Genomic DNA, 72089 nt, shown 5'->3' with positions numbered 1-72089 from the left:
CTGTACCCTGGACAGTTACTGCTGGCCCAGGAAAGAGGTCATTGGGTCATCCAGCCTGACGTTTGATTCTGTAGGCCTCCATTTCCTTGAGTTTCATATACACGGTTGTATGGCCGCTTTCTCTTGTCCATCTGCAAGATCTCCTTGACATGGAGCAGGCGGGCCTTCTTGGCATTCAGTGCCTTTTTCAGTTTCTCCTGTTTCTTCTCTTCATCATCGCTGTCATCGCTCTTCCCGTGCTTCTTTTTCTTCTCTTCCTGTAGCTTTTCTTGGTGCATCTCCACGAGCGTCTGTGGTTTCTTCACCAACTCTTCTCCAGTCTCACTCACACATTCCTCGGAGTTAGTCTCCTTCCCGGCTTCTCCAGGGCAGTAGGAATACTTGAACGGGTGACCGCATTTGTATCCCCATCGGCCTTCTTTCCAGTAAGATCCCCAGATGTGCAGGTGGTTGTGCATCTTCACGTCCTCTTCATACTTGGAGCAGGCCACGGCCCGCTCCTGCCCCTTGATGACCGCCCCATGCCGTGAGTACTCCACGTAGTCTTCCGTCTGGGCTAAGAGCAACTCAGCTGGAGGAGCATCCAGATGTTCTTGGCCACCATACTTTTCCAGGATGCTTTCTTTCTGCTGTTCTTTGAAGTCTTCCTTCTTGACTTTGAAGGACTCATACAACAGCTCCAGCTTCGTGGGATCTGCCTGCAGGCGCACCTCTGAGCCCTTGTCATGCGCCCCCCAGGCAAACAACTGTGTCTGAGCCATGGAAATGGTATCTCCTGTGTATCTGACGAAGTTATCGCCTGCATAACTCACTTCATCTGGATTCTTCCCTGCATTGGCGTAGGGATTTTCTCTCATCGCTCTAGTTTTGGGATCATAGTAGGCAGAATTTGGATCTAAATTTCTCAAATATTTTGCAATATCTTCTCGAATCCTTAGATTCCGGACTGTAATTCGCCTCTTAGAGTCAAAATTCTGCCCAGGCAGGTCAATATCCTCTGCATATTTATCTTCATCCTCATCTTCACTGTTGTGATCTTTTTCCGTCTGAGAATTTGGTTCCTCTTCTCCCCACTGATGCTTTGGAGATTTAGCCTGTTCCACTAATTTTCCTGAGGCCAAATCTTCTTGTAATTTCTGGGCTTTCAGCGTTCGTTTTGCCAGGTCGACTTTGGCGTACTCTTCCATGATTCTCATGTGTTGTTCTGGATTGTAGCCGTTCCAGTGATCTCTCTTCCTGTCACAGTCAAATGTGAGCTGAGGCTGGACGTGCTCATCTGGTGCTATGATCGTCCCGGTAGACTTGGCACCAACTTGCCTGGGTCTCTCGAAGCAGTCCTCCTCCTTGTGCATCATGGCCCCACAAGACTCACAGGCACCTTTGCGGTACTTGGTGGTTATGGAATTCTCTTTTACACCCCTCTTGTACCATTCTCCAGATGAACTAAACTGCTTCTGTTTCTTGGGTTGTGGCCTCTGGTGCTTTAAGGTGGGTCTTTTCGATGGATCGATGTACCATGGTACTGAAGAAATATACTGAGGGATGTGTGGATTGATTATCTTTTCCTTCTTTGTCCACTTTCGCAGGAGCATTACCCAGTTTCCACTGTTCTTCTAGCTCCTTCCTCTAGTCCTCTCGAGTCATCTTCTTTGGTTCCTCTAAACTCAGTTCTTTGGACCTGGACAGGGGCACGGCATTAACTGTATCCATAGCTGCCGATGACATGGTGAACTGGCCTCTGTATTAAAACAGTAGAATGTGTTAGGTGGGTGGTACACACAATCCTGGTCCTCAGGAGGCTGGAACAGGAGAATGGAGAGTTCTAGGCTGGTCTAGGTCTACATAAGAGTTTGAGGTCTGCTTGACTTAAATAGTCAGACCCCAGTCCCAAGCTCCCTATACAACCACTCCCTGACAGACAAGTAAACCAAGCCACCAATGTTTACTTCCCTCCTGCAAAATGTTTTTTTTATCTCATTCCCTACCCTCTAACAGTGGGATCACTCATGAGACTGATCCTCACCACCCTGAGAATTGTCCTTGGGAGCTCTTGCACTGTGTGAAAGAAGCATTTCACAAGGGATGGGGGAGGCAAGTCAGGTGTCTTAAGAAAAAGGCACAGATTCTTAGTTGTCTCTCCCTATTGATCTGGAGTTGGAATTCCCACATTTGGAAATGGGTAGTCACTCAGGCAACCTATTTCAATTAGTATGTTTAACTTCATTCTCAGCAAAACTCACTGGCTTCAATTAAAAATAAAAATGGAGCTCAGAGTTAGCTCAGTGGTAGACTAGCTTGCCTGGTATATGTATGTGGCTCTGGGTTCCATTCCTAGGAATACAAAATAAATTGAAAAGAATTTTGAGTGAGCCCCTGCATAGAACCAATACCTCTTGAGTTTGGGCACTGAGTGTCTAGTTGGTAGGCAAATTAATTCAAGGCAGAACTCCCAATCCTTCCTGCCCATCCTGAGAATCTAACCTCTACTTCCCAGGAAAAGTTAATATAGAAAGATAAATCTTACTATTCTAATGTTCCCTGATCAGATTTCAACTCATGCACCAGTAGCATGAGGAAGTTTGGTTTACTGGTATCTTTGAAAAGAAGCTAGTAATAAACATTACCCCAGTACTCATAATTATTCTGTAGTTTCTCATAAACATTAGCAGGGTAGCTGTACCCCTTATGGGGAAAATCATCCAGTTTTCAATGTTCAACTTGTTCATAGTGATTTTTTTTCAGGTTTTAACTGAGAAAACCCAAGAATTGTACATACTATTGTGGTGATGCCATTTTTATGTCCCAATATAGATCATCTCCTCAAACATTTATCATTTTGTGGTGAAACTTTCCAAGCCTTTTCTTTTTGGAGTGTAAATTGTTAAATTATCTTAGTGATTACTGTTTTTCCATTTCTTCTCCTAAATATGAATGAAATATCCAGAACAATACTAAGTAAGTCTTGACTTGCTCAATGACATAACTTTCATCAAACAAGAACGTAACAGGATTTTCATTCAGGAAAAAAAAAATGGATCACAGATTAAAGAATGACTACCAGTGGAAGATGCAACACCAAACTTTTCAGGCCTCAGTGAAAACCAGAATGCGGTATCCTGGGGCTCAAGACCTTTAGTAGTCCTACCTCAACACCAGCAGACAAGTCTTTCAAGAAATGGTTCAAGTCCCACTAGTACCTGTCAAATGGGAGCTTTAGCTACATGGTACGAAGTGACTCCACACCTGGAATTTTCCACTACCTGCCAGAAGGTCAGTTAGACCCATGAGATCAAATTGGACCAAACCCAGGATCTATCATTCAGAGGTAAAAATAGTGAAATCAGAACTGAACCCAAGCAATACCAGAGGGCCCAAGATGCAGACCCATGGCTCTTCATTTCACCTACATTGCTTCCCTCAGGGTCCTTCCTTGAGATTTTATGGACTACTAGGGGTCCATTATAGCCAGCTGGAAGAAAAAATGCAAGTTGTATTGCCAGATGAAGTAGGCCATGTGAGCTGATCTGAGTGGAAACTCTTAAATACATTGAGGAGGGCTTTCAAATAGAGCGACATGGGAATTTTTTCCCAATGGAAGGTTCTTCATCCATATACCATGAAAGGAAGTAACCTTTAAGGGGCGGGGGGAGAGACTCCTGGGCAGCTGCAAGTGTCTGGCTGACTTGTCAGGTATTGGAAAGGCGAGAACTTAATTATAGGCAAACAAGTCCTGATAGACGCCCGACAGGGGACACACGGCTTGTGGATCTTCTCTGGCCCACCAAATCATTTGGTACACGATGGGATAGATATGAGTGCTTCTCATCAGCTGGTGATGGGCATCTGCCTAACTGGTCATTTTATATGACCCCCTAATACTCAGATTGTCCTTGGCATAAAATGGTTCCTCATCTGATATAGTATTTGATACAATATTGTGCAATGTACAAAGACTTGTTAATGCCTCCTAGAATACATACAGATAAAGTAACTTGACCTTTTGGCATTGGCTTCATTACTAATCGTCCAAGAACTACCATGATAGTTAAACCTGGGTTTAACTGTCACAGCAGCAGAGACAATGGCTATGCAAAGCTACAGAAGCCTGGTCTCCATGTACAGGGAAATGGAGAAACTAATAAACTGGTGTTATATTGGCTGTTCACTGTCAGTTATTGATATGACCAGTTATTGGGCAGTTAACTCTACTAGACCCCTTCTTTCCTGTAGGGACCATCAATGAGTTCTTACAGAAAGATAACCACAGAACCTCAGCCAGTCCTCATCTCTAAGGGTCCAGAGAGACTGCCTTTTCAATAGCAATAGCACGGTCATACAGCCTCAGAACCTGATTAAGAGTACTGGGGTGACATTTAATAAATCAGATTAGAGGCTCTGGCTTGCAATTATGCAGAGCTTTATCTCTAAAAATTACACTGCACACATAAAATTAGACATCTCTATATAGCTTTGTGCACGAGGAAGAAGATCTCACAGGTCTGGGGCCTAAAAGTGGTCCCATATAACACCATTCCCACTAACTCATTATTTGTTAAGTTCTCTCTGGAACCTGAACATTGGCCTAGTCATCTATTGCCGGAGTCTGCAGGCAATGAAAGGGAATCCTGAATTAGGGGGCGAGGATGAGAAAAAAGACACAAGGATGGGGTCGGGAGGTCTGCAGCTCAAGACTGCAGCACCGTTTAGTTTTAACTTTCCCTAATATATACTATTAGAAGTCAAGAGGTAACAAGGTTACAATACTCCAGGAAAACAAGGAAAATTTCAGCAAAAACAGAGTGCAGTAAAAACAAGACAAGGTCAACTGGTAGAAAGTAAAACAAACTCTGCAGACATAGCAAAGCAATCCCGGGCACCTGGTGTTTAAGTAAGCCAGCTCCTTGTACGTGCCTTCAAGTGAGCACTGGGGTCAAGATGACCTTTAAACTTTACTGTCGGCTCCCAACAATCATGTGAATGTCAATGGAAAAAAAGTATTTTATCTTTATGATATTTGATACCTCCAACACACTAAAAACTCAGTAAAGACCAAGATATACTTTACAGGATTTAAGTCTTGCAAGAGAGCTTCTTTCTAGGCAGAGAAGAACAAGATCAGCATCTATGTAGACAGCAGGTCTTTAAAATCTTATTTTTGCCAGTTACTCACACTGCAGAGTAACTCCAGATGAACTCCAGAACCAATTTCCACCTCTTATTTGAACATAGAGATGTTCCAACAACTGGCTGGTCAGCATTTACTGCTGACACCCCACCCACAGTCGACATCAAGTTTGCTCCCTCTGGGGGCAGCAGGTTCCCGCCAACTTGAAATTCATCAGTAGTATATCCTACTTAGAATAAACTTAACTTCCATGGTTACTGTGCCAAGATTATGAGCACATAAGACAAGCTTATGGAGGAGGGAATAACTCATGTGTGTATGAGTTCTCATACAGAACGATATAGGGATGTTGTATACATCCAGAGACACAGACCATATTCCAGAAAACCCAATCAGTGGCTATATCTTCAGATCCTGGTACCAGAACCTCTCATCCAAGAGCCTGGTAAATTCCTAAGGTTGTACGTGGTTCTCAGTCAGGCTGATGGTCTCTCATGTAACTGCTCAACGATACATAACCAGGATGAGAGACCTAAGCCTGACAGGCATCTTTGAGCTTTAAGTCCAATGGACTTGAACACCAGTTGTACCTGAAGACAAATGAAGTTCACAAGTACTAAGAAAGTTTCCAGTGAGATGACCCCAGAATCTTGAGTGCCATTATCCCATCTAATCAGTTCTATCTTGCAATCACTGTTGCCATCCACTTCTTGCCACCAACTAACCTGTCTACTTTTGGCGAAATATACCCAGAGGACCGCCAAAGTTCTAGCACAAGTACACATTTCCATCCTCTCGGGATCACACCCAAGTTTGCCCTTCTTATTGCTAAGGAGGGGAAACCAAAGATCTACCAAGCTGTAACCTATGACTGGAGTTGACCTTGTACAATACTATATCTGAAGATACATAGGTCCTTTTTATTAGCACATTCTAGCTGAAAAAAAGTTCTCCTGCTCTAAGTCTGTCCTGGAGATGAGAGCTTTCTTCCAGGACATGAAGTAGTAGTACCCGCTGCCCACTGGCCCCCACTACAAGAGAAGTTCACGATCTTAATAAAAAGACTCCGAACCTCTGAACAAAGTATCTTGAGCCTGACAAGCGGTGAAAACATTCTCAAGTTGCCTTCCAAAAGTTAGTTAAGTTTGACTGCAAATTCGTGGGACAATCTTGCCTAAGGGCAAGATTTTTAGATACTTTGTGCTTTGGTATCTTTTGTTACGGTTGGTGTCAACTGATGCCTGAAGAGGGAGAAATGAGTCAAATCTTTGACTTCACCTTCCGTCTATTCTGGGAGTCTACTTATCTTTCAAGGCAGGCCACTGGCCAAGATAATTCCTAGTAAAACAGAATTATGGGAGCCCTTGGAGAAGGATTAAGATTATGCTGGGTTCAAGTCCAATAGTAGGGAGCAGAGCCAGTTCTAGAAGTAATATAGGATGATGCAGGAGGGAAGATAAGAAAACAGCTTTCCTCTGATACACTATAACCCTAGATAAAGAGCCACTCAAGAGGGTTAAGAACTGAATGTTGCATCTGCAGCTACATTCTCTCTCCAGCTGTGTCTCTTAATTGCAGAGCTCAAGAACTTAGGAGTCACCATGAACCAGACCCATCACGTTGGCTGAAGACAGTGACCATCTATAGTTCACTCAGGAAGGGTAACACATGAGTCTTTAAACCCAAGAACTTCATGTACTTTCTTCTCAGAGGAACAATAGCAGATGGTTGCTAATGTCAGGTCTGAGAGGAGGCACAGTTTGGGTTCCCCATCAATGCCAACTTTGCCTGAGGTGGGCTGCTCAGCGCTAGTTCCCAGCATCCTAGAATTCCATTCTCATTTTGGCCATCCCTTTTCTTGCTTCATCAGCACAAACAACTCTGAACATAGGAGCCAGACCAGCTTAGAACCCAGAAGACAAGGCGTTCGTTCCTGAATGGTGGCAGCAATAAGTTAAGTGCTAAAGGACCATGCGGCATTCATTCAGTGCTGCATCACTTCCAAAGAAACCTGCTCCAGTTCAGTGGGAGTAGGTAGCCTCAAGAATTACTATGCTGGGGGGGGTGGGGTGGAGTATAGTTGTGAAGGGTTAAAGTAATTCCATTTTTGAGGCAGTGACCATTTGTTGCATGTTTACCTCAGCTAGCAGAGCACCACACAGTGGTAATCCAAACACCTAGCTGTTTGCCTTTATAAGCCCTGCAAATCTTTAGCTCAGGGCTCTCCTCCTGTGTCAGAGTGTAGGACAAGGCCTGAGCTGCAGCCCCACTAAATAAAACCTTAAAACAGCTGTAAAGTCTGACTCTCGGTGGTCTTCTTGGTGGGGGTCCTGCGACGTAGGTACTACAGTTGTCAAGGTGGGAAGGAAGGAATGACAGGGGAAAAGCAAAGGAGGAGGTAACAATGCTTGATAAGAAATGTACTCTACCTCTCTCATGTAATTGTAATCCCTTTGTATTTTCACAATAAACAAAAAAATAATTACTATGTTATAGTCTATGTTGCCAAGTCTGAAGCTATGTCAGAGGTAAGCCCGGCTTAAGTATGAAGAGTCAACTGTTTTCTATGGGAGTGCAGCAAAGGTTTGACTAGCTTAGCCTCATGCTGCTGTGTATTAAAATCTGTCACTGCTTCATCTGGGAGCCAAATTTCTTATGGCTATTAACTAACCATGCATGGCATAAACACCAATTCAAATATATTCTTCAGGGGTATGGGACTCCTTCGATGATCTCTATGGTTTGAGAACTTCCTTAGAACAGGATCCTCCTGGCCATTCATTGTTCAGCCCTTCTGTCTCCATTGCTCAAGTTAGAGATGGATGTAATGAAGCGGACAGCTCTTTTGAGTCTCCTTGTCTTCCCTAATACTTGTATTGCATGCTTGGTTTTCACTTCTTGCAGGACCTGGCCTATCACAGGTCCTAAGTTAAAAGAATTCCTTATATAACAGATGCTTCAGTGCTCTTTTGTAAGATTTCAGAAAAGTTTTCCAAATCCATTTTGATGATGAAAGGAATCTAACACCATTAACTACACCTGTAAGCGGAACTGTGCTCCAATTGGCTCATCAACCTAGATGTTCAAAGAAATCCATCCCCTACCAGCCAATCAAACCCAGCGAGGACATAAAATACCACCATGCCTGTGTGGAATTTATTCCTGGGAACACCTGACAGATTCCATATAACCACGCTAGATGAAAGATCAGCAAGATTAGGTTTAATATTTATACAGAAACTCAGCCCAAAGTGGGAATCCAAAAAGAAACCCTTGGCTGGTGAAGACTGACACTCTTAGCTTCAAAATATCAATAGTGACATCTTTTTCCCCCAACATGACAGTGAGGCCGCAATGGATCTCCCCAATTCTACCCCTCACAGCAGAGCCAGAGCCAGTGCCTCAGGTCACCAACTAAGGTAAAGTTCCGGTTTACGCGTACCAATGTATATTTGCTCTATGGAAGTGGGCAGGGAAAGGGGAGGCAGCAGGGTTGAGGTGGGTTCTGGCACCCATGCCTTGGCCCAGGGGAAGAAAGAACACCAAGGCCCACACATGCTTTCTGTCTTAGAGCCTAGGCCCAAGGGGAAGGCTCCACAGTAGCCTTCCGAGAAGATCATGGCATCTCCATCATTAAATGGCCTTCAGTTTGTTTAGAGTAGGACTATAAAGGGCTAACACTTTATTAACACAGGGTGGCCTGAAAACAGCTTGAGCATGATAGCTAAAAACCATCAATATCCCCAGTATTCCTTCTAGAAATGCAAGCTTGCACTCTTATTAGGAATGCTCTGCTTACCTCCGAGTCATGAAGAGCATCATTGCTTCAGAAAAGCATGGGCAGAGGCTCAATAGGGTGCCTTCTCTAGAGCAATTCTACCCTGAGATCTCTCCTACCCTGTTAGTGGATGCGGTGAGCAAGGATCGGAATGGGAGGATGGAGCTTGGAGGAAGTCCAGGCGTCTCCCCTAATTCCCTCCCATCTTTCCTCACCTTGCCGTCTCACTTTCAGTACCTTACAGAGGGAGGGGGTGGTCAAGAAGAACATCGTACTTCTTTATCACTTTCCATTTTACTACTCTCCAAGAGCAGTTAGGAGAGGATCTTGGACCTTAGAATCTTGGCCATTTCTTCACCATTGTAAGTTATAAGGCCTCTTTCTACTGTAAGCTTATGAATCACCAAGCATAGCCATGAAGAATAAAATTTGAAGTCCAGAGAAGTCTGACTTCCCTTAGATAATTGGTCCTTGATTTTGTCCATATTTGATTTGCTTTTGCTTATATTTAACATCTTTATTCAGCTTAACTCTCCATATCTGGTTTTCTTTGCTGCTGCTACTTCTGTTAGGATAAATTCCATATAGCTGCTGTGGTTTGGGGGCTCTATAAGCTGCATCCGGGACTTCTGTTCGTTGGGACAAGAGTCCACCACCAGCAGTCCACCAAATCTCCAATAAAGACTCACAATTGTCTTTTTAGCAGTGGCTTCTCTTTCTCTTTGTGGAGTTTCCCCACAGCAGAACCAACCTCTTCATAGCTAACAGGCCAATGGCAAAGAAGGTTTTCTATACAGTGGCCCTCTAGTAAGTCATTTCCACTCCTGGTGCAGGCAGGATCAATTCCTTAGCTTCTACTAAGTGGAAAATAGAGAATTGCTTCAGTTAAAGGGAGGTCAGGAACACATTGAAGATACTCCTTCAATTTTTCTCTCTAGTAAGGCTGCCTTAGATCACAATTTCCATGGGGTCTCTTAGGACTCCCTATACACCAAAACTGAAGTCCAGCTGCAAATAGCTCTGCAGTAATAGTCACAGCATTCAAAGAGCCAATTTCACATCTTCTGTGAATGAAGAAAGACTTCATGGTCAGTGTTGCCATAACAAAGTTATGAAACAGCAAGGAGGAGAAGACTTGGGAGGTGGCCTCTCTTAAATCTGAGGGTTTTAGTAAACCAGTTGGAGCAGATGCTTCTGATGTCTGGTGTCATGTGACCCTTTCCCTGTTCACTTTCACCTATCATTTCCTGCAAACTCAGAAACTGACCAGAGAAAGCATGATCTCAGAAAAAAGCACAGAGGCTAGGTAGAGTACTTGACTCAGTGGGAGGAGTTCTCTACAGTATTCTACCTTCTACCCTGTTAGAGGGTGAGCAAGGCTCAGAATGGGTGAGCCCAACTTCGAAAAGTTTTACGGGACCCAATATATTTAAAAGTGATATATACTAAAATTGAGATTAATTTCTCCCTTTAAGAAAAAAATCCTAGCTCTCCTTCCACTAGTGAAAGGCTAGAGTATTGGAGGCAGTGACCATTTGTTGCTTGTTTCAGAGCAGAGCAACACGTGGTGCTAAATCACCTGGTTGTGTGCCCTTATAAGACCTGAAAATCCTTAGCTCGGGGCTCCTCCGAGGCTCCACTGTGTCAGAGTGTAGGACGAGGCCCGAGCTGCAGCCCGTTTAAATAGAACAGCCTTGGAGTCTGACTCTTGGTGGTCTTATTGTGGGGTTCCTGCGACCTTGCATAACACTAGACTATCCTGTCTAGAATAGCTGTCAGGCAAAACAGCAATGGTCTTAACAATAGACTATGAAAGTTATCAGATCAGTGCCCCTGCTTCCTGAGTTTCCAGCTGTTTCCAGCTGAGCTTCCAACTCTCTTTAAACGCATCTTAGTGGAATCCAGCTCCCATTATCCTGTAGTGGAACCATACAACACAATGCTTGGGCAACTGACCTCCCTTACTTCCATTGCCTTGTAGTCGAACCTTATAATGCGATCCTTGGGCAACCCAACTCCCTTACCTCTTGCTCTGTGGAAATTAATCCCTAAACAGAACACTTTGTACTGTCATGCCATTTTTAAGATTCTGCTTTCAAGGACAAAAAGCAATGGCAACTCTGGAGCTAGGGGGAGTAGTAGCAGAAGTCATCAGTATCCTTCCAGATCATGACAGGAATATCTCATGATGACTCCCAGGGACTGGTTAAAGTGTTTGGTGCTACCCAAGAAGAAATATAGGTTATTACATCAAGACCAACCAAAGGTACCGTTTCTCAACTAGGTGAGTTGTTAAGATTACTTAGAGGTAACTCTACCACGCCAATGGAACACTAGTAGATTAAAGAAAAAAACTTCTGCTTTCAAGCAAGCAAAGGTTACAATTCTGAACATTCAGAATTAGCTCTCTAGACCTAAGGCAGTTGTATGGCACCAAGCGTCTCAGTGCTGGAGGTTAAAGAGTGGCAAAATGTGGTAGCACCACAAGGACCCACCTTGGCATCTTTGGACAAGACTTCCACTGAAGAGGAAACTTGAGCAATGGGCTATACAATCCTTCATATAGTACATGAACAGCCATGTCCACTGGTAATTCCAAGTTTGGTGGAGTGGGAGGAGACTTGCTAACGACTTTGGAAGTCAGCAATGACGACAGGTTCTGAGTGACCAATGCCCAGTGGACTCAAGACTTAACCACATTCACCAGGAAGGTCTCCAAACTAACCTTAAGCTAGTCTTAAAGCTAAAAGGTTTTAGGTTCCGGACTTCAGCTGTGTTGGAACTACAATAAAAGGCAAAATACACAATGCTAGCAGGTCTCCATGATAAAAGTCAGGGAGCCAATAAAGGATTGAAACTCAGACATAAAGTCAGGGTTAGTCTATGCAGATGAACCCAAGAACATTGACTGAGAACTCACTGGAAGCACCCAGAAATGGCAAAACCAAGCCCCTATCTTCTACAAATGGAGAGCCATTGATTATGATCTGAGGACTTGCTAAGCCCTCTCTTGGGATAGAGAACGCAGAAGATTTTTTGTCATCAAGATCTTTGCTCTTCTTACTGAGGTTAAAGGCCTAGGATCCATTTCCTGTGCAGCTTGAAGAGGGAAATATGACACCAGCTTCAAGAAGAAAATAACTTACTCGTGGAAAAGTTTGCATGGCCTATCCTCACCTGGGAAGTAGACCTTGATGTTGTAAAGGGGGAGACTGTGTCCAAGACTGGATCCCGTGGTTAAGGATTTCATATTCTGGAAAGGATTCATGGAAATGGCCTTCCTACAGCTCAAGACTCTTCTCTGAAGCCTCACATTGAGTGAACATAAGGGAGGAAGGAACACTAGTGAAGAACCAGTTACAAGCTCAGCATTGGCTGTCCTCTGTAGGTCAAGAATGACACTAGGAGACGATGCTATGGAACCAGGCTTCCTGGTGTCCGTAGCGATGAGAGATCAGAGCTGGCTGGCACAACCTCTAGAGACTAGGCCAATGTAATTATAGCAGGCAGCAAGTCATGTAGTCACCCGCATGTCTTGACCTACCAAGGGTCTCTGATGGCTCCTACGCCCATTATCTTCCTAGGGATGAGAAAGGGCTGCTAGCTGGGTAGGTGGACTTCTCAACCAAGGCATGGATGAGGTAGTGGGAAGGATGGAGGCAGCCACATTGATGAGAGATCATCACCTCTTATCTTACTTCTAGCTTTATACTAGATTTCAAAACCTCAAAGAGCCCATTGCTTCAAGGATCTAAATCTTCTTGAAAGACAAATTCTTCAGGAGTTTGTCTACAGGTATACAATGAGTATTATCCCTAACCTTCCAGAGACTTCAGCAGTCATTTACTGTAATTGTACACTGAGAAAAACCAAAGAGGCTATGGAAACACCTACCAAGAGACCCTATCATAGTCCCTCAGGATAAGGGCCAGACGCTCACAGTTCAAAGCAGCCAGTTTGATCAACCAGAGAGGCACAGAGTTGTGATAACACCCAAGTATTATCTTCTCAGCCCTGAGTTTGCAAACAATTTACTGAAGATCATAGTGGAGATCATGTCCCCTTCCAAGTAGCAGCTCTAAAAGGTAGCTGCTTTGATAGCTATCTTTCCTACCAAATGCCACAGATGTGCTTCCAAGGGTCAACATACATTCTTTTCCACCCTCCTTGATAAAATACAAAGGTAGTTCAGACCTCCACGCAAGAGACAAGGAAAAGTTCCTGTTCCGTCACTGTTTAGACTACAGATTGCTTTCACTCACCCTAGAACACCAATCTAATCCTTTCTTTCTGGTGACACCATGTTAATTGGATCTGGTTGTTTAGAAAAAGGGGAGGGAGATAGCAAGTTCTCTGGCTGTTCTAGCAAAGTATCTACCTGCCAAAATGTAGCAGGGATACCTACATATTCTCACAATTGCCTTTGCCCAGTAACTCAGTGTTATGGACCAAGCGTTGCTGTCAGTCACACCGATTTGTTTAGACAATTTTCCATTTTCTCTCCATTATCCGATCATCCTTCCCCGAATTTCCTCACCTGTGGGAACTCTTTTACATCTCTCTTTACATCTTTTACATGAAAGGTCAACACCTTCTTTCAACCATGGGAGTAAAGGAACATTTCAGGACAACAAGAAAACAGTTCTGGACATGAATGCCAGTACCATCAGAGAATGAGCCCCAAGTCATGCCTCAATACATCATCTAGAAGCTTCTACAGCTGGGCTTGTGTTTACAAGTCTGTCCCCTTTCCCACCCTCTACTGAAGGATGTACTTTAAGACAGCAGTGTGCACTCTGTCCCTCATTTTACACAGCAGGATAAGCCTTTATATTTTTTTTCTGAAAATCTTACTCTTGTTATTTATAAATTGAGTTCAGAGACCAAAGTACCCACTATGAAGACGGCAGGGAAAAACTAAGCCATGTTCACTGATGAGGATTTCTGGATTGTAGTCTCTCATGGCATTGGGGACATCTCCAAGGCAGAACGCTGCCGTATCTGGCCTCCCTCCTCCCCTGCTATGGGAAAAGGAATACAAAACTGGTGACATTTTCATCCAATTTAGAGAAGACACACCACACTTGGAAACATGGTTCCAGCACACCTTGATTATACTGAAGACCTTTTGTCTATACAAGTCTCCAATAAAAAAGGCTGTAGGATACTCTGCTGTTTTTATCACTGTATGTATACAATCCAAGAAAACCAGTGAGCCATCTTTGGTATAAAGGAGACATTAACAAGTTATGCGCAAGTCATGCTCTTTGCACCATTTCTGAGCCCAGCATCTGAGACACTAGGGGCTTCCCGTTGGATGGCCTGTGGTTATGACTAGAGCTGGCCACATCAGGTGAGGGACAGACTCATGAAAAGAGAATGGGTGACCCCAACTGTATCCTTCAAGATGGACGCAGTCAACCCAGGATGGAGACTGAGGCAGTCCTGAGAGCACATGAACATGAGCAGGTAAGGGCAGATATCACCTGCCTTCTGCCAGGATCGCGACAAAGAAACATTTTTCCATGTTTAAGCCACATGGGAAAACAGCACAAAATCTAGTTGTCAGCTGGTAGAAGACTCACTCTTAGCTTCAAAATATTAGTGACATCTTTTCCCCCAACATGACCATGAGGCAGCAATGGATCTCCCCATTTCTACCATCACAGCAGAGCCAGAGCCAGTGCCTCAGGTCACCAACTAAGGTAAAGTTCCGGTTTACGCGTACCAATGTATATTTGCGCTATGGAAGTGGGCAGGGAAAGGGGAGGCAGCAGGGTTGAGGTGGGTTCTGGCACCCATGCCTCGGCCCAGGGGAAGAAAGAACACCAAGGCCCACACATGCTTTCTGTCTTAGAGCCTAGGCCCAAGGGGAAGGCTCCACAGTAGCCTTCCGAGAAGATCATGGCATCTCCATCATTAAATGGCTTTCAGTTTGTTTAGAGTAGGACTATAAAGGGCTAACACTTTATTAACACAGGGTGGCCTGAAAACAGCTTGTGCATGATAGCTAAAAACCATCAATATCCCCAGTATTCCTTCTAGAAATGCAAGCTTGCACTCTTATTAGGAATGCTCTGCTTACCTCCGAGTCATGAAGAGCATCATTGCTTCAGAAAAGCATGGGCAGAGGCTCAATAGGGTGCCTTCTCTAGAGCAATTCTACCCTGAGATCTCTCCTACCCTGTTAGTGGATGCGGTGAGCAAGGATCGGAATGGGAGGATGGAGCTTGGAGGAAGTCCAGGCGTCTCCCCTAATTCCCTCCCATCTTTCCTCACCTTGCCGTCTCACTTTCAGTACCTTACAGAGGGAGGGGGTGGTCAAGAAGAACATCGTACTTCTTTATCACTTTCCATTTTACTACTCTCCAAGAGCAGTTAGGAGAGGATCTTGGACCTTAGAATCTTGGCCACTTCTTCACCATTGTAAGTTATAAGGCCTCTTTCTACTGTAAGCTTATGAATCACCAAGCGTAGCCATGAAGAATAAAATTTGAAGTCCAGAGAAGTCTGACTTCCCTTAGATAATTGGTCCTTGATTTTGTCCATATTTGATTTGCTTTTGCTTATATTTAACATCTTTATTCAGCTTAACTCTCCATATCTGGTTTTCTTTGCTGCTGCTACTTCTGTTAGGATAAATTCCATATAGCTGCTGTGGTTTGGGGGCTCTATAAGCTGCATCCGGGACTTCTGTTCGTTGGGACAAGAGTCCACCACCAGCAGTCCACCAAATCTCCAATAAAGACTCACAATTGTCTTTTTAGCAGTGGCTTCTCTTTCTCTTTGTGGAGTTTCCCCACAGCAGAACCAACCAACCTCTTCATAGCTAACAGGCCAATGGCAAAGAAGGTTTTCTATACAGGGGCCCTCTAGTAAGTCATTTCCACTCCTGGTGCAGGCAGGATCAATTCCTTAGCTTCTACTAAGTGGAAAATAGAGAATTGCTTCAGTTAAAGGGAGGTCAGGAACACATTGAAGATACTCCTTCAATTCTTCTCTCTAGTAAGGCTGCCTTAGATCACAATTTCCATGGGGTCTCTTAGGACTCCCTATACACCAAAACTGAAGTCCAGCTGCAAATAGCTCTGCAGTAATAGTCACAGCATTCAAAGAGCCAATTTCACATCTTCTGTGAATGAAGAAAGACTTCATGGTCAGTGTTGCCATAACAAAGTTATGAAACAGCAAGGAGGAGAAGACTTGGGAGGTGGCCTCTCTTAAATCTGAGGGTTTTAGTAAACCAGTTGGAGCAGATGCTTCTGATGTCTGGTGTCATGTGACCCTTTCCCTGTTCACTTTCACCTATCATTTCCTGCAAACTCAGAAACTGACCAGAGAAAGCATGATCTCAGAAAAAAGCACAGAGGCTAGGTAGAGTACTTGACTCAGTGGGAGGAGTTCTCTACAGTATTCTACCTTCTACCCTGTTAGAGGGTGAGCAAGGCTCAGAATGGGTGAGCCCAACTTCGAAAAGTTTTACGGGACCCGATATATTTAAAAGTGATATATACTAAAATTGAGATTAATTTCTCCCTTTAAGAAAAAAATCCTAGCTCTCCTTCCACTAGTGAAAGGCTAGAGTATTGGAGGCAGTGACCATTTGTTGCTTGTTTCAGAGCAGAGCAACACGTGGTGCTAAATCACCTGGTTGTGTGCCCTTATAAGACCTGAAAATCCTTAGCTCGGGGCTCCTCCGAGGCTCCACAGTGTCAGAGTGTAGGACGAGGCCCGAGCTGCAGCCCGTTTAAATAGAACAGCCTTGGAGTCTGACTCTTGGTGGTCTTATTGTGGGGTTCCTGCGACCTTGCATAACACTAGACTATCCTGTCTAGAATAGCTGTCAGGCAAAACAGCAATGGTCTTAACAATAGACTATGAAAGTTATCAGATCAGTGCCCCTGTTTCCTGAGTTTCCAGCTGTTTCCAGCTGAGCTTCCAACTCTCTTTAAACGCATCTTAGTGGAATCCAGCTCCCATTATCCTGTAGTGGAACCATACAACACAATGCTTGGGCAACTGACCTCCCTTACTTCCATTGCCTTGTAGTCGAACCTTATAATGCGATCCTTGGGCAACCCAACTCCCTTACCTCTTGCTCTGTGGAAATTAATCCCTAAACAGAACACTTTGTACTGTCATGCCATTTTTAAGATTCTGCTTTCAAGGACAAAAAGCAATGGCAACTCTGGAGCTAGGGGGAGTAGTAGCAGAAGTCATCAGTATCCTTCCAGATCATGACAGGAATATCTCATGATGACTCCCAGGGACTGGTTAAAGTGTTTGGCGCTACCCAAGAAGAAATATAGGTTATTACATCAAGACCAACCAAAGGTACCGTTTCTCAACTAGGTGAGTTGTTAAGATTACTTAGAGGTAACTCTACCACGCCAATGGAACACTAGTAGATTAAAGAAAAAAACTTCTGCTTTCAAGCAAGCAAAGGTTACAATTCTGAACATTCAGAATTAGCTCTCTAGACCTAAGGCAGTTGTATGGCACCAAGCGTCTCAGTGCTGGAGGTTAAAGAGTGGCAAAATGTGGTAGCACCACAAGGACCCACCTTGGCATCTTTGGACAAGACTTCCACTGAAGAGGAAACTTGAGCAATGGGCTATACAATCCTTCATATAGTACATGAACAGCCATGTCCACTGGTAATTCCAAGTTTGGTGGAGTGGGAGGAGACTTGCTAACGACTTTGGAAGTCAGCAATGACGACAGGTTCTGAGTGACCAATGCCCAGTGGACTCAAGACTTAACCACATTCACCAGGAAGGTCTCCAAACTAACCTTAAGCTAGTCTTAAAGCTAAAAGGTTTTAGGTTCCGGACTTCAGCTGTGTTGGAACTACAATAAAAGGCAAAATACACAATGCTAGCAGGTCTCCATGATAAAAGTCAGGGAGCCAATAAAGGATTGAAACTCAGACATAAAGTCAGGGTTAGTCTATGCAGATGAACCCAAGAACATTGACTGAGAACTCACTGGAAGCACCCAGAAATGGCAAAACCAAGCCCCTATCTTCTACAAATGGAGAGCCATTGATTATGATCTGAGGACTTGCTAAGCCCTCTCTTGGGATAGAGAACGCAGAAGATTTTTTGTCATCAAGATCTTTGCTCTTCTTACTGAGGTTAAAGGCCTAGGATCCATTTCCTGTGCAGCTTGAAGAGGGAAATATGACACCAGCTTCAAGAAGAAAATAACTTACTCGTGGAAAAGTTTGCATGGCCTATCCTCACCTGGGAAGTAGACCTTGATGTTGTAAAGGGGGAGACTGTGTCCAAGACTGGATCCCATGGTTAAGGATTTCATATTCTGGAAAGGATTCATGGAAATGGCCTTCCTACAGCTCAAGACTCTTCTCTGAAGCCTCACATTGAGTGAACATAAGGGAGGAAGGAACACTAGTGAAGAACCAGTTACAAGCTCAGCATTGGCTGTCCTCTGTAGGTCAAGAATGACACTAGGAGACGATGCTATGGAACCAGGCTTCCTGGTGTCCGTAGCGATGAGAGATCAGAGCTGGCTGGCACAACCTCTAGAGACTAGGCCAATGTAATTATAGCAGGCAGCAAGTCATGTAGTCACCCGCATGTCTTGACCTACCAAGGGTCTCTGATGGCTCCTACGCCCATTATCTTCCTAGGGATGAGAAAGGGCTGCTAGCTGGGTAGGTGGACTTCTCAACCAAGGCATGGATGAGGTAGTGGGAAGGATGGAGGCAGCCACATTGATGAGAGATCATCACCTCTTATCTTACTTCTAGCTTTATACTAGATTTCAAAACCTCAAAGAGCCCATTGCTTCAAGGATCTAAATCTTCTTGAAAGACAAATTCTTCAGGAGTTTGTCTACAGGTATACAATGAGTATTATCCCTAACCTTCCAGAGACTTCAGCAGTCATTTACTGTAATTGTACACTGAGAAAAACCAAAGAGGCCATGGAAACACCTACCAAGAGACCCTATCATAGTCCCCCAGGATAAGGGCCAGACGCTCACAGTTCAAAGCAGCCAGTTTGATCAACCAGAGAGGCACAGAGTTGTGATAACACCCAAGTATTATCTTCTCAGCCCTGAGTTTGCAAACAATTTACTGAAGATCATAGTGGAGATCATGTCCCCTTCCAAGTAGCAGCTCTAAAAGGTAGCTGCTTTGATAGCTATCTTTCCTACCAAATGCCACAGATGTGCTTCCAAGGGTCAACATACATTCTTTTCCACCCTCCTTGATAAAATACAAAGGTAGTTCAGACCTCCACGCAAGAGACAAGGAAAAGTTCCTGTTCCGTCACTGTTTAGACTACAGATTGCTTTCACACACCCTAGAACACCAATCTAATCCTTTCTTTCTGGTGACTCCATGTTAATTGGATCTGGTTGTTTAGAAAAAGGGGAGGGAGATAGCAAGTTCTCTGGCTGTTCTAGCAAAGTATCTACCTGCCAAAATGTAGCAGGGATACCTACATATTCTCACAATTGCCTTTGCCCAGTAACTCAGTGTTATGGACCAAGCGTTGCTGTCAGTCACACCGATTTGTTTAGACAATTTTCCATTTTCTCTCCATTATCCGATCATCCTTCCCCGAATTTCCTCACCTGTGGGAACTCTTTTACATCTCTCTTTACATCTTTTACATGAAAGGTCAACACCTTCTTTCAACCATGGGAGTAAAGGAACATTTCAGGACAACAAGAAAACAGTTCTGGACATGAATGCCAGTACCATCAGAGAATGAGCCCCAAGTCATGCCTCAATACATCGTCTAGAAGCTTCTACAGCTGGGCTTGTGTTTACAAGTCTGTCCCCTTTCCCACCCTCTACTGAAGGATGTACTTCAAGACAGCAGTGTGCACTATGTCCCTCGTTTTACACAGCAGGATAAGCCTTTATATTTTTTTTCTAAAAATCTTACTCTTGTTATTTATAAATTGAGTTCAGAGACCAAAGTACCCACTATGAAGACGGCAGGGAAAAACTAAGCCATGTTCACTGATGAGGATTTCTGGATTGTAGTCTCTCATGGCATTGGGGACATCTCCAAGGCAGAACGCTGCCGTATCTGGCCTCCCTCCTCCCCTGCTATGGGAAAAGGAATACAAAACTGGTGACATTTTCATCCAATTTAGAGAAGACACACCACACTTGGAAACATGGTTCCAGCACACCTTGATTATACTGAAGACCTTTTGTCTATACAAGTCTCCAATAAAAAAGGCTGTAGGATACTCTGCTGTTTTTATCACTGTATGTATACAATCCAAGAAAACCAGTGAGCCATCTTTGGTATAAAGGAGACATTAACAAGTTATGCGCAAGTCATGCTCTTTGCACCATTTCTGAGCCCAGCATCTGAGACACTAGGGGCTTCCCGTTGGATGGCCTGTGGTTATGACTAGAGCTGGCCACATCAGGTGAGGGACAGACTCATGAAAAGAGAATGGGTGACCCCAACTGTATCCTTCAAGATGGACGCAGTCAACCCAGGATGGAGACTGAGGCAGTCCTGAGAGCACATGAACATGAGCAGGTAAGGGCAGATATCACCTGCCTTCTGCCAGGATCGCGACAAAGAAACATTTTTCCATGTTTAAGCCACATGGGAAAACAGCACAAAATCTAGTTGTCAGCTGGTAGAAGACTCACTCTTAGCTTCAAAATATTAGTGACATCTTTTCCCCCAACATGACCATGAGGCAGCAATGGATCTCCCCATTTCTACCATCACAGCAGAGCCAGAGCCAGTGCCTCAGGTCACCAACTAAGGTAAAGTTCCGGTTTACGCGTACCAATGTATATTTGCGCTATGGAAGTGGGCAGGGAAAGGGGAGGCAGCAGGGTTGAGGTGGGTTCTGGCACCCATGCCTCGGCCCAGGGGAAGAAAGAACACCAAGGCCCACACATGCTTTCTGTCTTAGAGCCTAGGCCCAAGGGGAAGGCTCCACAGTAGCCTTCCGAGAAGATCATGGCATCTCCATCATTAAATGGCTTTCAGTTTGTTTAGAGTAGGACTATAAAGGGCTAACACTTTATTAACACAGGGTGGCCTGAAAACAGCTTGTGCATGATAGCTAAAAACCATCAATATCCCCAGTATTCCTTCTAGAAATGCAAGCTTGCACTCTTATTAGGAATGCTCTGCTTACCTCCGAGTCATGAAGAGCATCATTGCTTCAGAAAAGCATGGGCAGAGGCTCAATAGGGTGCCTTCTCTAGAGCAATTCTACCCTGAGATCTCTACTACCCTGTTAGTGGATGCGGTGAGCAAGGATCGGAATGGCAGGGTGGAGCTTGGAGGAAGTCCAGGCGTCTCCCCTAATTCCCTCCCATCTTTCCTCACCTTGCCGTCTCACTTTCAGTACCTTACAGAGGGAGGGGGTGGTCAAGAAGAACATCGTACTTCTTTATCACTTTCCATTTTACTACTCTCCAAGAGCAGTTAGGAGAGGATCTTGGACCTTAGAATCTTGGCCATTTCTTCACCATTGTAAGTTATAAGGCCTCTTTCTACTGTAAGCTTATGAATCACCAAGCGTAGCCATGAAGAATAAAATTTGAAGTCCAGAGAAGTCTGACTTCCCTTAGATAATTGGTCCTTGATTTTGTCCATATTTGATTTGCTTTTGCTTATATTTAACATCTTTATTCAGCTTAACTCTCCATATCTGGTTTTCTTTGCTGCTGCTACTTCTGTTAGGATAAATTCCATATAGCTGCTGTGGTTTGGGGGCTCTATAAGCTGCATCCGGGACTTCTGTTCGTTGGGACAAGAGTCCACCACCAGCAGTCCACCAAATCTCCAATAAAGACTCACAATTGTCTTTTTAGCAGTGGCTTCTCTTTCTCTTTGTGGAGTTTCCCCACAGCAGAACCAACCAACCTCTTCATAGCTAACAGGCCAATGGCAAAGAAGGTTTTCTATACAGTGGCCCTCTAGTAAGTCATTTCCACTCCTGGTGCAGGCAGGATCAATTCCTTAGCTTCTACTAAGTGGAAAATAGAGAATTGCTTCAGTTAAAGGGAGGTCAGGAACACATTGAAGATACTCCTTCAATTCTTCTCTCTAGTAAGGCTGCCTTAGATCACAATTTCCATGGGGTCTCTTAGGACTCCCTATACACCAAAACTGAAGTCCAGCTGCAAATAGCTCTGCAGTAATAGTCACAGCATTCAAAGAGCCAATTTCACATCTTCTGTGAATGAAGAAAGACTTCATGGTCAGTGTTGCCATAACAAAGTTATGAAACAGCAAGGAGGAGAAGACTTGGGAGGTGACCTCTCTTAAATCTGAGGGTTTTAGTAAACCAGTTGGAGCAGATGCTTCTGATGTCTGGTGTCATGTGACCCTTTCCCTGTTCACTTTCACCTATCATTTCCTGCAAACTCAGAAACTGACCAGAGAAAGCATGATCTCAGAAAAAAGCACAGAGGCTAGGTAGAGTACTTGACTCAGTGGGAGGAGTTCTCTACAGTATTCTACCTTCTACCCTGTTAGAGGGTGAGCAAGGCTCAGAATGGGTGAGCCCAACTTCGAAAAGTTTTACGGGACCCAATATATTTAAAAGTGATATATACAAAAATTGAGATTAATTTCTCCCTTTAAGAAAAAAATCCTAGCTCTCCTTCCACTAGTGAAAGGCTAGAGTATTGGAGGCAGTGACCATTTGTTGCTTGTTTCAGAGCAGAGCAACACGTGGTGCTAAATCACCTGGTTGTGTGCCCTTATAAGACCTGAAAATCCTTAGCTCGGGGCTCCTCCGAGGCTCCACTGTGTCAGAGTGTAGGACGAGGCCCGAGCTGCAGCCCGTTTAAATAGAACAGCCTTGGAGTCTGACTCTTGGTGGTCTTATTGTGGGGTTCCTGCGACCTTGCATAACACTAGACTATCCTGTCTAGAATAGCTGTCAGGCAAAACAGCAATGGTCTTAACAATAGACTATGAAAGTTATCAGATCAGTGCCCCTGCTTCCTGAGTTTCCAGCTGTTTCCAGCTGAGCTTCCAACTCTCTTTAAACGCATCTTAGTGGAATCCAGCTCCCATTATCCTGTAGTGGAACCATACAACACAATGCTTGGGCAACTGACCTCCCTTACTTCCATTGCCTTGTAGTCGAACCTTATAATGCGATCCTTGGGCAACCCAACTCCCTTACCTCTTGCTCTGTGGAAATTAATCCCTAAACAGAACACTTTGTACTGTCATGCCATTTTTAAGATTCTGCTTTCAAGGACAAAAAGCAATGGCAACTCTGGAGCTAGGGGGAGTAGTAGCAGAAGTCATCAGTATCCTTCCAGATCATGACAGGAATATCTCATGATGACTCCCAGGGACTGGTTAAAGTGTTTGGTGCTACCCAAGAAGAAATATAGGTTATTACATCAAGACCAACCAAAGGTACCGTTTCTCAACTAGGTGAGTTAAGATTACTTAGAGGTAACTCTACCACGCCAATGGAACACTAGTAGATTAAAGAAAAAAACTTCTGCTTTCAAGCAAGCAAAGGTTACAATTCTGAACATTCAGAATTAGCTCTCTAGACCTAAGGCAGTTGTATGGCACCAAGCGTCTCAGTGCTGGAGGTTAAAGAGTGGCAAAATGTGGTAGCACCACAAGGACCCACCTTGGCATCTTTGGACAAGACTTCCACTGAAGAGGAAACTTGAGCAATGGGCTATACAATCCTTCATATAGTACATGAACAGCCATGTCCACTGGTAATTCCAAGTTTGGTGGAGTGGGAGGAGACTTGCTAACGACTTTGGAAGTCAGCAATGACGACAGGTTCTGAGTGACCAATGCCCAGTGGACTCAAGACTTAACCACATTCACCAGGAAGGTCTCCAAACTAACCTTAAGCTAGTCTTAAAGCTAAAAGGTTTTAGGTTCCGGACTTCAGCTGTGTTGGAACTACAATAAAAGGCAAAATACACAATGCTAGCAGGTCTCCATGATAAAAGTCAGGGAGCCAATAAAGGATTGAAACTCAGACATAAAGTCAGGGTTAGTCTATGCAGATGAACCCAAGAACATTGACTGAGAACTCACTGGAAGCACCCAGAAATGGCAAAACCAAGCCCCTATCTTCTACAAATGGAGAGCCATTGATTATGATCTGAGGACTTGCTAAGCCCTCTCTTGGGATAGAGAATGCAGAAGATTTTTTGTCATCAAGATCTTTGCTCTTCTTACTGAGGTTAAAGGCCTAGGATCCATTTCCTGTGCAGCTTGAAGAGGGAAATATGACACCAGCTTCAAGAAGAAAATAACTTACTCGTGGAAAAGTTTGCATGGCCTATCCTCACCTGGGAAGTAGACCTTGATGTTGTAAAGGGGGAGACTGTGTCCAAGACTGGATCCCGTGGTTAAGGATTTCATATTCTGGAAAGGATTCATGGAAATGGCCTTCCTACAGCTCAAGACTCTTCTCTGAAGCCTCACATTGAGTGAACATAAGGGAGGAAGGAACACTAGTGAAGAACCAGTTACAAGCTCAGCATTGGCTGTCCTCTGTAGGTCAAGAATGACACTAGGAGACGATGCTATGGAACCAGGCTTCCTGGTGTCCGTAGCGATGAGAGATCAGAGCTGGCTGGCACAACCTCTAGAGACTAGGCCAATGTAATTATAGCAGGCAGCAAGTCATGTAGTCACCCGCATGTCTTGACCTACCAAGGGTCTCTGATGGCTCCTACGCCCATTATCTTCCTAGGGATGAGAAAGGGCTGCTAGCTGGGTAGGTGGACTTCTCAACCAAGGCATGGATGAGGTAGTGGGAAGGATGGAGGCAGCCACATTGATGAGAGATCATCACCTCTTATCTTACTTCTAGCTTTATACTAGATTTCAAAACCTCAAAGAGCCCATTGCTTCAAGGATCTAAATCTTCTTGAAAGACAAATTCTTCAGGAGTTTGTCTACAGGTATACAATGAGTATTATCCCTAACCTTCCAGAGACTTCAGCAGTCATTTACTGTAATTGTACACTGAGAAAAACCAAAGAGGCCATGGAAACACCTACCAAGAGACCCTATCATAGTCCCCCAGGATAAGGGCCAGACGCTCACAGTTCAAAGCAGCCAGTTTGATCAACCAGAGAGGCACAGAGTTGTGATAACACCCAAGTATTATCTTCTCAGCCCTGAGTTTGCAAACAATTTACTGAAGATCATAGTGGAGATCATATCCCCTTCCAAGTAGCAGCTCTAAAAGGTAGCTGCTTTGATAGCTATCTTTCCTACCAAATGCCACAGATGTGCTTCCAAGGGTCAACATACATTCTTTTCCACCCTCCTTGATAAAATACAAAGGTAGTTCAGACCTCCACGCAAGAGACAAGGAAAAGTTCCTGTTCCGTCACTGTTTAGACTACAGATTGCTTTCACACACCCTAGAACACCAATCTAATCCTTTCTTTCTGGTGACACCATGTTAATTGGATCTGGTTGTTTAGAAAAAGGGGAGGGAGATAGCAAGTTCTCTGGCTGTTCTAGCAAAGTATCTACCTGCCAAAATGTAGCAGGGATACCTACATATTCTCACAATTGCCTTTGCCCAGTAACTCAGTGTTATGGACCAAGCGTTGCTGTCAGTCACACCGATTTGTTTAGACAATTTTCCATTTTCTCTCCATTATCCGATCATCCTTCCCCGAATTTCCTCACCTGTGGGAACTCTTTTACATCTCTCTTTACATCTTTTACATGAAAGGTCAACACCTTCTTTCAACCATGGGAGTAAAGGAACATTTCAGGACAACAAGAAAACAGTTCTGGACATGAATGCCAGTACCATCAGAGAATGAGCCCCAAGTCATGCCTCAATACATCGTCTAGAAGCTTCTACAGCTGGGCTTGTGTTTACAAGTCTGTCCCCTTTCCCACCCTCTACTGAAGGATGTACTTTAAGACAGCAGTGTGCACTCTGTCCCTCATTTTACACAGCAGGATAAGCCTTTATATTTTTTTTCTGAAAGTCTTACTCTTGTTATTTATAAATTGAGTTCAGAGACCAAAGTACCCACTATGAAGACGGCAGGGAAAAACTAAGCCATGTTCACTGATGAGGATTTCTGGATTGTAGTCTCTCATGGCATTGGGGACATCTCCAAGGCAGAACGCTGCCGTATCTGGCCTCCCTCCTCCCCTGCTATGGGAAAAGGAATACAAAACTGGTGACATTTTCATCCAATTTAGAGAAGACACACCACACTTGGAAACATGGTTCCAGCACACCTTGATTATACTGAAGACCTTTTGTCTATACAAGTCTCCAATAAAAAAGGCTGTAGGATACTCTGCTGTTTTTATCACTGTATGTATACAATCCAAGAAAACCAGTGAGCCATCTTTGGTATAAAGGAGACATTAACAAGTTATGCGCAAGTCATGCTCTTTGCACCATTTCTGAGCCCAGCATCTGAGACACTAGGGGCTTCCCGTTGGATGGCCTGTGGTTATGACTAGAGCTGGCCACATCAGGTGAGGGACAGACTCATGAAAAGAGAATGGGTGACCCCAACTGTATCCTTCAAGATGGACGCAGTCAACCCAGGATGGAGACTGAGGCAGTCCTGAGAGCACATGAACATGAGCAGGTAAGGGCAGATATCACCTGCCTTCTGCCAGGATCGCGACAAAGAAACATTTTTCCATGTTTAAGCCACATGGGAAAACAGCACAAAATCTAGTTGTCAGCTGGTAGAAGACTCACTCTTAGCTTCAAAATATTAGTGACATCTTTTCCCCCAACATGACCATGAGGCAGCAATGGATCTCCCCATTTCTACCATCACAGCAGAGCCAGAGCCAGTGCCTCAGGTCACCAACTAAGGTAAAGTTCCGGTTTACGCGTACCAATGTATATTTGCGCTATGGAAGTGGGCAGGGAAAGGGGAGGCAGCAGGGTTGAGGTGGGTTCTGGCACCCATGCCTCGGCCCAGGGGAAGAAAGAACACCAAGGCCCACACATGCTTTCTGTCTTAGAGCCTAGGCCCAAGGGGAAGGCTCCACAGTAGCCTTCCGAGAAGATCATGGCATCTCCATCATTAAATGGCTTTCAGTTTGTTTAGAGTAGGACTATAAAGGGCTAACACTTTATTAACACAGGGTGGCCTGAAAACAGCTTGTGCATGATAGCTAAAAACCATCAATATCCCCAGTATTCCTTCTAGAAATGCAAGCTTGCACTCTTATTAGGAATGCTCTGCTTACCTCCGAGTCATGAAGAGCATCATTGCTTCAGAAAAGCATGGGCAGAGGCTCAATAGGGTGCCTTCTCTAGAGCAATTCTACCCTGAGATCTCTACTACCCTGTTAGTGGATGCGGTGAGCAAGGATCGGAATGGCAGGGTGGAGCTTGGAGGAAGTCCAGGCGTCTCCCCTAATTCCCTCCCATCTTTCCTCACCTTGCCGTCTCACTTTCAGTACCTTACAGAGGGAGGGGGTGGTCAAGAAGAACATCGTACTTCTTTATCACTTTCCATTTTACTACTCTCCAAGAGCAGTTAGGAGAGGATCTTGGACCTTAGAATCTTGGCCATTTCTTCACCATTGTAAGTTATAAGGCCTCTTTCTACTGTAAGCTTATGAATCACCAAGCGTAGCCATGAAGAATAAAATTTGAAGTCCAGAGAAGTCTGACTTCCCTTAGATAATTGGTCCTTGATTTTGTCCATATTTGATTTGCTTTTGCTTATATTTAACATCTTTATTCAGCTTAACTCTCCATATCTGGTTTTCTTTGCTGCTGCTACTTCTGTTAGGATAAATTCCATATAGCTGCTGTGGTTTGGGGGCTCTATAAGCTGCATCCGGGACTTCTGTTCGTTGGGACAAGAGTCCACCACCAGCAGTCCACCAAATCTCCAATAAAGACTCACAATTGTCTTTTTAGCAGTGGCTTCTCTTTCTCTTTGTGGAGTTTCCCCACAGCAGAACCAACCAACCTCTTCATAGCTAACAGGCCAATGGCAAAGAAGGTTTTCTATACAGTGGCCCTCTAGTAAGTCATTTCCACTCCTGGTGCAGGCAGGATCAATTCCTTAGCTTCTACTAAGTGGAAAATAGAGAATTGCTTCAGTTAAAGGGAGGTCAGGAACACATTGAAGATACTCCTTCAATTCTTCTCTCTAGTAAGGCTGCCTTAGATCACAATTTCCATGGGGTCTCTTAGGACTCCCTATACACCAAAACTGAAGTCCAGCTGCAAATAGCTCTGCAGTAATAGTCACAGCATTCAAAGAGCCAATTTCACATCTTCTGTGAATGAAGAAAGACTTCATGGTCAGTGTTGCCATAACAAAGTTATGAAACAGCAAGGAGGAGAAGACTTGGGAGGTGACCTCTCTTAAATCTGAGGGTTTTAGTAAACCAGTTGGAGCAGATGCTTCTGATGTCTGGTGTCATGTGACCCTTTCCCTGTTCACTTTCACCTATCATTTCCTGCAAACTCAGAAACTGACCAGAGAAAGCATGATCTCAGAAAAAAGCACAGAGGCTAGGTAGAGTACTTGACTCAGTGGGAGGAGTTCTCTACAGTATTCTACCTTCTACCCTGTTAGAGGGTGAGCAAGGCTCAGAATGGGTGAGCCCAACTTCGAAAAGTTTTACGGGACCCAATATATTTAAAAGTGATATATACAAAAATTGAGATTAATTTCTCCCTTTAAGAAAAAAATCCTAGCTCTCCTTCCACTAGTGAAAGGCTAGAGTATTGGAGGCAGTGACCATTTGTTGCTTGTTTCAGAGCAGAGCAACACGTGGTGCTAAATCACCTGGTTGTGTGCCCTTATAAGACCTGAAAATCCTTAGCTCGGGGCTCCTCCGAGGCTCCACTGTGTCAGAGTGTAGGACGAGGCCCGAGCTGCAGCCCGTTTAAATAGAACAGCCTTGGAGTCTGACTCTTGGTGGTCTTATTGTGGGGTTCCTGCGACCTTGCATAACACTAGACTATCCTGTCTAGAATAGCTGTCAGGCAAAACAGCAATGGTCTTAACAATAGACTATGAAAGTTATCAGATCAGTGCCCCTGCTTCCTGAGTTTCCAGCTGTTTCCAGCTGAGCTTCCAACTCTCTTTAAACGCATCTTAGTGGAATCCAGCTCCCATTATCCTGTAGTGGAACCATACAACACAATGCTTGGGCAACTGACCTCCCTTACTTCCATTGCCTTGTAGTCGAACCTTATAATGCGATCCTTGGGCAACCCAACTCCCTTACCTCTTGCTCTGTGGAAATTAATCCCTAAACAGAACACTTTGTACTGTCATGCCATTTTTAAGATTCTGCTTTCAAGGACAAAAAGCAATGGCAACTCTGGAGCTAGGGGGAGTAGTAGCAGAAGTCATCAGTATCCTTCCAGATCATGACAGGAATATCTCATGATGACTCCCAGGGACTGGTTAAAGTGTTTGGTGCTACCCAAGAAGAAATATAGGTTATTACATCAAGACCAACCAAAGGTACCGTTTCTCAACTAGGTGAGTTAAGATTACTTAGAGGTAACTCTACCACGCCAATGGAACACTAGTAGATTAAAGAAAAAAACTTCTGCTTTCAAGCAAGCAAAGGTTACAATTCTGAACATTCAGAATTAGCTCTCTAGACCTAAGGCAGTTGTATGGCACCAAGCGTCTCAGTGCTGGAGGTTAAAGAGTGGCAAAATGTGGTAGCACCACAAGGACCCACCTTGGCATCTTTGGACAAGACTTCCACTGAAGAGGAAACTTGAGCAATGGGCTATACAATCCTTCATATAGTACATGAACAGCCATGTCCACTGGTAATTCCAAGTTTGGTGGAGTGGGAGGAGACTTGCTAACGACTTTGGAAGTCAGCAATGACGACAGGTTCTGAGTGACCAATGCCCAGTGGACTCAAGACTTAACCACATTCACCAGGAAGGTCTCCAAACTAACCTTAAGCTAGTCTTAAAGCTAAAAGGTTTTAGGTTCCGGACTTCAGCTGTGTTGGAACTACAATAAAAGGCAAAATACACAATGCTAGCAGGTCTCCATGATAAAAGTCAGGGAGCCAATAAAGGATTGAAACTCAGACATAAAGTCAGGGTTAGTCTATGCAGATGAACCCAAGAACATTGACTGAGAACTCACTGGAAGCACCCAGAAATGGCAAAACCAAGCCCCTATCTTCTACAAATGGAGAGCCATTGATTATGATCTGAGGACTTGCTAAGCCCTCTCTTGGGATAGAGAATGCAGAAGATTTTTTGTCATCAAGATCTTTGCTCTTCTTACTGAGGTTAAAGGCCTAGGATCCATTTCCTGTGCAGCTTGAAGAGGGAAATATGACACCAGCTTCAAGAAGAAAATAACTTACTCGTGGAAAAGTTTGCATGGCCTATCCTCACCTGGGAAGTAGACCTTGATGTTGTAAAGGGGGAGACTGTGTCCAAGACTGGATCCCGTGGTTAAGGATTTCATATTCTGGAAAGGATTCATGGAAATGGCCTTCCTACAGCTCAAGACTCTTCTCTGAAGCCTCACATTGAGTGAACATAAGGGAGGAAGGAACACTAGTGAAGAACCAGTTACAAGCTCAGCATTGGCTGTCCTCTGTAGGTCAAGAATGACACTAGGAGACGATGCTATGGAACCAGGCTTCCTGGTGTCCGTAGCGATGAGAGATCAGAGCTGGCTGGCACAACCTCTAGAGACTAGGCCAATGTAATTATAGCAGGCAGCAAGTCATGTAGTCACCCGCATGTCTTGACCTACCAAGGGTCTCTGATGGCTCCTACGCCCATTATCTTCCTAGGGATGAGAAAGGGCTGCTAGCTGGGTAGGTGGACTTCTCAACCAAGGCATGGATGAGGTAGTGGGAAGGATGGAGGCAGCCACATTGATGAGAGATCATCACCTCTTATCTTACTTCTAGCTTTATACTAGATTTCAAAACCTCAAAGAGCCCATTGCTTCAAGGATCTAAATCTTCTTGAAAGACAAATTCTTCAGGAGTTTGTCTACAGGTATACAATGAGTATTATCCCTAACCTTCCAGAGACTTCAGCAGTCATTTACTGTAATTGTACACTGAGAAAAACCAAAGAGGCCATGGAAACACCTACCAAGAGACCCTATCATAGTCCCCCAGGATAAGGGCCAGACGCTCACAGTTCAAAGCAGCCAGTTTGATCAACCAGAGAGGCACAGAGTTGTGATAACACCCAAGTATTATCTTCTCAGCCCTGAGTTTGCAAACAATTTACTGAAGATCATAGTGGAGATCATGTCCCCTTCCAAGTAGCAGCTCTAAAAGGTAGCTGCTTTGATAGCTATCTTTCCTACCAAATGCCACAGATGTGCTTCCAAGGGTCAACATACATTCTTTTCCACCCTCCTTGATAAAATACAAAGGTAGTTCAGACCTCCACGCAAGAGACAAGGAAAAGTTCCTGTTCCGTCACTGTTTAGACTACAGATTGCTTTCACACACCCTAGAACACCAATCTAATCCTTTCTTTCTGGTGACTCCATGTTAATTGGATCTGGTTGTTTAGAAAAAGGGGAGGGAGATAGCAAGTTCTCTGGCTGTTCTAGCAAAGTATCTACCTGCCAAAATGTAGCAGGGATACCTACATATTCTCACAATTGCCTTTGCCCAGTAACTCAGTGTTATGGACCAAGCGTTGCTGTCAGTCACACCGATTTGTTTAGACAATTTTCCATTTTCTCTCCATTATCCGATCATCCTTCCCCGAATTTCCTCACCTGTGGGAACTCTTTTACATCTCTCTTTACATCTTTTACATGAAAGGTCAACACCTTCTTTCAACCATGGGAGTAAAGGAACATTTCAGGACAACAAGAAAACAGTTCTGGACATGAATGCCAGTACCATCAGAGAATGAGCCCCAAGTCATGCCTCAATACATCGTCTAGAAGCTTCTACAGCTGGGCTTGTGTTTACAAGTCTGTCCCCTTTCCCACCCTCTACTGAAGGATGTACTTCAAGACAGCAGTGTGCACTATGTCCCTCGTTTTACACAGCAGGATAAGCCTTTATATTTTTTTTCTAAAAATCTTACTCTTGTTATTTATAAATTGAGTTCAGAGACCAAAGTACCCACTATGAAGACGGCAGGGAAAAACTAAGCCATGTTCACTGATGAGGATTTCTGGATTGTAGTCTCTCATGGCATTGGGGACATCTCCAAGGCAGAACGCTGCCGTATCTGGCCTCCCTCCTCCCCTGCTATGGGAAAAGGAATACAAAACTGGTGACATTTTCATCCAATTTAGAGAAGACACACCACACTTGGAAACATGGTTCCAGCACACCTTGATTATACTGAAGACCTTTTGTCTATACAAGTCTCCAATAAAAAAGGCTGTAGGATACTCTGCTGTTTTTATCACTGTATGTATACAATCCAAGAAAACCAGTGAGCCATCTTTGGTATAAAGGAGACATTAACAAGTTATGCGCAAGTCATGCTCTTTGCACCATTTCTGAGCCCAGCATCTGAGACACTAGGGGCTTCCCGTTGGATGGCCTGTGGTTATGACTAGAGCTGGCCACATCAGGTGAGGGACAGACTCATGAAAAGAGAATGGGTGACCCCAACTGTATCCTTCAAGATGGACGCAGTCAACCCAGGATGGAGACTGAGGCAGTCCTGAGAGCACATGAACATGAGCAGGTAAGGGCAGATATCACCTGCCTTCTGCCAGGATCGCGACAAAGAAACATTTTTCCATGTTTAAGCCACATGGGAAAACAGCACAAAATCTAGTTGTCAGCTGGTAGAAGACTCACTCTTAGCTTCAAAATATTAGTGACATCTTTTCCCCCAACATGACCATGAGGCAGCAATGGATCTCCCCATTTCTACCATCACAGCAGAGCCAGAGCCAGTGCCTCAGGTCACCAACTAAGGTAAAGTTCCGGTTTACGCGTACCAATGTATATTTGCGCTATGGAAGTGGGCAGGGAAAGGGGAGGCAGCAGGGTTGAGGTGGGTTCTGGCACCCATGCCTCGGCCCAGGGGAAGAAAGAACACCAAGGCCCACACATGCTTTCTGTCTTAGAGCCTAGGCCCAAGGGGAAGGCTCCACAGTAGCCTTCCGAGAAGATCATGGCATCTCCATCATTAAATGGCTTTCAGTTTGTTTAGAGTAGGACTATAAAGGGCTAACACTTTATTAACACAGGGTGGCCTGAAAACAGCTTGTGCATGATAGCTAAAAACCATCAATATCCCCAGTATTCCTTCTAGAAATGCAAGCTTGCACTCTTATTAGGAATGCTCTGCTTACCTCCGAGTCATGAAGAGCATCATTGCTTCAGAAAAGCATGGGCAGAGGCTCAATAGGGTGCCTTCTCTAGAGCAATTCTACCCTGAGATCTCTACTACCCTGTTAGTGGATGCGGTGAGCAAGGATCGGAATGGCAGGGTGGAGCTTGGAGGAAGTCCAGGCGTCTCCCCTAATTCCCTCCCATCTTTCCTCACCTTGCCGTCTCACTTTCAGTACCTTACAGAGGGAGGGGGTGGTCAAGAAGAACATCGTACTTCTTTATCACTTTCCATTTTACTACTCTCCAAGAGCAGTTAGGAGAGGATCTTGGACCTTAGAATCTTGGCCATTTCTTCACCATTGTAAGTTATAAGGCCTCTTTCTACTGTAAGCTTATGAATCACCAAGCGTAGCCATGAAGAATAAAATTTGAAGTCCAGAGAAGTCTGACTTCCCTTAGATAATTGGTCCTTGATTTTGTCCATATTTGATTTGCTTTTGCTTATATTTAACATCTTTATTCAGCTTAACTCTCCATATCTGGTTTTCTTTGCTGCTGCTACTTCTGTTAGGATAAATTCCATATAGCTGCTGTGGTTTGGGGGCTCTATAAGCTGCATCCGGGACTTCTGTTCGTTGGGACAAGAGTCCACCACCAGCAGTCCACCAAATCTCCAATAAAGACTCACAATTGTCTTTTTAGCAGTGGCTTCTCTTTCTCTTTGTGGAGTTTCCCCACAGCAGAACCAACCAACCTCTTCATAGCTAACAGGCCAATGGCAAAGAAGGTTTTCTATACAGTGGCCCTCTAGTAAGTCATTTCCACTCCTGGTGCAGGCAGGATCAATTCCTTAGCTTCTACTAAGTGGAAAATAGAGAATTGCTTCAGTTAAAGGGAGGTCAGGAACACATTGAAGATACTCCTTCAATTCTTCTCTCTAGTAAGGCTGCCTTAGATCACAATTTCCATGGGGTCTCTTAGGACTCCCTATACACCAAAACTGAAGTCCAGCTGCAAATAGCTCTGCAGTAATAGTCACAGCATTCAAAGAGCCAATTTCACATCTTCTGTGAATGAAGAAAGACTTCATGGTCAGTGTTGCCATAACAAAGTTATGAAACAGCAAGGAGGAGAAGACTTGGGAGGTGACCTCTCTTAAATCTGAGGGTTTTAGTAAACCAGTTGGAGCAGATGCTTCTGATGTCTGGTGTCATGTGACCCTTTCCCTGTTCACTTTCACCTATCATTTCCTGCAAACTCAGAAACTGACCAGAGAAAGCATGATCTCAGAAAAAAGCACAGAGGCTAGGTAGAGTACTTGACTCAGTGGGAGGAGTTCTCTACAGTATTCTACCTTCTACCCTGTTAGAGGGTGAGCAAGGCTCAGAATGGGTGAGCCCAACTTCGAAAAGTTTTACGGGACCCAATATATTTAAAAGTGATATATACAAAAATTGAGATTAATTTCTCCCTTTAAGAAAAAAATCCTAGCTCTCCTTCCACTAGTGAAAGGCTAGAGTATTGGAGGCAGTGACCATTTGTTGCTTGTTTCAGAGCAGAGCAACACGTGGTGCTAAATCACCTGGTTGTGTGCCCTTATAAGACCTGAAAATCCTTAGCTCGGGGCTCCTCCGAGGCTCCACTGTGTCAGAGTGTAGGACGAGGCCCGAGCTGCAGCCCGTTTAAATAGAACAGCCTTGGAGTCTGACTCTTGGTGGTCTTATTGTGGGGTTCCTGCGACCTTGCATAACACTAGACTATCCTGTCTAGAATAGCTGTCAGGCAAAACAGCAATGGTCTTAACAATAGACTATGAAAGTTATCAGATCAGTGCCCCTGCTTCCTGAGTTTCCAGCTGTTTCCAGCTGAGCTTCCAACTCTCTTTAAACGCATCTTAGTGGAATCCAGCTCCCATTATCCTGTAGTGGAACCATACAACACAATGCTTGGGCAACTGACCTCCCTTACTTCCATTGCCTTGTAGTCGAACCTTATAATGCGATCCTTGGGCAACCCAACTCCCTTACCTCTTGCTCTGTGGAAATTAATCCCTAAACAGAACACTTTGTACTGTCATGCCATTTTTAAGATTCTGCTTTCAAGGACAAAAAGCAATGGCAACTCTGGAGCTAGGGGGAGTAGTAGCAGAAGTCATCAGTATCCTTCCAGATCATGACAGGAATATCTCATGATGACTCCCAGGGACTGGTTAAAGTGTTTGGTGCTACCCAAGAAGAAATATAGGTTATTACATCAAGACCAACCAAAGGTACCGTTTCTCAACTAGGTGAGTTAAGATTACTTAGAGGTAACTCTACCACGCCAATGGAACACTAGTAGATTAAAGAAAAAAACTTCTGCTTTCAAGCAAGCAAAGGTTACAATTCTGAACATTCAGAATTAGCTCTCTAGACCTAAGGCAGTTGTATGGCACCAAGCGTCTCAGTGCTGGAGGTTAAAGAGTGGCAAAATGTGGTAGCACCACAAGGACCCACCTTGGCATCTTTGGACAAGACTTCCACTGAAGAGGAAACTTGAGCAATGGGCTATACAATCCTTCATATAGTACATGAACAGCCATGTCCACTGGTAATTCCAAGTTTGGTGGAGTGGGAGGAGACTTGCTAACGACTTTGGAAGTCAGCAATGACGACAGGTTCTGAGTGACCAATGCCCAGTGGACTCAAGACTTAACCACATTCACCAGGAAGGTCTCCAAACTAACCTTAAGCTAGTCTTAAAGCTAAAAGGTTTTAGGTTCCGGACTTCAGCTGTGTTGGAACTACAATAAAAGGCAAAATACACAATGCTAGCAGGTCTCCATGATAAAAGTCAGGGAGCCAATAAAGGATTGAAACTCAGACATAAAGTCAGGGTTAGTCTATGCAGATGAACCCAAGAACATTGACTGAGAACTCACTGGAAGCACCCAGAAATGGCAAAACCAAGCCCCTATCTTCTACAAATGGAGAGCCATTGATTATGATCTGAGGACTTGCTAAGCCCTCTCTTGGGATAGAGAATGCAGAAGATTTTTTGTCATCAAGATCTTTGCTCTTCTTACTGAGGTTAAAGGCCTAGGATCCATTTCCTGTGCAGCTTGAAGAGGGAAATATGACACCAGCTTCAAGAAGAAAATAACTTACTCGTGGAAAAGTTTGCATGGCCTATCCTCACCTGGGAAGTAGACCTTGATGTTGTAAAGGGGGAGACTGTGTCCAAGACTGGATCCCGTGGTTAAGGATTTCATATTCTGGAAAGGATTCATGGAAATGGCCTTCCTACAGCTCAAGACTCTTCTCTGAAGCCTCACATTGAGTGAACATAAGGGAGGAAGGAACACTAGTGAAGAACCAGTTACAAGCTCAGCATTGGCTGTCCTCTGTAGGTCAAGAATGACACTAGGAGACGATGCTATGGAACCAGGCTTCCTGGTGTCCGTAGCGATGAGAGATCAGAGCTGGCTGGCACAACCTCTAGAGACTAGGCCAATGTAATTATAGCAGGCAGCAAGTCATGTAGTCACCCGCATGTCTTGACCTACCAAGGGTCTCTGATGGCTCCTACGCCCATTATCTTCCTAGGGATGAGAAAGGGCTGCTAGCTGGGTAGGTGGACTTCTCAACCAAGGCATGGATGAGGTAGTGGGAAGGATGGAGGCAGCCACATTGATGAGAGATCATCACCTCTTATCTTACTTCTAGCTTTATACTAGATTTCAAAACCTCAAAGAGCCCATTGCTTCAAGGATCTAAATCTTCTTGAAAGACAAATTCTTCAGGAGTTTGTCTACAGGTATACAATGAGTATTATCCCTAACCTTCCAGAGACTTCAGCAGTCATTTACTGTAATTGTACACTGAGAAAAACCAAAGAGGCCATGGAAACACCTACCAAGAGACCCTATCATAGTCCCCCAGGATAAGGGCCAGACGCTCACAGTTCAAAGCAGCCAGTTTGATCAACCAGAGAGGCACAGAGTTGTGATAACACCCAAGTATTATCTTCTCAGCCCTGAGTTTGCAAACAATTTACTGAAGATCATAGTGGAGATCATGTCCCCTTCCAAGTAGCAGCTCTAAAAGGTAGCTGCTTTGATAGCTATCTTTCCTACCAAATGCCACAGATGTGCTTCCAAGGGTCAACATACATTCTTTTCCACCCTCCTTGATAAAATACAAAGGTAGTTCAGACCTCCACGCAAGAGACAAGGAAAAGTTCCTGTTCCGTCACTGTTTAGACTACAGATTGCTTTCACACACCCTAGAACACCAATCTAATCCTTTCTTTCTGGTGACTCCATGTTAATTGGATCTGGTTGTTTAGAAAAAGGGGAGGGAGATAGCAAGTTCTCTGGCTGTTCTAGCAAAGTATCTACCTGCCAAAATGTAGCAGGGATACCTACATATTCTCACAATTGCCTTTGCCCAGTAACTCAGTGTTATGGACCAAGCGTTGCTGTCAGTCACACCGATTTGTTTAGACAATTTTCCATTTTCTCTCCATTATCCGATCATCCTTCCCCGAATTTCCTCACCTGTGGGAACTCTTTTACATCTCTCTTTACATCTTTTACATGAAAGGTCAACACCTTCTTTCAACCATGGGAGTAAAGGAACATTTCAGGACAACAAGAAAACAGTTCTGGACATGAATGCCAGTACCATCAGAGAATGAGCCCCAAGTCATGCCTCAATACATCGTCTAGAAGCTTCTACAGCTGGGCTTGTGTTTACAAGTCTGTCCCCTTTCCCACCCTCTACTGAAGGATGTACTTCAAGACAGCAGTGTGCACTATGTCCCTCGTTTTACACAGCAGGATAAGCCTTTATATTTTTTTTCTAAAAATCTTACTCTTGTTATTTATAAATTGAGTTCAGAGACCAAAGTACCCACTATGAAGACGGCAGGGAAAAACTAAGCCATGTTCACTGATGAGGATTTCTGGATTGTAGTCTCTCATGGCATTGGGGACATCTCCAAGGCAGAACGCTGCCGTATCTGGCCTCCCTCCTCCCCTGCTATGGGAAAAGGAATACAAAACTGGTGACATTTTCATCCAATTTAGAGAAGACACACCACACTTGGAAACATGGTTCCAGCACACCTTGATTATACTGAAGACCTTTTGTCTATACAAGTCTCCAATAAAAAAGGCTGTAGGATACTCTGCTGTTTTTATCACTGTATGTATACAATCCAAGAAAACCAGTGAGCCATCTTTGGTATAAAGAGACATTAAGAAGTGACGGGCAAGTCATGCTCTTTGCACCATTTCTGAGCCCAACATCTGAGACACTAGAGGCTTCCCGTTGGATGGCCTGTGGTTATGACTAGAGCTGGCCACATCAGGTGAGGGACAGACTCATGAAAAGAGAATGGGTGACCCCAACTGTATCCTTCAAGATGGACGCAGTCAACCCAGGATGGAGACTGAGGCAGTCCTGAGAGCACATGAACATGAGCAGGTAAGGGCAGATATCACCTGCCTTCTGCCAGGATCACGACAAAGAAACATTTTTCCATGTTTAAGCCACATGGGAAAACAGCACAAAATCTAGTTGTCAGCTGGTAGAAGACTCACTCTTAGCTTCAAAATGTTAATAGTGACATCTTTTCCAACTTGACAGTGAGGCAGCAATGGATCTCCCCATTTCTACCATCACAGCAGAGCCAGAGCCCGTGCCTCAGGTCACCAACTAAGGTAAAGTTCTGGTTTACACGCACCAATGTATATTTGCGCTATGGAAGTGGGCAGGGAAAGGGGAGGCAGCAGGGTTGAGGTGGGTTCTGGCACCCATGCCTCGGCCCAGGGGAAGAAAGAACACCAAGGCCCACACATGCTTTCTGTCTTAGAGCCTAGGCCCAAGGGGAAGGCTCCACAGTAGCCTTCCGAGAAGATCATGGCTTTCAATTTGTTTATAGTAGGACTATAAAGGGCTAACACTTTATTAACACAGGGTGGCCTGAAAACAGCTTGAGCATGATAGCTAAAAACCATCAATATCCCCAGTATTCCTTCTAGAAATGCAAGCTTGCACTCTTATTAGGAATGCTCTGCTTACCTCCGAGTCATGAAGAGCATCATTGCTTCAGAAAAGCATGGGCAGAGGCTCAATAGGGTGCCTTCTCTAGAGCAATTCTACCCTGAGATCTCAACTACCCTGTTAGTGGATGTGGCGAGCAAGGATTGGAATGGCAGGGTGAAGCTTGCAGGAAATCCAAGAGTCTCCCCTAATTCCCTCCCATCTCTCCGTTCTACCCAGTCAGTACCTCGGTGGGGGGCGGGGTAGCTAATTTGCAATTGTGATTCAACTATGTGTCATCTTAGCAAAGGCATGGTTGAGACATTATAGTCACACAGGGAGCAGCAACTTAATGCTGCTAACGAAGTTAGGAAGATCTCTGTCCTCGAGTAGAGTCTAATTGATTCTGGAGAGATGATTCAAAATTCATCTGAAAATTTGTAGGCAAATAGCTTTTACCTGGGCAGATGCCAGAGAGGAAGGAGATTGATGGTTAGATGCAAAGAGATCTCTCAAGAGACATGTGGGTGGAGCTATTTAAGGAGTCACAAAATGTGATCTGTGTGTAAGAACTCAGACATTCAAGAACAGACTCTTGTCCATCTACAGTCCAAATTTTCAGATACATAATGCTTCAAATGGCCCATTCATGGTGACACAAATGCAGGTCACATAGACCCAGCAGCATTAACTTTCTCGCTCAGACCTGTCCATCTACTTGGCCTTGAAAGCAGCAAGACTTGTATTTCGATAATGAACTTTATGATCATTCCTCAAGAAAATTGACAATCTGCCTGGGGATTGAAGGGTTAAAGTCTTGAGGCAGTGACCACTTGTTGCTTGTTTAAGATCAGCAAATTCTGTCTAGCAGAGCAATGCATGGTGGTAATCCAAATACCTGGTTGGTTGTGTGCCTTTATAAGCCCTGCAAATCTTTAGCTCGGGGCTCTCCTATAAGCACTGCAAATCTTTAGCTCTGGGCTCTCCTCCTAGGCTCTGCTGTGTTGGAGTGTAGGACAAGGCCCGAGCTGCAGCCCATCTAAGTAAAACCTTAAAACAGCTGTAAAGTCTGACTCTTGGTGGTCTTCTTGGTGGGGGTCCTGCGACCTGAGAACAGGGATAAGTTGAATAGCAGATCCCTTTTTCACCCTGGAAGAACTATTTGCAATTAGAAATTATTTGTGCCGAGTCCTGCCTTACTACTCTTGCTGATAACCCAAAAGATACTCTTTAGTTGAAATTAACTGTCTCAGACTAAGAAATCCATTTGATTTGTGACTCATCAAATGGTATGTGATCAAGGGAGCTACTGGTCCTACCAGATTACCAGAAATAGGTAAACAAGCTGGCTAGATGTTATAGTTCTCTTTAAAACAGTACCAAGAATCCAACCCTGGAAACAGTCCTGTGATATTGGCACAGTCCTTCAGAAAAAGACACGTGGCCCCCAATAGTCTAAGAAGTGCAGAGTAGCAATGACCCGAGGTTCTAGTTCCTTGAAGGAGAGGAATGTCTCTACCAGGATCTGAACTCACAGTGGGAATCAGAGGCAAAGGAAGAAAAGAGTACATTGGCAGAAATCTCTTTGCTATTCAGGTTGCCACTATATCATGGGAATAGGTCAGAGAACACACACAGAAAGCACTTTGTGGTGAGTTCCTCATTTTGGACAACTGGGTAGATGATCCTCATTATCTGCTCAGTCAACTTTAGCACCATCAGGAGCTCAATCCTGCGGCATATGCTATTAGATTATCCCCACAGGCACCTAACCCAGACAGCAGAACTTCAGGCAGAAGATAAAGGGAAAGGTAGCATCGGTTGAAAATGAGTATCAATTATCACAAGTTAAAATTTCAACAGCAGATGTGGTCCATTCATCATAGTCAACTCTGGCAAATTTTTCATTTCCCTATTTCCATGTTCTAGACTCAAGAATTTGACAGGTCATTCCAATCTCAAACCAGAGTGCCCTGGTGATGTCAAGTTTCAACTCCATGGATCTTCATGGCCACTTTTCAAAAAAAAAAATTAAATGTCAGTCAGCTTCCTTGGTCTGTTCGGGTACAAATTGTAATATTGCAATACGTAAGAATGAATTTTTTAAAAGCGAAGCACAGTTTTTTGACTTGATGCTTAATCAAGTTTATATTCAAAGTGGAGACATTGAGCCCACCATAATGCTTTAGCAATGGCATTCTGATTGCTTTAGATTTTGTTTTGCTGTGTACGCATGGGGTGCTGCTAAAGGCATGCTTTATACAACACTACTGATATTCCACCTTTTCATGAAGAGTTTCTCTGATCTCATCAATACAAATTTAATTAGAGACAAAACCATCACTAAGCAAGACTTGACTCTGCAGTGTTTCCTGAAGGAGCATGGAAGACTGTCATATTATAAACCTAGTAGATTCAATGAACCAAGGAGAAGTAGTCAGTAACATTCTTGCATCTTTGAATCCTTATCCATTTTAGATCATTTTTAGGAACTCTAAAGCTGGAGTTTCTTCAGATGTCAACTTCTGTCAAAGCCAGTTATTTTCCTTAGTATGAGGCTCTATCTAGGAACTAGGAATAAATTTGAGACTGAAATACTTTAGCCGAGTTGAAGTGAATATTCCCTTCTCTTAAAAAGACCGAGTTAGCATCAAATAGTGTGCCAGAAAGTTCTGGTGGCCACACCAATGTTTACTCTTCCAGAATCAGTTTATCCAAGGATGTCACAGAAACGAGTGTGAAGTACTTCTCCTGGCCTCTCTAATAAGTTGATTCTGTGAGTGGGAAAAGGCCCCTCCCAGACCTAAGCTGGGTCTTTGATGAGTTTACCTCTGGGTCAGGTGGGGCAGGTGGGGCATGTGGGGCCCCTCCCACCTCCTCCCCAGCACTGAATAAATACGAGTCTTCTGGAGGACTGGAGCCATTCTCCTTTTCCCTTTGTGGGAAGGTGGCCTTGTCAGCTCCACTGGAAATAAACCTCCCTCCAGGGACGTGGTCCAAGTGGTCTTCTGGGGTAAGTTCCTTCCGGCCATCCACACAAGACTCGGCACTTTATAAGACCAAAATTTGAGACACGGCCTTCAAGTTATATGCTTTGGTTTCTCTTGGATTTGTAGGTTCTGATGACCTGGTACTTGAAGAGGGTCTAGACTTTCTTCTGTTGCTTTTAATTCATAGCTACAAGTTAGACTGAAAATTGCTCATGCTTGGAGCATTAGAACCAAGGAAATAAGGTTCTCTGTTGAGCTACTGCTTGTTGCCTTTGTTTGAAGCATCATCTTGGACTTCTGTGTGAAGATGGCAACCAGCAGTGGGACAAAAAACTTGGACTTTCCAGCCAAGCCCTGGCTGGCATTGGCGGTGGACTTAGCTCCCAAGGTGTCAGTCAAGGAAGATTTGGAGACTGGAGTTTACCTTGACCCTGCCGTGAAAGAAGTTCGGTACAATCCTACCTATGAGACTATGTTTGCTCCCGAATTTGGACCAGAGAATCCCTTTAGAACACAGCAAATGGCTGCCCCTAGAAATATGCTATCTGGATATGCTGAGCCAGCTCACATCAATGATTTCATGTTCGAACAGCAAAGAAGAACTTTTGCTACATATGGTTATGCATTAGACCCTTCACTGGCTAATCACCAAGTGTCTGCTAAGTATATTGGCTCTGTAGAGAAGGCTGAAAAAAATCAAGGTTTAACCGTCTTTGAAACTGGCCAGAAGGAAACAGCAAAGAGGAAAAGGTTCAAAGAAAATGATGCATCTAATATTGATGGTTTCTTGGGACCATGGGCAAAATACGTGGATGAAAAAGATGTAGCTAAACCTTCAGACGAACAGCAACAAGAATTGGATGAAATCACAGCAAAGAGGCAGAAAAAAGGCAAGCAGGAAGATGAGAAACCTGGGGAAGAGAAAACAATCCTCCATGTTAAGAATATGTTGGACTATCAAGGGAGGTCCTACCTTCACATACCGCAAGATGTTGGTGTTAATCTGAGGTCATCTGTACTGCCTGAAAAGTGTTACCTTCCCAAAAAACAAATTCATGTGTGGTCTGGACACACAAAGGGAGTCAGTGCAGTCAGATTGTTTCCTCTCTCTGGCCATTTATTGCTGTCTTGTTCCATGGACTGTAAAATTAAGCTCTGGGAAGTTTATGGAGACCGGCGTTGTCTGCGAACAGCTATTGGTCACAGCAAAGCTGTGAGAGACATCTGCTTCAACACTGCAGGAACACAGTTTCTTAGTGCAGCCTACGACAGATATCTTAAACTCTGGGACACGGAGACAGGACAATGTCTATCAAGGTTTACAAACCAGAAAGTGCCCTACTGTGTCAAATTCAATCCCGACGAAGATAAGCAAAATCTCTTCGTGGCTGGGATGTCTGATAAAAAGATTGTACAGTGGGACATTCGAAGTGGAAAAATTGTCCAAGAATATGACCGGCACTTGGGAGCTGTCAATGCCATTGTCTTTGTGGATGAGAATAGGAGATTTGTGAGCACATCTGATGATAAGAGCCTTAGGGTTTGGGAGTGGGGTATCCCTGTAGATTTCAAGTACATAGCAGAGCCCAGCATGCATTCCATGCCTGCAGTGACTTTGTCTCCAAATGGAAAATGGTTAGCATGCCAGTCAATGGACAACCAAATCTTAATTTTTGGAGCACAGAACAGATTCAGGTTAAATAAGAAAAAAGTTTTTAAGGGCCACATGGTTGCAGGCTATGCTTGTCAGATAGACTTTTCACCAGACATGAGCTATGTAATTTCAGGAGATGGAAATGGCAAGTTAAACATCTGGGACTGGAAGACTACAAAACTGTACAGTCGGTTTAAAGCCCATGATGAGGTATGCATCGGGGCAGTGTGGCTTCCACATGAAACTTCCAAAGTCATCACATGCGGGTGGGACGGTCTCATCAAATTGTGGGATTAATGGGAATAGCCCTTCAATTACCTAGGATCGTTGTTGATACAAAGTCATGTTTAACTGTATTATTAAATGTTAGATGACAACTTGATGTATCATGTATCCCTTGTATGGCCTTATGTAATCGAACCATTGTTCAAATAAAGTTTGTAAATTTGCTCATAGCATTTCATTGGTAACTTCATTTAGTTCTTTATAGGTATTATTTAAACAAAGAATGACCATTGACTTTCTACTTGACATTCTTGTTGCTGGGCAGTTTGTATTTATCCCCATATGACATTATTGAAATGATCTCTTTGGTGTCAGGAAAGAATATCTTACTCTTTGGTGTCAGGAAAGAATATCTTACTGGTTTGGAACCCAGAGAAAACAATGTAATGAACGACTGTATACAATATACTATGATATCATATACTTGCCAGTTCAACTAAAAGGGTGACAAAGAACAGAGATACTGTGATTTAATGTATACTCATGTAACTGCTTGCGTGGAAACCCCCTGAACTTGTTTGTTTGATACTATAAAGCTGTGCTAATTTTGTGCTCGGGGCCTCTTAGCGTCACCAGTTACTGAGTGCGCGGAGGACCAAGCTCGAGCTTGCAATAAACGACTCTGCTGTTTACATTGATCGTGGTCTCTGGTGGTCTGTGTGAGGGCATCCAAAAGCTTGGCACTTCACTCAAAGAATGTCTCCCAATTACTGTTCCCAGTACAGAGGAACAAATTCTAATCTTTGGCTTCATGATTTCCACTTTTTTTTTACATGTTCTATATTTTTAGTTGTAAGTCAGTAAACTTGATTGTAACATCCTTGTAATTACTAAACAATGTAAAATAAAAGTCCAAACATCTTCTCCTTGACATACTTCCTCATCAGTATAGACAGAAAGAATTACAAAAGAATTACATTATTTCTGAAGCTGGAATCACAAGAATGAGCCATGGGTCTGAATTGGTGTTCACACTAAGGACCTGGCCACACCCTCAGAAATCACTGTTGATGTTTCATACATACAGATGTTACTACTGAAATCTCATAGGACACAGGGCATAAAAACATCTTTAAAAACACACCGATTTTGCTTGTGGATCCAAAAAACAACTTAGGATTATAAAAAAGTGAAACCTTTTTCCAAATATGTGGGGGGAAAGGAAGATACCTAGAGTTCCCCAGTCTGAGAAGCAGTGACAGTATTAAAAAAATTAGTAATGACAATATAGTTTAAAAAGTTATAGAGTATAGTTTTGGAGTATAGTCGCTAATAGCACTTCAGTCTGATAAGCTATTTCTCCTGCTTTATAAATCTATGTTAGTTGTTTAAATGGCTTGAAGTATTTCAGAAGGACACTATGACAAAAATTGGCTGATAGCTATTCCTAGTGCTGTCTTAAGAGAGCAACATCCTGTTGAGTGTTGTAACTTAGGATCATCACCTCTGAGGCTTGTGCTGCTATCCTGGTAGCACAGGCTCCTTGCCCTTAGAGAGCTTCTGTGTTTAAATTGAAGGCAGCTGGCAGCCAGGCGCTGGTGGCTCAGGCCCTGTGGTCCTAGCTCCTCCTGGGCTGGTTCAAAGCCAGCCCAGGCAGGAACCTCCTTCAGACCCTTGTCTGCAATAAACCACTCAGAACACCGGAAGTGGCATTGTGGCTCAAGTAGTAGAGCACTGGCCTGGAGCTGAAGAGATGAGACACAGTCCCCAGGCCCAGAGTTCAAGCCCCACAACTGACCAAAGGGGAAAAAAAAAAAAAGATACCCAAGCAAATAGGACCAGGCTTGCTGTCACATAGGAATGAATTTCAAAGAAAATAGGAAAAGAATAAAAGAGCAGATGTATTTTGTGAATCATAGGCACACAATTATACTGCCTAGCTGCTGCCATTTCTGTATCTTCAGGGAAGGGCAGAATATAAGAGAAAGGAATTCAGACATTTTAGTCCAAAGAACTGGTTTTAATAATTATTCAAATGTAGAATGCTTTTAATCCCATCACATTTCAACAGTTGCTCAGCACCAGTATTGTATATATTACAAATCATAATTTCTAAGTCTGGATTTTTTGTGTGTTTGACTGTTTCTAAGCTAGATTACCTGTCTATAAAAATTCTGTTTTTGAAAAGATCCTATTTTTAAAGCAATATATATATATATATATATATATATATATATATATATATATATCTATATCTTGTATTTTCTCTGAAAGTGGGACAAGGGAATACAAGAAACTTACTGAGACTCACAGAGAGTGAAGAGGATGGAAAACCAGGGCAGCCAGTCAAGAGGGAGTTTCAGTAACACAGAGACTATAAAGTGGGCTCGTCTTCCCAAGATTGGATTCCAAATGTCATGACCAAGACAACCCCACCCTCTGAGATGGGAGGATATTACTGCAATGTCTGTGACTGTGGTGAGAGACTCCAACTTCCTGGATCATATGAATGGAAAGAATCAACGGAACCTGGGCATGCCTAGGCATGTGGAACGTTCTATCCTGGATCAGGTGAGGAAAGGCTTTGAGGTCGGTCAATAAGACATAAACCAGCTGAAGGATTATGATTTTGAGCAAAAGACAAGAAACTCAGAGGAAGAAAAGGCTAAAGCATACAAGAAAGAAACAAAAGAACAGGAGAGTGGAGGAGGCCTTGACATTTGAGGAGGAGGAGATGGTGGCTGTGATGGGCTTCTTGGCTGTGGTTCCACCAAGAAGAGTTACTGAGCCTTTCTCTGATGGGCCTAATTTTGGCCTATGTTGGCCTTACTTTGTGGGTGTGCGTATTTGTCGGGGAGGGGTGGAGTCATTCCTTTTGGATACTGGGGAAAGACCTTCAGAGTGTTAATGGCCAGACTAGAGGGTGGGCATTTGTGGCTCAGAGGATGTTCAGATTCATATGACATTACCTACTCATATTCCACCTTTTCATGCCTTTGGATCATGAGTTTTACTCTGTTCCCATCAGTACAAATCCAATTAGAGACAGAACCATCACTAGGCAAGACTTGACTTTCCAATGTTTTCTACAAAGTTCTGTTTATAATATGACTCTTGGTCATATTATAAACCTAGAAGATTAAATGAACCAAGGACAAACTCACCGTTGTGAGTCAGTAACATTCTTGTATCTTTGCATCCTTATCAATTTTAGATCATTTTTAGAAACTCTAAAGCCTGAGTTTCATCAGAAGTCAGTCTCTACCTTTGGATGTCAACTTCTGTCAATACCAGTTATTTTCCTCTGTTATCAGTCCCAAATTGATTCCTAGTTCTAGATAGTCCCTCATACTTATTAGCTGAGTTGAAGTGAGTATTCCCTTCTCTAAAAAGGACTCCGACTTAGTGTCAAATAATGTGCCAGGAAGTTCTGGTGGCTGTATCAATGTTTACTCTTCCAGAATCAGTTTATCCTAGGATGGCACGGAAAGTGTTAAGGACTTCTCTGGGCCTCTCTTCTAAGTAGCTATTGTAAGTCAGCAAAAGGCTGATGACAGTACCTGTGGGGCATGGGAGGCACCTCCTACTTCATCATTGTATAACAGTCCCCTTGAAAGAAGAGACTGGGAACATTTTCCTTTTCTCTTTGTGGCAACTTGGCCTTGTCATCTTTGAGTAGAGAGGTTTATTGCCAGCAATCTACATGACTTTGCTCATGTGGTCTTCTGGGGTAATTCACTTTCAATAGCTAATGAGTATCACACTATTTAAAAGACACATTACCCATCAGGGCCAAGCTTTCAAGTCTGGCTTCCCTTTGAATTATGGTCCATTGGTTAGACAACCTAACAAGTATTTTGAGATTGCCTGTCCACGATGGCCATTTTGGCTTTATTAAGGCACGTGAACTCCATAGTAAGACTGGTATTATAACAGATATGCCATTTCCTTCCCAGGGCTGTTCCCAGCAGGGCCTTGGCCTTGTAACCTTTTCTCATAGCATGTTCCACATGCAATATCTGAGGATATAACTGTTGGCTGCTAAGATACAAGATATTGTAGCAGGTTATTGGTAGCCATGGCTCTATCTCCCGTCTCCTCACTCTCCTGCTCATCCTCTTGCCCATTCTTAGGAATGCAAAGTGTAGGCCATAGTGTATTGTTTTTCTAAGACATTTCAGGAGCCAAATGTTGACCACAAGAGCTAAACTCTGAGCACACTCCCACAAGTATATGCCAGCATGAGTTAAACAGGTGCTCAATTCAGCTCCTGGGATATGCCAATAGCTGCACCTCAACCTCCATAGGAAGACATGCGACATGCTTCAGCTTTCCCCAGAAGGAGGACCTCTAGATATTTGTCCCCTCAAAAAGCCTACTTTCCTCATTACACTCATCTCTCACATACACTGTCCATACAGCAGGACTTCTAGACGTGAGTCTAGCAACAAGGTGATTAACAAAACACATCTTCAGGAGGTCAATGAGAAAACGTGAACAAGCCTGGAGAAGTTCATTAAGTCATTGTATGGGCCTTATTCTCATTGCAAAGCAATGAGCAAAAGCCTATATGCCTGTAATGGACTTGAGGACGTGACCCCAGGCTAAGAAGGATGGGTAGGCCCTGCAGGATGGCTGGTCCATGTCTGCACCACTGAGATGGTATTTCTGTGTAGATTCTCAACAGGTGGCTCCCTCCAGTAGAAATACCCGAAAAGGCATGTAGAATATCTCTGGCCTTGGGTGGATAAAGGGATCCATTATTCAGGGCTTCTAACTCCCTCAATCCATCAAGTTTGTCCCTAGATGCTAACTGCCCCCCTATTTCCCATTCATTTGGCACAGAAGCTCCAAGGATTGTCCAGAGTATTGTAGGTCTCCAGAAAATCCCTACTGTTGGGTGATAATGGATACAAACAACACGGAGATGAGAGGCCACAGCAGCTCTAGGTATGAAGCACCAGCAACACAGAGGGAAAGGAGCACAGCCCAGAAAGAAGCCCAGATTCATAATATGGTACACAAATTGTACACCAGGTCAGCTTTCAGCTATTACAATGGCCATTTCCTAGAGAGGCCAGCAGGTTTTAAGAGGAATCCAACGTGACCAATAGTGATTCAGTGACAAAGGAGAAATGGAAATGGGATTACTATCTTCAAAATGTACCTGGGTAAGCCCATAAGCTTTTAGCTAGACAATGAATGGCACAGTGACTTGGGTGGGGGAATAAAACTATCATCATAGATGAGGTCAAATCTACGTTAAAAGGTATAAAATGAGAAGTGCTAAAACTTCAGAGACAAGCTATAAAACATCTGAAAGATTCACTAGTTTTATATGCACAGAACTTCACGCATTATAAGGTGATGTCATTACTAGCATGTAATACCAGTGTGGCTTGTGAGCCTTAGCATGTTCCTCTCCTCAGCACCACATGGCCTCCGGGGTAAAACTTGATGACATTCGTTTTATTCTCTTCTGCAGAAATTTTTTTGCCAGGGCTAAGAGCCAAACCCTTCTCACTGGACGCGACCTCCTTGCCAATGTTGGCTCTGTTTTGTGTGGTCCATCTTGCTTTGAATTAGATTAGTTTGACCCAGTGCTAGTCAGCCTTGATGATTCTACTCCTGTTCACAATATGGCCACTAGATTGATCACGGATGCCTTTTCAAGTTCAGTTAATCTTGACATCATATGACTTCCTGTTTGAGAGACCACTTAGGTTCATGAGGGTTTCTAACTCTTCACTCAAGAAATTGTACCATGTGACTGTTTCTTTTGTATGTTCTTCCCCCTAAGGTATATCCCCTGTTGTCCCTGTACTTGATTTCAGTACCCTACATCTTGTATGTACATTCATCTAGTTTGGGGGAGAGGGAGGGGAATAATAAAATGCTGAAATAAGGACAGGATGGCCCATGGCAACAATGATACTCACAGGACACTGTGTTGGAAATGAGGAGGAGCAATGGAGATGGGGGAGGGAAGGAATTAGAAAAACAAAGGCAGGGGTGACAATGCTCCACAAGAAATGTACTCATTACTCGTGTAACTAATCCCTCTGTACAGCATCTTTACAATAAAATTTACAATATAAAAATTGATGCTTCTATAAATCATTGTTTCCAAGTTACCCGAGAAGGTTCATAAGAATAATGGGCTTAGCATTATTTTAGATGCAGCAAAATAAGTGTCCAGAGGGGATATATTTCCCCAAACCAGATTCTCTCTAAAAATGGCAATGTTAGGCTGTAAAAAGATGGACTGTACAAAGAGTATCCATGCAGGAAATGGCATTGAGATCATTGACCTCTCCCTATAATTCCTGGAAGACTTGGATCAACTTTGTCTCATCTTAGACCTCCAAGAGCTGGAATTCACGAAGACTGAAACACACAATACCTCAGTCCAATAGGAGAACCTATGACCAGATCCAGGAATACTTTTTAATAGGATTAGAAAGGTGACAGGATGATGTTCTCAGGACTTACCTCATTTCTGAATCTTAAGTCCCATTTTCATAGTGAAAAGTTGAATGTTTTATTCTTCTCTTCCTTCTGACCTAACTTCTTAGGCATAGTTCTTCCAAGAAACACCGACCCATTAGGGCATTACCTTCAAATGTTTGGAAAAACCAAATCTAACCATTGTTATAGGGCCCCATATTCAAATTTGATAAAAAGGGAGTTTAGTAAAGTAATTTTAGTTACTAGGTTTCTACATGTGAAGACTAAAGACAGGTACCCAGTAAAACACTGATTGGTAGAGTTTGCATCATTCCTTCAGAATGATTTGACCTCAATTCTGATTTTTAAGCCCTTCAGTTTAACATTCACCTCAGCTTCAAACTAGGCAGGCTTCAGTTAGGGTTTCCAGGAATGGAGGAAAATGTTCTAGAATATTCAGACTAGGATGAGTTAAAGGTTCATGGGCCTTCCTTATTTGAAGGAGTAGTAGTATTCCATCCATATCTTCTCAGACCCCTGGCATTTCAACATGACTTTAATAAAAGATTTCAATATACATCACCATGTTCCCTTATCCTGAAAATCAGTGCAAAACCAACCCATGAAAACTTCCAACTAAATTTCAGTAAAGTTCTTTGTCCACATCGCTACCCGTTTCTCTTAACTCTCTCTGGCCTCTCAAAAAAATGTTTCCCCGTGTGGTTGTATTCTTTAATTTTCTTCTGTGGAATTAGTTTAAGCTTTTATCTTAGCTTATATATAGAAAAATTCAGTCCAGGCAGTTTAGTTAGCTAAGTGTCCAGAGATGCCTAGATACCAAGCTAAGGAAGCAACTATGTTTATTCAAGGGACTCCCAAGTCCATTGGGAACTAACATCAGCCCTACATATGAACCAGTACATGAAGTCCTGGATAGGAAGAAACCAGCTCAAATCACTTAACTATTTAGCTATGGATATCAAAGGAGAATTCTAGGTGGTATGGTCAACATTTGTCCATCTGAGCTATGTGTCTGCTCATAATAGCTCAGTTGTTCAGCTTGGGCCATAAGAAAAACAATCAAGGTAGCATTCTGCCTTCGGGAGAAATATCCTATTTATAGGTGTCTAAAGAGCAATAGTGAAGTTGCCTTGTTCCCAGGCATGCTGGGACACTTGCTCCTCCTTTCTGGCTGACCTCATGAATGACAAACTCATGAAGTCATTCTTCCATCCACCCAACCCAATCCCAGGAGTAGTAACATTCATAAAGCCCCTGTGGGAATCAGATTAAAACATTTTCATATCAATGCTACTTTCAAGTGAGCTCGGGCCAAAGAAATCAGCAACAGCCAAATCTTTTCCTGGGAATACTACTTACAGGATTTCCATGCTGGGCTATTACTGTAAGTTCACATAAAATGACCAAGCCATAAAGAACTTAAGTACAAACCTAGATACATAGAATTTACAAGCTGAGTATCTGGAGAAGTTAAACTGTTTAAGACTGACTCGGGACATCTGACCTAAAGATTTTCAGGCCTTAATTGATATGGGAGTAGGGCATGGAGAGCCACAACTCATAGAAAGGAATAAGCCACCAATAGATAACAGGGAGGGCTAAACAAAGCTACGCGATGAAGCATGTGGCTGAAGCCTAGAGACCCAGGCACAGGAGCTACCTGGTACCTTGTGGTATCTTAGCCTGGTAATGGAGTCTATCTGCTACCCAACAGCAAGCATAAGCTTTCTCGAGCAGACCCTAGACCTGTAAAAGTATTCTACCCCCAATCACCCTCGCTCATTCTGAGAGCCATTCCATTCCCAAGACAGCATTGCAGCCAGACATCGCCTTTTTTAAATGGGTTTAGTAATCCCAATCCTAGTGTAATAGGCATATTGATTTCATCTTGTTGCTATCAAGTGCATGCACATCCCCAGCACCACCTAAAAACATTCTTCTGTGCTGTAAGTCTAATAGATGATGGCATGGGTTTGCCAGTAAAGCTAGTCTTGCATCAAAACACACACTTCATAGATTTGCCTTCATTTTCAACCCCATTTCCATCTGGGAGAGGTTAAACATGAACCATAGCAGGGTCTTAGGCACCACAACCTCAACAAGCAATTACATAATTTATACCATTGAAGCTCAAAAGGACATGTCAAGTTCCAAGTCAGATGACCTTTATATACCTTTCTTTAAGCATAGCTTGGTAGTACCTCTTTTTTTTTGGGGGGGGGGGTCCGGTCGTGGGGCCTGAACTCTGGGCCTGGGTGCTGCCCCTCAGCTCTTCAGCTCAAGGCTAGCGCTCTACCACTTGAGCCACAGCACCACTTATGGCTTTTCTGCTTATATGGTGCAGAGGAATCGAACCCAGGACCTCATGCATGCAAGGCAAGCGTTCTACTACTGATCCACCTTCCCAGCCCCGGTAGTACCTCTTATTTTGCATAAACTAGCCCTTCCCCATAGAACTTAAAACCATTCCTTGCAGCCACACTAGTGAGAGGCTGGTCATTGCTCTTGGCCACATGCCCAGGAGATTATGCCTATCCATTGATAGGCCATGAGATTATTCCTATCCATCTTTAGGTCATTTTGATCAATTCTGAAAAGTTGTTCAGGGGACACTGCCATTGTTTGTGCGCCTAGAATGAGTGTTGAGACTCTTCCAACAAACTCTTCTATCAAACAGATTCCAAGATTTTAAGACCCTCTTTAAACTTTAGAAGATTCCCAAACAACTTGATTGGTTGCTACCCAGTAATAGCCACAATTCTTTACTTGGTAATGCTGCTCTTGCAGTAGTCTATATAGAAAAAAGGTGGCATTTCTTCATCAGAATCCTGCAATCTGCTGTGTATCTTACTCTCCAAGGCAGCCTCAGGGCAGCTCCCATAGATTTCTGGAAAGGGATGAGGGAGGAGGGAAGGCTTCTTCACAATTTTCTGACCTTATGTGTACAAGTTATGAGCTCTTCCAGTTCCCATGACTGTTAGCTTGTTCATGTATTTGTTAATCTCTTGGGGGGAACTACATGCTATGAAAGAATTACCTACCAGGACTCCCAAATCTCCATTTGGCTAAAGAGGACTGGGGTGATTCCTCATTGTTTGGCCACCATCTGGGTTCTTCTTTGAATAATTCGATTGCTTATTAGCCTTGTACAATCATACAATGAGTATAAAGTTTACATACAAAGCAAAGGTTCATCCTCACAGTCACATATTTCCTTCCTTTGTAAATAGTGATTGATGCTCCATTGAGTGTAGGAGCTACATCTTGTTTATATGTTCATCCACTAACAGCATCTTTACGTTTTTAAGAGTTTGTTTGGAGATTCTAACAGGGGAGCACAGCTACTCGTATCCCTTCAAAGACCAGTCCTCTTATCAGAGATGGTCGCCCTCCTCGACAGAGCATGCAGCTTCGGGAGGGACACACGAGGGACGGTGAAGGAGGAAGGGGACACCCCCTAGCCAGCCAGACCAGCTGAGTCAACTCTGGCAACCCATGGGGTGACATGTCACAGCCAGACCGCCCTCACATCCGCATCTTTCTATCTTTAAAGGCTGCCAAGTTAACCTGCTTTAGTTTCCTAATTTTTTTCCTAATACTTTTTTTTTGGGGGGGGGGGGATGTTTCACCTAGTCTGAGAGAATTTCTCAAAGAAAGGAGTACTTTCTGGACTTATTTTAGATCAGTAGGATAAGTATACAAGTAGACACAGACGTAGTTTGAGACTCTAAGTAGCAATGGGTCAAATTCACAAATGTTACCTTGGCTACAATAATTTTTAGACTATGTGCACCAGCTTTTGAGTTTATGTATATTCTAAGACACCCTAGAACTCCACAAACCCACAAGACCTGCTTGCCATCTGCTGGCCGTGACATGGGTAGGCCTTACTAGCCACCTCCAACAGGCCATGGTACTATTCATTATCCATGTAAATTCATGGACAGCAGTAATTATGCTCCATGCTTGTCGAAGATGCCTGGAGTCCTGAGTTACCACACCTCAATCTCTTTGAGGACATGAGATTTAACAACAAAGTGCTGTGGGGGTAGATTCCTCTGAATCCATCTATGATAAGTTGGCTGAGATAACAGTAACTTGTGAACTACCAATATCAATTATAATGACTAGTATACAAAAAGTTTTGCCGAGACAGGCTTCACAGTAAGAAACAGATCTCCAATTCCTCTAAGATTCTGTTCTAGGGCTCTCTGAGGTAAGAAAAATAAAATCAAATAGAAAAGATGAGTCACAAATTATTTAAGTAAACACTTAAAGAGTCACACTTAAAACCAGTCTGCATTCATCATGTTAAGCCCAAGTTTTATTGCAACAAACACGTCACAAGTACTGGCAAGAGACTACTAGAACTCATCCATAGCACTGAATACAGCAATCGTTTATCAATGACTGGTTTGCCCAATGATGCCTGTTATGTGTAAGGCATGGAAAATGCAGGAAGAGTTCAAAGTTAAATCAAGTCATCTTCACTCTGGTCCAGTAAGGATAACAAGACTGATGCTCCTATTCTGGTGGCAGCTAATCATTGATAACATCCATTCCAGACTGACATTCTCATTTTCCCCTAGTTAATGCTGCATGCAACCACAACATCCATTCTCTCCTTGCATATGTACAAACCTAGTCCAGATTTCCTGCAGTAATCCCAAACCAGGAAACTGAGATCTGACATTTGCCCCACTGACCAAGCATACTGGTTAGTAGGCCAGAAACTTCACATGGAGAAGCTTATGTAGGTTCACACAATTACATGTGATTTCAAACTTGTTTCACCAGTGTTGACATACATAGCTTAGCCCATTCCAATAATTATATAATTTCTTATCTGTAAGGCTTCACTGGTTGATATCTCCTAGACTGATGAGTTAGAAACAGATGCTTGAAAGGATCTGTCATATTCAACGATATTCCCACACCCTCTGACAGGGAACTATGCCCATTTCCTTGGCTGACCAGAAAAATACAAGGAAAACAGATCTGTAGAATCAGAACTACCACCATTGTCAAGAGGATCTCAAGCTAGTAATCCCCTTGATCGAATGAGAGGGACAAGAAGGTGCGTAGCAAGAAACAAGGGCCCTTCTAGCAGCTCTAACATTTATCTAGAAGAACTCTGGTCATTTCCTAGTCCCCAAGTACCTAATCAGGATGAATGTATACCCTGAGAACTTAAAGGGCAGCCCTGACCCAATGAACAAAAGTGATCAGGATAGGAATACCAAGAGGAATCCCCTTAGCATTTTTTCTTCCCAGAGCCAAGAATAAGGCCAATGATATTCACATCAAAAGAAGAAAATGGCATGGTGCCCATCCTCTGAATTACTAGAATGCCTCCTTCAAAGACAAGATGAAATATCTTCACCATATTGTACCATCACAAACTTAAGCCAACTGAAAGTCATAGCTTCTGGGCCAGCTATGATGTCTTTACTCACCATCTGAATTGGGTACTTTGAAACTATTGCCCAGGAGAATACACTCCTCGGCCCTTATCAGGGAGATTGTAATCCTTTAACCTTAGAGTCGTTTCACCACCTTCTCAAGTCCTACAAGATTATGATGGCAGAGCCGGTAAAGCTAAGAAGACTGATGGCCTTAGGATTTGAACAACTATCACTGAAGGAAGAAGACTGAGTCTCAGCAATATGCCTTGATAAAGGACATTCTTACATTCTTTGGTTTACAAATGTGTCAAGTTCTAGAAAACTTACTTCCTTAGATAATTGGTCTTCGATTTCCCTTGTGGCCACATGTGATTTGCTTTTGCTTATAGTTGATACCTGTATTAGGTATAAGTTTCCTTTGTTGGTTTTCTTTGCTGTTGCTACTTTTGTTAGGATAAATTCTATACAACTGCTGTGCTTTGGAGGCTCTATAAGCTTTGTGTTAGCTGCATTCAGAACTGCTGGTCTTTGAGGTAAGAGTCCACCAGCAGTCCAGCTACTCTCCAATAAAGACTTGCAATTTGGTCTTTTAAGTGCTAGCTTCTGTTTCTCACGATCGAGTTCCTGTACAGCAATGGCCTACCCCATTATCAATGGCAAAAATGTTCAACCTGCTGGTGCCTTCAAAACCACAGGCATGTGAACAAGTGGTAACCTTTTATTGAAGATGGCCACATTGCATTTATTGCAGCCATAGATTTGTGGCATGGAAACCCACCCCGACTAGTTCTTACACCTGGCACTTACACCTTGTACCTCCTATGCTTTGGCAAGTCTCTGGATTGGAGCAGGAGGATAATATACTTGCAAATGCTACTCCCCAGCTAAGTAGCAGAGCCTTCTAGTTTTGCACAAAGCCTAGTACACAAGTGCTCTACGGCAGATCCAAGATCAGTATAACCCCTCCCCTATCAACAAAGGCCCGAAAACTCCCACATCCCAGTGACAAGGGTGCCTATGGTAGACCCAAGCCATAGCATTCTATAGAGAACAGAATGGCTCTGGCAGCATAGAACCAGGAAGTCACTTAAAGTAGCAGCTCATACACGCATCCAAGATGCCCAGAAATCTATTTCAAGAGGATCCCATTTCTCTCAGGTATGGAAGAGAAAAATATGTTAAAATGTTAAAAAAAATGCTGTTTCATCTGAGAAATTTCTCCATATACTGGTCAGAGTTCCAGGAGAATGCTGGATTCAAAGTGGTTTGAACTATTTTATATAGGGAAAGGATTTGTAGAATGCAAGTGGTGAAAAAGAGGAGGATGCATCAGAGACTAGAATGGTCAGCAGCTACAGAACCAAAAGAATCAACTGACAGTCCAGTGAGCTGCACTTGTAGGAGGAATGTAATGTCTGAGTCGCTATTCACTGGCATCAAGTTAGAAAAACCCCAGACAAAGGCTGCCAGTGGTCAGCCTTTGTCCCTTCTCCATCCTTGCCAAAAAGCAGAAGATCATCTCTCCCTCCGTCAAGTTCACCAAGCTGGCAGCCTTGCAGAAGGCTGGGGATAACCTTGAGGCTTATCACCAGCTGCACTGAGTTGCTGCATTAGTCAGGAGCTTATAATAAATATAATTTCTGTAATTGTGTCAATAGCATTGACAGTTATTAGTCATACTGATCAAGTCAAGATTATGTTTTGCCTATGATCCTGTGACTCAAGGCTATGTTTTGCTTCTGTTAACCTTGCTTGCCTCAGTAACAGGGCCTTAAGACCACCAATTAAAGACCACCACAGAGTGGTCCCACTGTGGGCGGCCTATTGCCAGTTAGGACGTATGATATTTACCATAAAGAACAAATGAATTTAAAGGTCAGATAACTACAACCAAGTAAAATGTGCCAAACCTGCCTTGCCTGGCTTGTCTATGAAACTATGCAACTTACCCCTTAAAACCCTGGGGTCACAGTCACAGCTCCTGAGTTTGTGCTGCATCCCTGGCACGCCAGCTAGCCACTTGCCCAATAAATTCATCTTTTTACATGAGGCTGTCTCTGCGTGGTGGAGTCCAGTGGGATGTAATATCCCCACCGGGAGAAATGTGGAATCCCCTCCCCCTGACCCCATAACAGGAAGATGCCCCTGGACGGATAAGCAGGCCTGAAGAGACACTGATACCCATCCCATCCAGGTGCAAGATGCCACGTCAAGTTCAAGTACCCAAATAGCTTCCAACATTGCACTTTCCTAGCCAGACCCACTGCACAGTAGCTTTCAAGGGAGCCAGCAATGTAGCCCACAGGCTCTGCCCCTGTTGTAGCACAGAGCAGCGTGAAGACTGAACACAGGAAGGTCAGGATGGCCAGCTTTCTTGGAATACCCGACTTCTGACTAATGGGGACCTTTAGACAGGGAAAAGCAACCTGCAGAGGATAGCTGCCGCAACTAGGGATCCAGCTGGCATGAAAGAAATTCATCAAGCGCAGGATCTGTACCCAGCTTCAGCCTGTGTCCCGCTGTAGCAGCCACAGCTCTGGACGGAGCCTGAACTGGACACATTAACCCTTCTGCTCTAATGAGGTCAAACAAGTTACATGGATATTCATGGTCACTTTTCCAAAAATACTTCTTTAATGTCACAGTCAGCTTCCTAGGTCTGTTAGGTTACAAATTGTAATACTGTGGTATGTAAGAATGTAAAAAAGGAAAGCATGGTTGATCTGATGCTTAATCAGGTTTATGTTCAAAGAGGAGACATAGTAGGCCCCACCCTAATGCTTTAGCAATGGCATTCTGATTGATTTAAATTCTATTTTTCTCTGTATGCATGGGGTACTGCTCAAGGCATGCTTTCTTTATACAATACTTTCTCCTGTTGGCTTTTCCTTCAGATTGGTCTGAGTTACTGTTAATAGTTGGCTCAGGATGTACAGATTCACAGCACATCACCTGTTGATATTCCACCTTTTTGTGCCTTTGGATCATGAATAGTTTCACTCTGCTTTCATCAACACATATCTAATCCGAATCAAAACCATCACTAGGCAAGACTTGACTTTCCAGTGTTTCCTGCAGGAACACTGAAGACTTTGAATCTACTGGGTTTATAACATGACAATGAGCCAAGGATAAACTCACCTTTGTGAGCAGAGTCAGTAACATTCTTGCATCTTTGCATTCTGATCATTTTTAGAAACTAGTCTAAAGTCTGAGTTTTATCAGCAGTCTCTACCTTTGGATGTCAACACCAGTTATTTAAGTATATCAGTCTCAAATTGATACCTAGTTCTAGTTAGATTTTCATACTCAACATAATTGAAGAGAATATTCCCTTCTCTAAAAAGGACTCTGGTTTAGCGTCAAATTGTGTGCCCGAAAGTTCTGGTGGCTGCACCAATGTTTACTCTTCCAGAATCAGTTTATCCTAGGATGGGACAGAAAGAGTGTGAAGGACTTCTCCTGGCCTCTCTTGCAAGTAGCTTTCTAAGTCAGCAAAAGGCCCCTCCCAGACCTAAGCTGGGCCCTTGATGACTTTATCTCTGGGGCAGGTGGGGCAGGTGGGGCAGGTGGAGCAGGTCCCACCTCCTGCCCAGCACTGTATAAATAGGAGTCAAAGGCAAACTGGAGCCATTCTCCTTTTCCCTTTGTGGGATTGTGGCCTTGTCAGCTCTGCTGGAGATAAACCTCTCTCCAGGGACACTGTCTGCGTGGTCTTCTGGGGGTAAGTTCCTTCCGGCCATCAACACAAGACTGGGCACTTTCTAAGAGGACAATCGGTGACTTGCACTGGGCAGCAGCTAAGAAGGAAGCCAGGCCTGTTCGGGAAGGATACCGCGATGTCCCTGGAAATCGAGTCTTCCGATGTGATCCGTCTGATCCTGCAGTACCTGAAGGAGAACGGTTTACATCGGGCCTTGGCTACCTTACAAGAGGAGGCTGCCGTCTCTCTGAATACAGTGGACAGCATCAAGAATTTCGTGGCTGACATTCATAGTGGCCGTTGGGATACTGTCTTACAAGCTATACAGTCTCTGAAATTGCCAGACAAAACCCTCATGGACCTCTACGAACAGGTTGTTCTAGAACTGATAGAACTCCGAGAATTGGGTGCCGCCAGGTCAGTTTTGAGACAGACTGACCCCATGAGGATGTTAAGAAAGACCCAGCCCGAGCGGTACATTCATCTGGAGAACCTCTTGGCCAGGTCTTACTTTGATCCTGGTGAGGCATACCCAGAAGGAAGCAGCAAAGAGAAAAGAAGAGCAGCCATTGCCCAAGCCTTAGCTGGCGAAGTCAATGTGGTGCCTCCATCTCGTCTCTTGGCATTGCTGGGCCAGGCTCTGAAGTGGCAGCAGCACCAAGGGTTGCTCCCTCCTGGTCCCACCATAGATCTGTTTCGAGGTAAAGCAGCTGTCAAAGATGTGGAGGAAGAAAAGTTTCCTACACAGCTGAGCAGGCATATTAAGTTTGGTCAGAAGTCACACGTGGAATGTGCTAGATTTTCTCCTGATGGTCAGTATCTGGTCACTGGGTCTGTTGATGGATTTATTGAAGTATGGAACTTTATGACTGGAAAAATCAGGAAGGATCTTAAGTACCAGGCACAGGATAACTTCATGATGATGGACGCTGCTGTCCTCTGCATGTGTTTTAGCAGAGATACAGAAATGTTAGCAACTGGGGCCCAAGATGGAAAGATCAAGGTGTGGAAGATTCAGAGTGGACAGTGTTTAAGGAGGTTTGAAAGGGCACACGGTAAAGGTGTCACCTGTCTGAGCTTTTCCAAAGACAGCAGTCAGATCCTTAGTGCCTCTTTGGACCAGACAATCAGAATTCATGGCTTAAAATCTGGGAAAACCCTAAAGGAATTTCGTGGTCATTCCTCCTTCGTTAATGAAGCAACATTTACACAAGATGGACATTATATTATCAGTGCTTCCTCTGATGGCACTGTAAAGATCTGGAATATGAAGACAACAGAATGCTCAAATACCTTGAAGTCCTTGGGCAGCACTGCGGGGACAGACATTACTGTCAACAATGTGATCCTGCTTCCTAAAAACCCAGAACACTTTGTGGTGTGCAACCGATCAAACACTGTGGTCATCATGAACATACAAGGCCAGATTGTCAGAAGCTTCAGCTCTGGTAAGAGAGAAGGTGGTGACTTTGTTTGCTGTGCTCTCTCTCCTCGTGGTGAATGGATCTATTGTGTGGGGGAAGACTTTGTGCTCTACTGCTTTAACACAGTCACTGGCAAACTGGAGAGAACTTTGACAGTTCACGAGAAGGATGTGATTGGTATTGCACATCATCCTCATCAGAATTTGATTGTTACCTACAGTGCAGATGGACTTGTAAAGCTCTGGAAACCCTAATTCACATTTTAAAAATCTAGCTTGAAGCATGTACTTAAATGAAGACATACTCATGTGTTTGTGTTTTCAGATCAGCTTTCTAAGGAAAAAAATTATCCCATTTCCCCAAGGATAATTACAGTCTTAAAAAGTTTCTCTTTTAAAAATATATTAAGATTTTAGTTTTTCTGCTTATAACTATGGTAGACATTACTGACATTTCTAGAAAAAAGATGGGACTTCTTTGATTATCTGAAATCCTGATTGCAGTTTACTTCCCATCATAAAACTTGTAAATAACCCTGTATTCCGTAGCTGTTTTTTTAAAGATGTTAATAAACTACACATTTCTGGATGCTTTGTAAATACATGTTCACCCCTCCCCCACCCCCCAAAAAAGATGAAAATTTGAGACACGAACCTTCAAGCTATATGCTTTGGTTTCTCTCTTGGAAGATTTGTAGGTACTGATGACCCAGTACTTGGAGAAGGTCTAGACTTCTGTTGCTTTTTGTTCATGGTTACAAGTCAAACTAAAAATTGCTCATGCTTGGAATATTAGAACCAAGGAAATAAGGTTCCCTGTTGAGATACTACATATTGCCCGAGTTGAAAGCACCATTTTGGACTTCTGTGTGAAGATGGTGTCCGGCAGTGGATAAAATACTTGGACTTTCTGACCAGGCCCTGGCTGGCAGTGGACTTAGCTCTGGAGGTGGCAGTTAAAGATTTGGAGACTGGAGTTCACCTTGTGAAATGCAGTTGGAATGGTCTCAAATTGTAGGATTAATGGGAATAGCCTTTCAGTTACCTAGGATTGTTGTTGATATGAAGTCATGTTTAACTGTATTTACTAAATGTTAGTTGACAACTTGATGTACCATGTTTCCCTTGTATGGCCTTATTTAATCAAACCATTGTTCAAATAAAGTTCGTAAATTTGCCTCATAGCATTTCATTGGTAACTTCATTTTGTTCTTTATAGGTGTTAAAGAATGACCATTGACTTTCCACTTGGCATTCTTGTTGCTGGGCAGTTTATATTTATCCCCATATGACGTTATTGAAACTGGGCAGTTTGTATTTATCCCCATATGACATTATTGAAATGATCTCTTTGGTGTCCAGAAAGAATTTCTTACTGGGTTTGGAGCCCAGAGAAAATGTAATAAATGACTAAGAAAGATACCATATACTTGCCAGTTCAACTAAAAGAGTGACAAAGAACAAGGATACTGTGATTTAATGTATACTCAAAGAATAAAATGTCTCCCAATTACTGTGCCCAGCACTTTCAGAGGAATGCATTCTAATCTTTGCTTCATGAATTCCACTTTTTTTAAATGTTCTATATTTTTAGTTGTAAGCAGTAAACTTGATTGTAACATCCTTGTAATTACTAAACAAGGTAAAGTAAAAGTCCGAACATCTTATCCTTGACATACTTCCTCATCAGTATAGACAGAAAAGAATTACAAAAGAATTACATTATTTCTGAAGCTGGAATCAAGAATGAGCCATGGGTCTGAATTGATGTTCACACCCTCAGACATCACTGTTGATGTTTCATACATACAGATGTTACTACTGAAATCTCCTTAGAAGTCAGGGCATAAAAGTGTCTTTAAAAGCACACCGATTTTGCTTGTGGATCCAAAAAAACAGAACTTAGGATTATAAAAAAAAAAATGAAACCTTTCCAAATATTTAGGGGGAAAAAATGGACACTACAGGAAGATACCTAGAGTTCCCCAGTCTGAGAAGCAGTGACTGTATTAAAAAAATTAGTAATGACAATAGTTTAAAAAGTTTTAGATTATGAAATCTCAACAGCCTCTGGAGTATAGTCGCTAATAGCACTTTAGTCTGATAAGCTATTTCTCCTGCTTTATAAATCTATGTTAGTTGTTTAAATGGCTTGAAGTATTTCAGAAGACACTATGACAAAAATTGGCTGATAGCTATTCCTAGAGCTGTCTTAAGAGAGCAACATCCTGTTGAGTGTTGGTAACTTAAGAACATCACCTCTGAGGCTTGTGCTGCTATCCTGGTAGCACACGTCCTTGCCCTTAGAGAACTTCTGTTTTTAAATTGAAGGCAGCTGGCAGCCAGGCGCTGGTGGCTCAGGCCCTGTGATCCTAGCTCCTCAGGAGGCTGAGATCTGAGGATTGTGGTGCAAAGCCAGCCCAGGCAGGAGAGTCCATCAGACTCTTGTCTGAAACCACTCAGAACACCAGAAGTGGCATTGTGGCTCAAGTAGTAGAGCACTGGCCTGGAGCTGAAGAGATGAACACAGCCCCAGGCCCAGAGTTCAAGCCCCACGACTGACCAAAGGGAAAAAAAGATACCCAAGCAAATAGGACCAGGCTTGCTGTCACATAGGAATGAATTTCAAAGAAAATAGGAAAAGAATAAAAGTGCAGATGTATTTTTTGAATCATAGGCACACAATTATACTGCCTAGCTGCTGCCATTTCTGTATCTTCTGGGAAGGGCAGAATATAAGAGAAAGGAATTCAGACATTTTAGTCCAAAGAACTGGTTTTCATAATTATTTAAATGTGATGGGATTAAAAGCATTCTACATTTAAACTGTTGCTCAGCACCAGTATTGTATATATTACAAATCGTAATTTCTAAGTCTGGATTTTTTGTGTGTTTGACTGTTTCTAAGCTAAATTACCTGTCTATAAAGTTTTTCTGTTCTTGAAAAGATCCTATTTTTAAATAAAGCATTTTTCTATATTAAAAAATGTGTAATTTCTTTGAAAGTGGCACAAAGAGGAATACAAGAAACTAAGACTCACAGGAGAGAGTGGAAAGGATGGAAAACCAGGGCAGCCAGTCAAGAGGGAGTTTCAGTAACACAGAGACTATAAAGTGGGCTCGTCTTCCCAAGATTGGATTCCAAATGTCATGACCAAGACAGCCCCACCCTCTGAGATGGGAGGACATTACTGCAATGTCTGTGACTGTGGTGAGAGACTCCATCAACTTCCTGGATCATATGAATGGAAAGAATCAACGGAACCTGGGCATGCCTAGGCATGTGGAACGTTCTATCCTGGATCAGGTGAAGAAAGGCTTTGAGGTCAGTCAATAAGACGTAAACCAGCCAAAGGATTATGATTTTGAGCAGAGGATGAAGAAACTCAGAGGAAGAAAAGGCTAAAGCATACAAGAAAGAAACAAAAGACGAACAGGAGAGTGGAGGAGGACTTGACATTTGAGGAGGAGATGGTGGCTGTGATGGGCTTCTTGGCTGTGGTTCCACCAAGAAGAGTTACTGAGCCTTTCTCTGATGGGCCTAATTTTGGCCTGTGTTGGCCTTATTTTGTGGGTGTGCGTATTTGTTAGGGGGGTGGAGTCATTCCTTTTGGATACTGGGGAAAGACCTTCAGAGTGTTAATGGCCAGACTTGAGGGTGGGCATTTGTGGCTCAGAGGATGTTCAGATTCATATGACATTACCTACTCATATTCCACCTTTTCATGCCTTTGGATCATGAGTTTTACTCTGTTCCCATCAGTACAAATCCAATTAGAGACAAAACCATCAGTAGCCAAGACTTGACTTTCCAATGATTTCTACAAAGTTCTGTTTATAACATGACCAGAAGTCATATTATTCCTGTTTATAATATGACTCTTGGTCATATTATAAACCTAGAAGATTAAATGAACCAAGGACAAACTCACCGTTGTGAGTAACATTCTTGTATCTTTGCATCCTTATCAATTTTAGATCATTTTTAGAAACTCTAAAGCCTGAGTTTCATCAGAAGTCAGTCTCTACCTTTGGATGTCAACTTCTGTCAATACCAGTTATTTTCCTCTGTTATCAGTCCCAAATTGATTCCTAGTTCTAGATAGTCCCTCATACTTATTAGCTGAGTTGAAGTGAGTATTCCCTTCTCTAAAAAGGACTCCGACTTAGTGTCAAATAATGTGCCAGGAAGTTCTGGTGGCTGCATCAATGTTTACTCTTCCAGAATCAGTTTATCCTAGGATGGCACGGAAAGTGTTAAGGACTTCTCTGGGCCTCTCTTCTAAGTAGCTATTGTAAGTCAGCAAAAGGCTGATGACAGTACCTGCGGGGCATGTGAGGCACCTCCTACTTCATCATTGTATAACAGTCCCCTTGAAAGAAGAGACTGGGAACATTTTCCTTTTCTCTTTGTGGCAACTTGGCCTTGTCATCTTTGAGTAGAGAGGTTTATTGCCAGCAATCTACATGACTTTGCTCATGTGGTCTTCTGGGGTAATTCACTTTCAATAGCTAATGAGTGTCACACTATTTAAAAGACACATTACCCATCAGGGCCAAGCTTTCAAGTCTGGCTTCCCTTTGAATTATGGTCCATTGGTTAGACAACCTAACAAGTATTTTGAGATTGCCTGTCCACGATGGCCATTTTGGCTTTATTAAGGCACGTGAACTCCATAGTAAGACTGGTATTATAACAGATATGCCATTTCCTTCCCAGGGCTGTTCCCAGCAGGGCCTTGGCCTTGTAACCTTTTCTCATAGCATGTTCTACATGCAATATCTGAGGATATAACTGTTGGCCACTAAGATACAAGATATTGTAGCAGGTTATTGGTAGCCATGGCTCCATCTCCCGTCTCCTCACTCTCCTGCTCATCCTCTTGCCCATTCTTAGGAATGCAAAGTGTAGGCCATAGTGTATTGTTTTTCTAAGACATTTCAGGAGCCAAATGTTGACCACAAGAGCTTAAAACTGAGCATACTCCCACAAGTATATGCCAGCATGAGTTAAACAGGTGCTCAATTCAGCTCCTGGGATATGCCAATAGCTGCACCTCAACCTCCATAGGAAGACATGCGACATGCTTCAGCTTTCCCCAGAAGGAGGACCTCTAGATATTAGTCCCCTCAAAAAGCCTACTTTCCCCATACACTCATCTCTCACATACACTGTCCATACAGCAGGACTTCTAGACGTGAGTCTAGCAACAAGGTGATTAACAAAACACATCTTCAGGACGTCAATGAGAAAACGTGAACAAGCCTGGAGAAGTTTATTAAGTCATTGTATGGGCCTTATTCTCATTGCAAAGCAATGAGCAAAAGCCTATATGCCCGTAATGGACTTGAGGACGTGACCCCAGGCTAGGAGGATGGGTAGGCCCTGCAGGATGGCTGGTCTATGTCTGCATCACTGAGATGGTATTTCTGTGTAGATTCTTAAAAGGTGGCTCCCTCCAGTAGAAATACCCGAAAAGGCATGTAGAATATCTCTGGCCTTGGGTGGATAAAGGGATCCATTATTCATGGCTTCTAACTCCCTCAATCCATCAAGTTTGTCCCTAGATGCTAACTGCCCCCCTATTTCCCATTCATTTGGCACAAAAGCCCCGTGGATTGTCCAGAGTATTGTAGGTCTCCAGAAAATCCCTACTGTTGGGTGATAATGGATACAAACAACACGGAGATGAGAGCCCACAGCAGCTCTAGGTATGAAGCACCAGCAACACAGAGGGAAAGGAGCACAGCCCAGAAAGAAGCCCAGATTCATAATATGGTACACAAATTGTACACCAGGTCAGCTTTCAGCTATTACAATGGCCATTTCCTAGAGAGGCCAGCAGGTTTTAAGAGGAATCCAACGTGACCAATAGTGATTCAGTGACAAAGGAGAAATGGAAATGGGATTACTATCTTCAAAATGTACCTGGGTAAGCCCATAAGCTTTTAGCTAGACAATGAATGGCACAGTGACTTGGGTAGGGGAATAAAACTATCATCACAGCTGAGGTCAAATCTACGTTAAAAGGTATAAAATGAGAAGTGTTAGAACTTCAGAGACAAGCTATAAAACATCTGAAAGATTCACTAGTTTTATATGCACAGAACTTCACGCATTATAAGGTGATGTCATTACTAGCATGTAATACCAGTGTGGCTTGTGAGCCTTAGCATGTTCCTCTCCTCAGCACCACATGGCCTCCGGGGTAAAACTTGATGACATTCGTTTTATTCTCTTCTGCAGAAATTTTTTTGCCAGGGCTAAGAGCCAAACCCTTCTCACTGGACGCGACCTCCTTGCCAATGTTGGCTCTGTTTTGTGTGGTCCATCTTGCTTTGAATTAGATTAGTTTGACCCAGTGCTAGTCAGCCTTGATGATTCTACTCCTGTTCACAATATGGCCACTAGATTGATCACGGATGCCTTTTCAAGTTCAGTTAATCTTGACATCATATGACTTCCTGTTTGAGAGACCACTTAGGTTCATGAGGGTTTCTAACTCTTCACTCAAGAAATTGTACCATGTGACTGTTTCTTTTGTATGTTCTTCCCCCTAAGGTATATCCCCTGTTGTCCCTGTACTTGATTTCAGTACCCTACATCTTGTATGTACATTCATCTAGTTTGGGGGAGAGGGAGGGGAATAATAAAATGCTGAAATAAGGACAGGATGGCCCATGGCAACAATGATACTCACAGGACACTGTGTTGGAAATGAGGAGGAGCAATGGAGATGGGGGAGGGAAGGAATTAGAAAAACAAAGGCAGGGGTAACAATGCTCCACAAGAAATGTACTCATTACTCGTGTAACTAATCCCTCTGTACAGCATCTTTACAATAAAATTTACAATATAAAAATTGATGCTTCTATAAATCATTGTTTCCAAGTTACCCGAGAAGGTTCATAAGAATAATGGGCTTAGCATTATTTTAGATGCAGCAAAATAAGTGTCCAGAGGGGATATATTTCCCCAAACCAGATTCTCTCTAAAAATGGCAATGTTAGGCTGTAAAAAGATGGACTGTACAAAGAGTATCCATGCAGGAAATGGCATTGAGATCATTGACCTCTCCCTATAATTCCTGGAAGACTTGGATCAACTTTGTCTCATCTTAGACCTCCAAGAGCTGGAATTCACGAAGACTGAAACACACGATACCTCAGTCCAATAGGAGAACCTATGACCAGATCCAGGAATACTTTTTAATAGGATTAGAAAGGTGACAGGATGATGTTCTCAGGACTTACCTCATTTCTGAATCTTAAGTCCCATTTTCATAGTGAAAAGTTGAATGTTTTATTCTTCTCTTCCTTCTGACCTAACTTCTTAGGCATACTTCTTCCAAGAAACACCGACCCATTAGGGCATTACCTTCAAATGTTTGGAAAAACCAAATCTAACCATTGTTATAGGGCCCCATATTCAAATTTGATAAAAAGGGAGTTTAGTAAAGTAATTTTAGTTACTAGGTTTCTACATGTGAAGACTAAAGACAGGTACCCAGTAAAACACTGATTGGTAGAGTTTGCATCATTCCTTCAGAATGATTTGACCTCAATTCTGATTTTTAAGCCCTTCAGTTTAACATTCACCTCAGCTTCAAACTAGGCAGGCTTCAGTTAGGGTTTCCAGGAATGGAGGAAAATGTTCTAGAATATTCAGACTAGGATGAGTTAAAGGTTCATGGGCCTTCCTTATTTGAAGGAGTAGTAGTATTCCATCCATATCTTCTCAGACCCCTGGCATTTCAACATGACTTTAATAAAAGATTTCAATATACATCACCATGTTCCCTTATCCTGAAAATCAGTGCAAAACCAACCCATGAAAACTTCCAACTAAATTTCAGTAAAGTTCTTTGTCCACATCGCTACCCGTTTCTCTTAACTCTCTCTGGCCTCTCAAAAAAATGTTTCCCCATGTGGTTGTATTCTTTAATTTTCTTCTGTGGAATTAGTTTAAGCTTTTATCTTAGCTTATATATAGAAAAATTCAGTCCAGGCAGTTTAGTTAGCTAAGTGTCCAGAGATGCCTAGATACCAAGCTAAGGAAGCAACTATGTTTATCCAAGGGACTACCAAGTCCATTGGGAACTAACATCAGCCCTACATATGAACCAGTACATGAAGTCCTGGATAGGAAGAAACCAGCTCAAATCACTTAACTATTTAGCTATGGATATCAAAGGAGAATTCTAGGTGGTATGGTCAACATTTGTCCATCTGAGCTATGTGTCTGCTCATAATAGCTCAGTTGTTCAGCTTGGGCCATAAGAAAAACAATCAAGTTAGCATTCTGCCTTCGGGAGAAATATCCTATTTATAGGTGTCTAAAGAGCAATAGTGAAGTTGCCTTGTTCCCAGGCATGCTGGGACACTTGCTCCTCCTTTCTGGCTGACCTCATGAATGACAAACTCATGAAGTCATTCTTCCATCCACCCAACCCAATCCCAGGAGTAGTAACATTCATAAAGCCCCTGTGGGAATCAGATTAAAACATTTTCATATCAATGCTACTTTCAAGTGAGCTTGGGCCAAAGAAATCAGCAACAGCCAAATCTTTTCCTGGGAATACTACTTACAGGATTTCCATGCTGGGCTATTACTGTAAGTTCACATAAAATGACCAAGCCATAAAGAACTTAAGTACAAACCTAGATACATAGAATTTACAAGCTGAGTATCTGGAGAAGTTAAACTGTTTAAGACTGACTCGGGACATCTGACCTAAAGATTTTCAGGCCTTAATTGATATGGGAGTAGGGCATGGAGAGCCACAACTCATAGAAAGGAATAAGCCACCAATAGATAACAGGGAGGGCTAAACAAAGCTACGCGATGAAGCATGTGGCTGAAGCCTAGAGACCCAGGCACAGGAGCTACCTGATACCTTGTGGTATCTTAGCCTGGTAATGGAGTCTATCTGCTACCCAACAGCAAGCATAAGCTTTCTCGAGCAGACCCCAGACCTGTAAAAGTATTCTACCCCCAATCACCTTCGCTCATTCTGAGAGCCATTCCATTCCCAAGACAGCATTGCAGCCAGACATCGCCTTTTTTAAATGGGTTTAGTAATCCCAATCCTAGTGTAATAGGCATATTGATTTCATCTTGTTGCTATCAAGTGCATGCACATCCCCAGCACCACCTAAAAACATTCTTCTGTGCTGTAAGTCTAATAGATGATGGCATGGGTTTGCCAGTAAAGCTAGTCTTGCATCAAAACACACACTTCATAGATTTGCCTTCATTTTCAACCCCATTTCCATCTGGGAGAGGTTAAACATGAACCATAGCAGGGTCTTAGGCACCACAACCTCAACAAGCAATTACATAATTTATACCATTGAAGCTCAAAAGGACATGTCATGTTCCAAGTCAGATGACCTTTATATACCTTTCTTTAAGCATAGCTTGGTAGTACCTCTTTTTTTTGGGGGGGGGGTCCGGTCGTGGGGCCTGAACTCTGGGCCTGGGTGCTGCCCCTCAGCTCTTCAGCTCAAGGCTAGCGCTCTACCACTTGAGCCACAGCACCACTTATGGCTTTTCTGCTTATATGGTGCAGAGGAATCGAACCCAGGACCTCATGCATGCAAGGCAAGCGTTCTACTACTGATCCACCTTCCCAGCCCCGGTAGTACCTCTTATTTTGCATAAACTAGCCCTTCCCCATAGAACTTAAAACCATTCCTTGCAGCCACACTAGTGAGAGGCTGGTCATTGCTCTTGGCCACATGCCCAGGAGATTATGCCTATCCATTGATAGGCCATGAGATTATTCCTATCCATCTTTAGGTCATTTTGATCAATTCTGAAAAGTTGTTCAGGGGACACTGCCATTGTTTGTGCGCCTAGAATGAGTGTTGAGACTCTTCCAACAAACTCTTCTATCAAACAGATTCCAAGATTTTAAGACCCTCTTTAAACTTTAGAAGATTCCCAAACAACTTGATTGGTTGCTACCCAGTAATAGCCACAATTCTTTACTTGGTAATGCTGCTCTTGCAGTAGTCTATATAGAAAAAAGGTGGCATTTCTTCATCAGAATCCTGCAATCTGCTGTGTATCTTACTCTCCAAGGCAGCCTCAGGGCAGCTCCCATAGATTTCTGGAAAGGGATGAGGGAGGAGGGAAGGCTTCTTCACAATTTTCTGACCTTATGTGTACAAGTTATGAGCTCTTCCAGTTCCCATGACTGTTAGCTTGTTCATGTATTTGTTAATCTCTTGGGGGGAACTACATGCTATGAAAGAATTACCTACCAGGACTCCCAAATCTCCATTTGGCTAAAGAGGACTGGGGTGATTCCTCATTGTTTGGCCACCATCTGGGTTCTTCTTTGAATAATTCGATTGCTTATTAGCCTTGTACAATCATACAATGAGTATAAAGTTTACATACAAAGCAAAGATTCATCCTCACAGTCACATATTTCCTTCCTTTGTAAATAGTGATTGATGCTCCATTGAGTGTAGGAGCTACATCTTGTTTATATGTTCATCCACTAACAGCATCTTTACGTTTTTAAGAGTTTGTTTGGAGATTCTAACAGGGGAGCACAGCTACTCGTATCCCTTCACCAAAGACCAGTCCTCTTATCAGAGATGGTCGCCCTCCTCGACAGAGCATGCAGCTTCGGGAGGGACACACGAGGGACGGTGAAGGAGGAAGGGGACACCCCCTAGCCAGCCAGACCAGCTGAGTCAACTCTGGCAACCCATGGGGTGACAGATGTCACAGCCAGACCGCCCTCACATCCGCATCTTTCTATCTTTAAAGGCTGCCAAGTTAACCTGCTTTAGTTTCCTAATTTTTTTCCTAATACTTTTTTTTTTGGGGGGGGGGGGATGTTTCACCTAGTCTGAGAGAATTTCTCAAAGAAAGGAGTACTTTCTGGACTTATTTTAGATCAGTAGGATAAGTATACAAGTAGACACAGACGTAGTTTGAGACTCTAAGTAGCAATGGGTCAAATTCACAAATGTTACCTTGGCTACAATAATTTTTAGACTATGTGCACCA

At 43.3% G+C, this 72089-nt stretch overlaps 2 protein-coding genes and 2 pseudogenes across 2 annotated transcripts; 3 read left to right on the top strand and 1 right to left on the bottom strand.

The window, feature by feature from the left end:
* Positions 1-15: 15 nt before the first annotated feature.
* Positions 16-1769, bottom strand: LOC122101552 (annotated as a pseudogene).
* Positions 1770-38544: 36775 nt separating this feature from the next.
* On the top strand, positions 38545-44165 carry LOC122101551 (pre-mRNA-processing factor 17-like). The gene is made up of 3 exons (XM_042671895.1): positions 38545-38634; positions 41831-41934; positions 42465-44165. The coding sequence occupies exons 1-3, from the start codon at positions 38545-38547 to the stop codon at positions 44131-44133; spliced, it is 1863 nt and encodes a 620-aa protein (XP_042527829.1). The 3' UTR covers positions 44134-44165.
* Positions 44166-45072: 907 nt separating this feature from the next.
* LOC122101550 lies at positions 45073-46848 on the top strand (annotated as a pseudogene).
* Positions 46849-59773: 12925 nt separating this feature from the next.
* On the top strand, positions 59774-61396 carry LOC122101481 (WD40 repeat-containing protein SMU1-like). Its single transcript, XM_042671795.1, has one exon. The coding sequence runs from the start codon at positions 59774-59776 to the stop codon at positions 61313-61315; it is 1542 nt and encodes a 513-aa protein (XP_042527729.1). The 3' UTR covers positions 61316-61396.
* The last annotated feature ends 10693 nt before the right edge of the window (positions 61397-72089 follow it).

This window comes from Dipodomys spectabilis, unplaced genomic scaffold (genome assembly GCF_019054845.1).
Source record: "Dipodomys spectabilis isolate Male_0828 unplaced genomic scaffold, ASM1905484v1 ptg000669l, whole genome shotgun sequence".
Lineage (NCBI taxonomy): Eukaryota > Metazoa > Chordata > Mammalia > Rodentia > Heteromyidae > Dipodomys > Dipodomys spectabilis.
The sequence above is the reverse complement of the archived record's forward strand: the minus strand, read 5'-3'. Positions and strand labels throughout refer to the sequence as shown.

Bases quoted from the DNA above. Each gene is read 5' to 3' on its own strand.
- LOC122101551 (XM_042671895.1), top strand. From the start codon at position 38,545: ATGGGTGACCCCAACTGTATCCTTCAAGATGGACGCAGTCAACCCAGG. The intron at 38,635-41,830 runs GTAAGGGCAGAT...TCTCTTAAAAAG, and splicing joins GAGCACATGAACATGAGCAG to ACCGAGTTAGCATCAAATAG. The intron at 41,935-42,464 runs GTACTTCTCCTG...CTTTGTTTGAAG, and splicing joins GTCACAGAAACGAGTGTGAA to CATCATCTTGGACTTCTGTG.
- LOC122101481 (XM_042671795.1), top strand. From the start codon at position 59,774: ATGTCCCTGGAAATCGAGTCTTCCGATGTGATCCGTCTGATCCTGCAG.